The 71,156-nt window shown below is 45.9% G+C and overlaps 1 protein-coding gene across 1 annotated transcript; it reads left to right on the top strand.

Annotated features, from left to right (window-relative positions):
• The first annotated feature begins 3,664 nt into the window (after positions 1–3,664).
• Positions 3,665–49,285, top strand: RNASEH2B (ribonuclease H2 subunit B). Its single transcript, XM_054163129.1, has 11 exons — positions 3,665–3,825; positions 19,131–19,202; positions 22,933–23,040; positions 25,715–25,791; positions 27,534–27,654; positions 34,110–34,174; positions 35,717–35,822; positions 40,568–40,646; positions 41,540–41,582; positions 46,778–46,858; positions 48,811–49,285. The coding sequence occupies exons 1-11, from the start codon at positions 3,762–3,764 to the stop codon at positions 48,916–48,918; spliced, it is 924 nt and encodes a 307-aa protein (XP_054019104.1). The 5' UTR covers positions 3,665–3,761; the 3' UTR covers positions 48,919–49,285.
• The last annotated feature ends 21,871 nt before the right edge of the window (positions 49,286–71,156 follow it).

The raw sequence follows: 71,156 nt of genomic DNA on the forward strand, positions 1-71,156 counted from the left end.
CAGAGAGAGTGATTGCCCATTGGAATGTGCTGCCCAGGGAGGTGGTGGAGTCACCATCACTGGAGGTGTTTAGGAAGAGACTTGATAGGGTGCTTGGTTGCATGGTTAAGTTGATTAGGTGGTGTTGGATGATTGGTTGGACTCGATGATCTTGAAGGTCTCTTCCACCTTGGTTTATTCTATTCTATTCCAAATGAGAATACCCATGGGTGTAAAATAAAGGTTTGGGTATTTACAATGACATCACCACAGCAGTTCAGATCAGCCTAGTGTTTTAAATTTCAGCATTTTCTTTCTGGGTGATATCAGTGTGGTTTAAAAGTGTTGGCAAGCCTGAAGGGAAAGTACTTAATACTTAAGCAAATAAGACTTTAGTATCACCAGCTCCTGACAGAAACCCCTAATTAGTATATCTTCTGCTTATAATGATATAACATTCTCATCTGTTTAGAGAGACAGATAGTGTATCTCAAATGTGCATGACTAATACAGAGAAAGTTTTAAACACTGACTGTGTCTAAATTCCTGCAGCCCTTGGATTCCAAGCCTGATGTCATCCCAGAGCCTCACTCAGGTCCATTTCAGAATTTCCGTTTGGGGCATCTTGAAGTATCTGAGAAAAACATTTCTGTGTGAGGGTTCCTGGCAAAGGACACAGCAGCTCTCAGGGCCAACATGGATCTGGAGACCGTGGGAAGCGCTCATAAATCAAAAGAAACAAAGAGCTGGAACATCCATTCGGTTCACCTGATGTAAGCAGCACTCAGCACCACTGACAATCAGCTGGCTGACTAGGTGCCTAAATAGGGGTGGGTGGGTGCTTTGAGAAACAGCTTAGCAGATCTGGGTTTTGAATGTACAGCAATGCCTGCTACAACATTGCCATCACACACCACACTCAGGGAAGAAACAGAATGGCTGGAACAACCGCAGGTCATGCTGCTAGGCTTCACCCTGACACGCACTGCATCTGGAGGTTGGCAGGGTTGGATTCTCAGCTTTTGCAGAGCTTTGTTAAAGCCAGTGGTGTGCAACAGCCTGCAATTCATTGTCATTTTCAGGACTGAAGGCCAAACTGGTGTTATTTACAGAAAACCTTTTCTCCATATGGAAGGCTTCTAGGAAGGTTTCAAACACAGCAACCAGTTCTGTTCTGCTCTTCCAGTGCTCTTGTACAGATGAAGGTGGAACAGTTAGAATCATAGAATCAATAAGGTTGGAAAAGACCTCAGAGATCATCAAGTCCAACCTGTCACCCAAGACCTCAGGACTACTAGACCATGGCACCAAGTGCCACATCCAATCCCCTCTTGAACACCTCCAGGGACGGTGACTCCACCACCTCCCTGGGCAGCACATTCCAATGGCCAATTACTCTTTCTGGGAAGAACTTTCTCCTCACTCCAGACTAAACTTCCCCTGGTGCAGCTTGAGACTGTGTCCTCTTGTTCTGGTGCTGGTTGCCTGGGAGAAGAGACCAACCCCCACCTGGCTACAACCTCCCTTCAGGTAGTTGTAGAGAGCAATGAGGTCTCCCCTGAGCCTCCTCTTCTCCAGGCTAAGCAACCCCAGCTCCCTCAGCCTCAGTTGGGAGCCTCTTTCTCTCTTATGCTAACACAAGTACTGAAGAGGGTTTTACAAGATCCATTAGTGAATGTTGCAATCCAGACACATGCTACAGCAAATTGCAATTGCTTTGAATGCAAGTGATTTCAGTGGGGACTTCTTCAAAACATATGGTGTGGTCTTTGGCACTTAGATCTTGGTCTACTTTAAGCAGGGGGAAAATCAGGAAAATGAAAATAAGACAAAATTTAGATTAATGTAATCTTAAGAGTTATGAGCGTATAAGCTAAAACTATGGGTGGTTTTTTTTTTCCAGCCTTATATCAACTCAGCTGTTTTACATATGTCAGCATTGGTTAGTTCTTGTTTTGGGGCATAGTTTGTTCTTGGTTTAGGACTGAGATGTTACTGTGTTTTTAATATTTCATAGAATCAATAAGGTTGGAAAAGACCTCAGAGATCACTGGAGGTTTTCAGGAGAAGTCTTGATGGGGTGCTTGGTGCCGTGGGTTAGTTGTTTGGGTGGTGTTGGATTGGTTGATGGGTTGGACACGATGATCTTGAAGGTCTCTTCCAACCTGCTTTATTCCATGTATTCTATGTATCAAGTCCAATCTGTCACCCAAGACCTCACGACTACTAGATCATGGCACCAAGTGCCACGTCCAATCCCCTCTGAACACCTCCACGGATGGTGACTCCACCACCTCCCTGGGCAGCACATTCCAATGGCTAACAACTCTCTCTGTGAAAAATGTTCTCCTCACCTCCAGCCTAAACTTCCCCTGGCACAGCTTGAGACTGTGTCCTCTTGTTCTGGTGATGGGTGCCTGGGAGAAGAGACCAACCCCCTCCTGGCCACAACCTCCCTTCAGGTAGTTGTAGAGAGCAATAAGGTCTCCCCTGAACCTCCTCTTCTCCAGGCTAAATATTTGTTTCAGATCCCTGGGATTTACAATTGACATGCATATTTTAATACTTTTGGTCAGATTTTAGTCTCCTAAGTCACTGGGCTGAGGGCCACCAACTCACTCTTGTGCTGGTGAAAGCTAAGTTTAAGCACACATGTACAAGTGTGTGGGTCCTTATTTTGTGACCATGGCTGCTTGGTGCAATCTGTAGGTACAGCATCTACTTAACAGGATCGTGTATCACTGGGGAGCATCACTGTTATGAAAGGGCTCTCTCTGCTCATGTGCAGCCTTGGGGGAACCACGCTGGCAGGTGTCTCTGGAGATCCAGTCCAGCATCCCACCCAGGGCTGCGCAGGGTACTGCAGGCGTCCAGAGCGACGTCCCTCTGGGTCTTTAACACAGCCACGCATGGAAACGCCACATGCTTTCAGGATCATCTACTCCACCTCGCACTAAAGACATGGGAGTTTTCTTCTGTTTCAATAGAATTCCCTGCATTTCAGTCTGCACCCTTTGTCATTTGGCAACACTGAGAAGAGATTCGTCCCCGCGCCTGCCTCACATCAGGCTGCAGAGCCCCAGATTTTGGCCTTTCCCCACATCAGATGTCCACATCCACTCCATCACCGCCGTGGCCCCGCGTTTCTGCCGTTAGGTTCACACCCGTGGCACTTCACCGAAGCTGTGCCTCCCTCAAGACAAAGCTTTCAGCCCCCTGCCACAGGTTGGTGGCGACGGGGCAGTGGCAGTCATTGCTGCGCTATGGCCGCCCCAGAGACCGCCACAAACCCCTCAGAAACGATCACCCCCCGGCCACCACGATGAGGCAGGGTTAAAAGGAAGCCCTAGCCCGCCAGCCCTCGGGATGCTGGTGGGGGTGAAGATGTGTGTGGAAAAGCAGCCCGCTTATCCTTCTGCGGATGCCCCCGCAGCCCACTGGCGGAATGGCAGGGCGAGAAGCCAGGCTTTGCCGCGCTCTGTCGCGCCTGCAACGGCCCGTGCCATTCCCTGCAAGTAGAAGGGGGAAAGGAACGCAAGCGGCAGCGCAGCCCCAGCCATCTCGGTACCCTGCGACCACCCTCCCCCCCTTCTCCCACCCGCGGGGTGGCGCCGTCCTGCCGCCACGCGCGGGGCCCCGGGGCGCGGGAGCGCTGGGCGGGTAGCAGAGCGCGGCGCCCCTTCCCGCCTGCCCTTCCGCCCTGTGCGGCTCCGCCCCGGCCGCCATGTTGTGGCGGCGGAAGCGGCGGCGAGAGCGCGGGTAGCGGCCGCGGCGTACGGAGCATGCACGGCGCGAAGCAGCGGCCCGCGGGCGCGCACCCTGGCCAGTGGGTGCTCATTGCACCAGGTAACCCCGCGGGGCTTCGAGGCGGGACAGGCTCTGCCGCAGCGCCAATCTTTCGTTCTCCACCGCGCCCCGCCGGCTGGCTCTGGCGGTACCCGCCCGCATCGCGGCGAGGCCGGGCGTCGCTGGGGCAGGAGGCCAGTGCCTTCCGCCGAGGGCTGAGCGGATCTCTGGGCTGCTTTGTGCAGCCAGGCTCAGCCCTGGTGTACTAAGGACGTTTCGAGACACAGCCTTTACATAAGGCCCAACAGAGCACCACCCCTCCCCCCATCTCCTTTCCAGGACCCCTGGTTGGTTTCGTTCCCTAAGCCTCAGCTTTAAAACAGATTCTTTGGAAAGCTTAATTTCTAAGCCCGAGTGAGATCTCGGCTCTTCACCTCTGGAGGCTCAAGAAGCAAAGCTCCACATGGCAGCTGCTCAGATGCAATGTATGCAAGGCTTTAAAACACTGTAGGCTTAGTTCCTCACTGCAGGCTTAGTTTCTCAGCTCATTTAGCGCTGAACAAACGGGAAGATGCCTTTTCCTCTTCAGATCTATTTCTGCCTAGTACCAGGTCTTAAACTTTTACAGATCACAAAAGGGTTTCTTTGCTAAGGAGGGTATGTAAACCAGGCTGTGCTCAGACTGCAGGGCACTGAGAGGAAGGAGGCATTTTATAAGTGCTTTTTTTCCCCAGTTTGATTTCCTAAGGAAATGCAACTAAAGCAATTGCCTGTGAGGCAGCTTTGTACTGTATGACCTGTCCTGCCTGAGCCTGTTCTGGCAGGGGCTTGGACTGGATGATCTCTGGAAGTCCCTTCCAAGCCCTAGGGGCTTATTTCTTGCCCTACACAAAAGTTTTGGGTGTTAAATTTCAACCAAACCTGACAGTAAAGGAGGAGCTCTTTGGAGTCATTTTAGGAGCTTTGTGTCTGTGATGATGTAAGAAATGCTATAAATGCCACAGCAAGAACTTAGTTCAGCAAAGGCTGAGAAGAAAGCAGCAACTCATTCTTGAGGCATGCATCCCTAAGAATCCAGGATTCTCTGGTTACCTGAAAAACAGAACCAGTTGTTATGGGTTTGCTGATTCCTTGCTTCCTCTGGCTTTAACTTTTAAATTCCACCCTTTGGTACCTGACATGCTTGATGCCTAAGAAAGGAATTTATAAGTGAGGAATTCCTTTAATATTAACTCTGCAGACTAGGATTTAAAGCTGAAGCTTGTCTGAGATGTCTGGCTGTGCCAACAGATGTCCATACTGTGCAAATATTTACAAACATGCTTAACTTATGCATGAGGAGTTGGTTCTGTGCAGGGAGTTAAATTCTTCAGTAAGTGCTTGCAGGATTGGAGCCAGAGCTTGTAACTTCCATGAAGCCAGTTTGCATTACCAATTGTGCCAGCACGGCTCTGACAAAATTTATATAGTACTCCAGACCTGTAAGAAAGTTTATTAAAGTCTCAGCAGAATCTCAAAGCACGTAGTGGCTTGAAAAAAAACAATGTGGCTGATAATTTCAGAGCTCCACAGCTGGTGAGGCTTGCTAGTCATAGTTCAGAAATGATCCTTTAATGGTACATGTATATATATATGTTTAAAGTTTTCCATTTCTTAGCTGCTTTGCTGAATGGATCTCTGAAGTTCTTCAGCCATTTAGCAGAATTTGTGGTAGGCAGACCTGATTACTAGATCTGGCTCTGGATGTGAGTTTAATGCCATTTGTTAGCAAGTTCCAGGTGCAAACAGTCCGTATATCTTCATTTATCTGTGGCCATAATCCTGTGCACAAGTGGGTGGAAGGAGCAAGGTGTGTTTTGATGTTATGCACGAAGCTCCCAAACTTTTCTTGTAATAAAGGCACTTTCTAAGCTCCCAGTTTCAAGTGCTTTCTAGTTTGAACTACTCACCTGGGTAGTCTGCCTCCAGCTTGTTAATCATGTACACCATCATACACAACCTAATCCCCTTCTTCACTTGGATAAATGCCATTGATCCTGCTGTCATTGTGACATCCTGAAAGTGCTTGTGTGGATGGACTTGGTGACTAGTGCTGCAGAGAGGCTAGATATCTTAGTCTAAAAAAGAATGTGGTCTGTCAGAAGTATAGAAATAAAACAATGAGAACTGAACCTTGCTTTGAGTATCAGTATCTTTCACTCATTCAGACTGTTAGAGGTTCAACAGCAGCTTCATACAACAAGGGTTGGGAACCGGCTGGAGGGCCAAGCCCAGAGAGTGGTGGTGAATGGTGCCACAGCCAGCTGGCAGCCAGGCATTAGTGGTGTCCCCCAGGGATCAGAGCTGGGCCCCATCCTCTTCAATATCTTTATTGATGATCTGGACAAGGGGATTGAGTCCATCATCAGTAAATTTGCAGATGACACCAAGCTGGGGGCAGGAGTTGATCTGTTAGAGGGTAGGAGAGCTCTGCAGAGGTACCTTGACAGGCTGGACAGATGGGCAGAGTCCAAGGACAGGAGATTGAACACATCCAAGTGCCAGGTTCTACACATTAGCCACAACAACCCCATGCAGAGCTACAGGCTGGGGTCAGAGTGGCTGGAGAGCAGCCAGGCAGAAAGGGACCTGGGGGTGCTGGTTGAGTGTAGGCTCAACACGAGCTAGCAGTGTGCCCAGGTGGACAAGGAGGCCAATGGCATCCTGGCCTGCATCAGGAACAGTGTGGCCAGCAGGAGCAGGGAAGTCATTGTGCCCTGTGCTCAGCACTGGTTAGGCCACACCTTGAGTCCTGTGTCCAGTTCTGGGCCCCTCAGTTTAGGAAAGATGTTGAGATGCTGGAAGGTGTCCAGAGAAGGGCAACAAAGCTGGGGAGGGGTCTGGAGCACAGCCCTGTGAGGAGAGGCTGAGGGAGCTGGGGTTGCTTAGCCTGCAGAAGAGGAGGCTCAGGGGAGACCTTCTTGCTCTCTCCAACTCCCTGAAGGGAGGTTGTAGCCAGGTGGGGGTTGGTCTCTTCTCCCACGCAAGCAGCACCAGAAGAAGAGGACACAGTCTCAGGCTGTGCCAGAGGAGGTTTCGGCTGGATGTTAGGAAGAAATTCTTCCCAGCAAGAGAGATTGGCCATTGGAATGTGCTGCCCAGATAGGTGGTGGAGTCACCATCCCTGGAGGTGTTTAAGAAGAGACTGGATGAGGCATTTGGTGCCATGGTTTAGTTGATTAGATGGTTTGACTCTACGATCTTGAAGGTCTTTTCCAACATGGTCTGGTCTGTTCCATTCCATTCCATTTCATTCCATTCCATTCCATTCCAAGGCAAGGATATGACTGGAGTTCTGAACAATGATGCACATCTTACTCTGGTTCCTTAGTTCTGCCTTGGTTATGTCATTTCAGGGGTCTGTCTGATTTTGCACAGGTTTCTGACTATGGTTTTGTTGCTTATGTGACATGTGGAATCAACTAAGAGAACCATAAGAAAGAGCCTCACTTCTGACTTCAGCAACTTAGAACACCAGGTTGATGTCTGCAACACTGTCTCTAACAGAGTACACTTGACAGCTTTACTGTTGAAGGCTGTAAAATTATTACTAATTTCCCCATTTCAGTACACATTTATATAGTACACATTGCTGTTCTGCTGTCCAAAGCATGTTTGATGACTGAGGAGAGAAATTTCAATGTTGTTTCTGGTTTCTTAATTTTTATATTGATTTCAGTGTTCTGGAAACAGCTCAGAAACAAGGAGTTTGTCAGCTAGACCTGCCCGTGTTTGTTCTTGAAGCCACAACTATGGCTCAGAAGTAGAGTAGAGTAGAGTAGAGTAGAGTAGAATAGAATAGAATAGAATAGAATAGAATAGAATAGAATAGAATAGAATAGAATAGAATAAACCAGGTTGGAAGAGACCTTCAAGATCATCGTGTCCAACCTATCATCCAACACCACCTAATCAACTAAACCATGCAACCAAGCACCCCATCAAGTCTCCTCCTGAACACCTCCAGGGATGGTGACTCCACCACCTCCTCAGGCAGCCCATTCCAATGGGCAATCACTCTCTCTGTGTAAAACTTCCTCCTAACCTCCAGCCTAAACCTCCCCTGGTGCAGCCTGAGACTGTGTCCTCTTGTTCTGGTGCTGGTTGCCTGGGTGAAGAGACCAACCTCTGCCTGTCTACAACCTCCCTTGAGGTAGTTGTAGAGAGTGATACGGTCACCCTTGAGTCTCCTCTTCTCCAGGCTAAGCAACCCCAGCTCCCTTAGTCTCTCCTCATAGGGCCTGTGTTCCAAGCCCCTCTCCAGCTTTGTAATGCAGTTGGAGGGGTTGGGTTTTTGGTGCCCTGTGTTACCCCAGCACTCTGGGAACTGTTCTACAGAGGGCCAGACTCCCTCACTTGCTGTTGCAGGCGGTTAACTGTCGCTGTATTTCATACTGTAACACTTGGATTCTTAGTGACCATCTCATGCCTACACATCATAGGACAGAGATACAAACCACACAGCCCAGCAGGTATTTTACATGGACTATAGAGGTTTGTGAAAGTGGGAAGGGGGAGCAGAATCCTCTGAGCTGAGAGGCAGAGTAGGTGTTCAATCAGGCAGCCAGTCACCCTGTGCTTCATTGCAGTGGGGCCTCGCATACCCTCATTCTTTTCTATGGCATTCTTTCCTGTGACCTTCTTTCCTCATTGTTAGCAGCTGCCTAATGACAGCCTTTTCTCTCACCAGGCCTTTGCCACACCAAGGCACTCAGGCTGTTTGGCATGGAGAGTTACACAAGGGAAGTCTGAGTAGGAGGGGGAAAGGAGAACCTCAGACAGTGATACCTGGGCTGTCTGGTGAGCAGCTTCTAGATCAGATGACACATTTTCTCTTTAGTAATAATAACCTACCCCTGTCCTGGTGAGAGCTCTTGTGATAGTGTTTCTCCTGTTTCTTTTTGTTTTTCCCAAGGATGTGAGATGCTTTTATATGGCAGTACAATCGCCTTTTTGTTTTGGTTTTACAAGCATAATTGTTCCTGCATTAGGGATTGAGACACCAGAGACATGACAAAGGGTAACGCCAGAAATCAGGAGGAATAGAAAAGTTAGGAAGTGCTGACCTGCTAGAGAAGGTAGGATGAGGATGAGTAATAACCATGTCAGTCACTCCTCAAAGGCTATATTGTGCAGCATTATCATGGGTGTTCAGAAGAAGGTTGAGAAATGGATGTAAACAGTCAAGAGAGAAAATGATGAACAAAGAGGGAGAGGGTAGATGGAGGATTTGATCGTGTGGAAGGAGGTCACGAGGGCAGAACTCTGGATCGTGTGGGCAGAAGTGGAGCTGTGCATGCTGGACTCGAAATAGAGTCAGTTCTTTGGGTAGTTTCTTCAGTTGCAGATATCCAGTGCTGTGGATATACAGGCACCAGATTTGGCCTAGAGCAGACTCAGCTCTGCACTAACAGTTTATTAGTTCAAGTGCTGTGCCATGTTAACATCTCTCTGCTGTTTCCAGGACTAGCTTTGCAGTGCAGCTGCTTTCAGATAGCGTCTGAGCTAATAAGTCCTGATGGACCCAATCTGGCTCTGTGCAGATCCACTTGGGTGTTTCTGTGCTGTGCTCCATGTTCCAGGGGTTTTATTAGCTTGGCTGAAAATCTGAATCTGAACTGACTTTGTGCCGGGTGGTTGATGCTGATCGTTAAGAAGGCCTCTCAGAACTGGAGTTCTGGAGGAATCTTGGTACAGAGACACCAAAGTGCTAATAAGTCCTGAAGGACCCACGTGAGCCTCGTCGGTGGGTGGCCGGCTTTCCAGGTTGTGCTTTTCTGCAGTTCTTAGAGTAGATGGATCATTGGGAATGCAGTTGGATCCCAGGGATGTTATGTTCCCTGCGTATCTGAGCCCCTCTTTACCCTTGAGAATGTAGAGTATCCTATACTCTGGAGCCCCTATTACGAGAGGGATCTGGAGGTGCTGGAGGGTGTCCAGAGAAGGGCCATGAGGATGAGCAGAGGGCTGGAGCACCTCTCCTGTGAGGACAGACTGAAGGAGTTGGGGCTGTTCAGTCTGGAGAAGAGAAGGCTCCAAGGTGACCTCATTGTGGCCTTCCAGTATCTGAAGGGGGCCTACAAGAAGGCTGGGGAGGGACTGCTCAGGATCTCAGGGAGTGATAGGACTAGGGGGAATGGAATGAAGCTGGAGGTGGGGAGATTGAGGCTGGAGGTGAGGAGGAAGTTCTTCCCCATGAGAGTGGTGAAGCCCTGGCATGGGTTGTCCAGGGAGGTGGTTGGGGCCCTGTCCTTGGAGGTGTTTAAGCCCAGGCTGGATGAGGCTCTGGCCAGCCTGATCTAGTGTGGGGTGTCCCTGCCCATGGCAGGGGGCTTGGAACTAGCTGATCCTTGTGGTCCCTTCCAGCCCTGACTGATACTATGATACTATAATACAGGCTTCCTGTGTTATTGATCTGGCTACTGAACAGGTACAAGGGAAGAGAAGTAGCTCCTGGGGATTAGAACATGCCCATCTCACAGCTAGAAAGTTGCTGATTCTGTACTTTAGTAGAGGACATTCTGTCTCTGTTTCTGGGTGTTCATGTGGACTTTTTTAAATCTTACCACCTGAACCAATGAGACTTTTTTGTTCTTTTTGCATGCCTAGAGCACATTTCTTCTTGCTTTGTGAATTGGGCCCATGAGACTACCTTCTTCAGTGTTTTCTCTGAAAATCACAAGAGCTAGAAATTATCTTAGAGACACAAAAATACTGAGACCCCCATCTGATTGTAAGATGCTCAGGGCAGGGCTCTGGAAATACTCAGATACTCAAATACTGCAGCAAAGTCACACTGTGTGTGATACAGATCTGAGCTGGGCTCTGTGTACCAAACAAACATTCTTATGTAATGGCTTCAAACTGCTCTTACCAGTAGCAACCGACATCCCGCTAGCTGCTTAGCAGGATGGGTGTGAAGGGCAGTCTCTTTTCAGTGCACTTCTTCAGGAATAGGTGTTATGTCAGAGCTGTAGCTATTTATGTCCTTCACAGGTTTTAGCAAAGAGGTCAGGAATGGGAGGCAGTTTTCTGTGTCTAGCGTTCAACTCTACGCCTAAAGTTAAGACTGCTGTGTTTAGTTTGTGCTGCGTTTGTGTGAGGAAAAGAAGTCAGAGGGTAGCTGCAGCCTGAAAATTATTTTCAACCTTTATTTTTCTCAGCTAGACAAGTTTGGTTGACTGCTTCCCCCCCCCCCCGCCCCAGTCTTCTGTTAAAACAGTAAATAGATGAGCTTTTGATTGTTTTTTGTAAGAACTGCCATGTGAGTAGCACTGGGAGGATTGCAGAGGGGGAGGAAAATTTAACAATCTTATTTTTAGGTATTGCTGATTTAAAAATAAAAGGAGCAGTTTCACAGTAGACTTGGCAGGGTGGTTGAGCAAATCTCATATATGCCAGAAGTCAGATGGAGGCAGGAATAAATGGACTGTGATGCCAAACCATAGGGCATCAGCACACAGTAAATTAATCCTGCCTTCTTTCAGATGAGAATAAGGAACTTTTTGGCTCCATGCAACAAAAGAGGAAGCATTTGACTCAAAAGATTTTGGGTCATATTGAGAGAAGATGCCATAGCAAAAGAAGCTGTGGGGTACTTGGTGCACAAAATAAAATCTTTAAAAAGTAAAATGCTTTAAAATATGGAATGGGCAGGGTGAGTTGGTTGGTTGGTTGGTTGTTTTCTACTCTCATGCCTTGCACTGAACACTTCCATACATCATTCTACTCAGTGTTTTAAAAAACCAGTTCAATTTATCTGCTATAAAATAGACCACATTGCTGGGCTGTTAAGGAGCTTGATTCAGAAGCTGTAATGAATGTGAAAATTGAGTAGGATACTTGAACATTAATATTTCCACACAGCTTAGATAAAGACCTTGGAAATAATGTGTACAATAAGCAGATATGAATGTTTTCTAACATCTGACCTAAAGCATTAGGAGGGTTACATAAAATATGTGCACATATTTATATACCTTTTTAATAAGGTGAATGAGAATAGCCTTATTTTAGAAGTATGCACTCCCTGGCCATATTTTACTTAACTTCCCCCTAAATTGGCATTTCCATCTCCTGAACAAAGCCTTTTGCCTGCAGGTAATTTGCACCGTTTCTTATATGTCGCCTCTTAAAAGGCATACTGAGCTCAACTGTGTATAAAGCAGATAGAACTGGCAAGCTAAGGAGCCAGAAGGAAGCATAGCACATAAAATAACTAAAAAGTGATGTTTTAATGTGTAACACCATCTCCTACTTCTGCTTTCTGCCATCTGGCTTGGAAGAGACCAACTTATGCCAACTTAGGCCTCTCTGCACGTTGGAATAGGGCTGATTCAGCCAGTAATACAGCTGCACCAGTGTTGACCCTATAAATATTGAGAAGTCTGAAGTTTTTATCCTTTCCAGTGATAACCTGTTCCTGAACTTTCCAAGAGTGGCCTCTTCTTCATTTGGCTAAAACCTCTACAAGGTCTGTCTAGTGTCTAGAGTTGAGTAACAGATGAATTAGTACTGTCCACCTCTGCCAGTGAGTCCATGAACATGTTTTTTGGCCCAAGAAGTTAGCTGTGCCAACATAAGGGGAAGCCAAAAGATGCTCTCAGGCACAAATCTTAATGTTGAGCTGTATTGCATCAGAGTATGAAGAAGCAAAAGACCACTCAAACCACCTTAGTATTTCCATGTAACTTTTTGCTCAAGATAGAAAACAGTACCATTTTTAGATACTGTTTTTTATTACAGGGTTGTTCAGGTGGAGTGGGAGCCAGAAAAACTTTAAGGGGTGTAAATTATGTCACATTAAATGTGATTTCCTTGGGGCACCAAATAATAAGTGCTCTGATTACCAAACTGATAGCTGTTACATCTTTTACAACAGGCACAGCAAAAGTCGCCTCTCTCATGCTAGTACTAGGTACAATAAAGAAGAGGGTAAGGTGGTGAGATAACTTTGGATTAAGATAACTGAGTAACAACTAAGAAGAAATTTCCCCAAATCAAGTGCCTTCCAGTGCAAAGCCATATTTTATGTGTAAGCACCTGCAAAAAAAGCTGTTTGCAGAGGTAAATCGAGCCCTGTTCCATTTAGTACTCCCCTGAGGGTATCATGAGCCAAAGAAGTAATAATGTAGTCCTGTGGCTCATCCCTTGCTTTCTCACCTCTATAAAGTCACATACAATCTAGTTTTCTGCTAAGTTTACACTAGTCAAATACCCCAGTGTCATATATAGAGTAGGCTGTATTCTGTGCCATCTGCTCCTGCCATGGATTCTGTCCCTGAGCTCCAGTGATCATGTAACCATATGGTGACTACAGCTTTCTCATCCAGGTGAAAATCAGTGCTGCTTTTTTCTGTGCCTGGTTATTTCTGGGCTGGAGCAGTGAGCTGAGCTAATGCGCTGCGTGGCCACACAATTGCCAGTTTTGATGGAAAGAAAGTAGCAGAGATCTGCAACAAGTAGGGGATCAGAGTTGGGGGACCTCAGAACTGCACATTTCAATGGCTTTGGTCATTTGAAACTGTTTGTGAAGCCATCTTCAGTCTGTGCATACCAGGATGTATCCATTATGGTAACAGTGGATTACCTTGTAGCTTGAAAGTGGTCAGGAGTTTGGGAGGTATGAAGTACTGGACTGATTCATTTTCACTGGGTGCTTTTTTTCCAGGAGAGAGGAGGCAGGCAGTGAATTCAACCCCATTTACTTCAGGGTTGACAGCTTCTAAAAATAACATAAATAAAACAGTTATTAAAATCTGACATATCTGCACCCTTTGGTTACGTAGTTTAAAGCCTTCCATAAAATGCCCCTTTAATGGGCTTCCTCATAATGTCTCCATCCGACACACCTTTCATGCATGGTTAGAAGTCAAGGAGGGAATGGAAAAGACTTGTGTAGCTGACTCAGAGTTTAATATCTGTTTTTAAATGAAATCTTTATATTTCCAGACTTTCAAATAATCCTGGGGCTCGCGGGGCGGTGGCGGGAGGGAAATTGGGGCTCTCGGAGGGCTTTTTCCCCTTACGCAATTGACAGATATTTACAGCTTTTTTGCCTGCTTGGCTGACAGCTTTTTGCATGGGAATTCCATATAACTTGATATTAGTCTGTGAAATATAGTGCTCTGTAAGGGTTTGGGGTTTTCTTTTTTAGAGCTGAATAGACCTTGCATCATCCATAACAATTTCATAGATCTTGGTGGGAGTTTTATGTTCTTTTTCCAATTTATTCATGTTACTGTGCAAGCTGGCACAGTTTTTGTAATAGCCAAATTCATTAGTGCCTCATATCTGTGTGTTGTGGAAGACATTTTGGTTGCTTAGCCTGGAGAAGGGGAGATTCAGGGGTGACCTTACCGCTCTCTACAACTACCTGAAAGGAGGTTGTAGACAGGCAAAGGTTGGTCTCTTCTACCAGGCAACCAGCAGCAGAACAAGAGGACACAGTCTCAAGCTGCACCAGGGGAGGTTTAAGCTGGATGTTAGGAAGAAGTTCTACACAGAGAGAGTGATTGCCCATTGGAATGTGCTGCCCAGGGAGGTGGTGGAGTCACCATCACTGGAGGTGTTCAGGAGGAGACTGGATGAGGTACTTGGTTGCATGGTTTAGTTGATTAGGTAGTGCTGGATGATAGGTTGGACACAATGATCTTGAAGGTCTCTTCCAATCTGGTTTATTCTATTCTACTCTATTCTATTCTATATCTGTGTGTTGTAGAAGAAATAATTGTCAGAAATCCTCTGATAGCTAGTTCATTTTCACTTAGTTTTGTTTATGTGTTTTATAGAATTTGCCTGGCCATATGTCTGAACCTACACAGAATCTGACAGGCTTTTTTCCTTTGCTGTAATGGAAAGCTTTGTTTAAGCTTTGATAGTTTCTTTAACTCAGCTTCAGGATTCTGAGGTTCCATGTAGACTTCAGTGCAACTGATGTATATATCACTCACATTTTCAGATGGATTTTGTGTGATTTGGTTAGTAGTGAATGAAGAGTAGACTGTAACTTAAGCAAAGTAGGCATACTTACCAGCCCAGTATTGGCATTTAATTGTCCTGCACTGTGCTCACCTCAGAACTTCCTCCTCTGCTATAGCTGTAGCAGTACTGCATCTGGATTCGTTATGCATTGCTGGAGACATCTGTAAATGCAATGGACATAAAGACATATAGAATAGAGTAGAAAGAGAATAGAAAGAGAATAGAAATTAGAATAGAATAGAATTAGAAATAGACTAGGGATAGGATAGGATAGGATAGGATAGGATAGGATAGGATAGGATAGGATAGGATAGGATAGGATAGAAAGGATAGAATGGAATAGAATTAACGAGGTTGGAAAAGACCTTAGAGATCATCAAGTCCAACCTATCACCCAACACCATCTAATCAACTCAACCATGGCAGCAAGTGCCTCATCCAGGCTCTTCTTAAACACCTCCAGGGATGGTGACTCCACCACCTCCCTGGGCAGCACATTCCAATGGCCAATCTCTCTTGCTGGGAAGAATTTCTTCCTAACATCCAGCCTAAACCTCCCCTGGCACAGCTTGAGACTGTGTCCTCTGTTCTGGTGCTGGTTACCTGGGAGAAGAGACCAACCCCCACCTGGCTACAACCTCCCTTCAGGGAGTACTTGCAGGGAATGATAAAGGTGGTTTTAGGCTTTAGGTGGATTCAACTGCCTCCTGCAAGTGCCAGTCATCTGTCTTCCTGGCAGTTTAGAGAGTGGCTTGCTTCTTGAGATGCCTCTTTGGGATTAATCAAGCCCTTCTGTGGCCAGTTTTTTTGTATCCTTGGAGTGAATGTTGTGCTATGAGCATAGCATGCTGTACTGGCACATCTGTTAGGAAGCTGAACTGTGCTAATTGTGTGTAACTTGCAGCTTAACAGCTGCAAGACAGTTGATTAAAAAGTACAATATTTAGTCAGAAAGGTCTTCCCTCCTCAGTTGTTTTTCTTGTAGATGAACAAGCTCAGGGCTGAGCTGTGGAAACTGTTGTAGTAAGCATAGTGGCAATCCCCTGATGTTTTGCTTTAGAATTTAAGAAAAAAACCCCTCTTCCTATAATGTCTATTTTGTCTGCTTGTTTTCTTTAAGATTATTTCTTATCTGGATGTGAATCTTTAAAAAACAAGTTTAAAAAAACTGAAAGGGCTTAGTTTAACTCAGATTTGCAAGAAAAATTGCTACAGTCCTGCTCTTTAAAAAGCCTTTATTTATTTTGCTGTAAGAGATCCTTGCCCAAATACAGGGACTGATAAATGTAATGACATTAAAGAAATCCAATTACCTTTCCTGGCTAAAGGCCAGAACACACACTAGTTAGATTTGGACATCTAACTTCAAAAATCCCTTGCTCAGCATTTTCCTAGGCATGAAGTGTTTAAATTCCGATAAATAGAGCCTTCTTCACCTCTAAACCAACATCAGTACTGCACTCAGTTTTCCAAGCAGGCATTCTCCTGGTTGCCTCTCTGTCTGCCAACTTGACATCTAGTAGAGCACATCTGCAACAGAAATGTGTTTCAGATACCCCTGGAAATGGAGAGATGTTGCCTGTATTTTGAGGAAACTGAAGGTCAAAGGTCTATTCTATTCTATTCTATTCTATTCTATTCTATTCTATTCTATTCTATGAAACAACAACTTCCTTTGCCCACTCTTTCTTTTCTTGTGTCTTTGTGCATGTGTGCTCCCCTTCTGGTAAACCATCTTCTGTGGCAGCTGTGTGGAGAATGTGATTTATAGTCAGATCCCATCATAGAATGGTTTGGGTTAGAAGGGACCTCCAAAGGTCATCTAGTCCAACCCCACTAGAGTGAGCAGGGACATTCTCCACTAGATCGAGTTGCTCATAGCCTTGTCGAGCCTGACCTTGTGTATCTCCAGGGATAGGGCCTTGACCACCTCTCTGGGCATGAGATACTGGGACTGAAGGCTGCAACTCAGACTGTTCATTAGGATGAGTTTGTTACTGTCCTGGGATGAACCTCACAGAGCCTGGGGAGGATCAAAGAACTAAATGGACAGAGCTGTGCTTCTTTTAACACAGGAGAGAGCCAAGGCAGCTGCACAGCCAGGCTATGTATACGGAGGGGCAGAGCAGTGGGTGCTGAGCCTAGGATAGCGTAGGGAGAGCAGTTATCTGAGTCAGAAAGGCAGAGGATGAGGAGGGGATGGCACACTGCATCCCTTGGGTTTATTACACCTACATGGAGGTGTAAGTGTGTTACTAGAAGGTTAGGAAAATAACATGCCAACTGATTGAAGGTGTGAACTTCCTTTAAAAACAACTGCATTAGGAAGGACTATCCACCTAATTGTTCATGTTGCACAAGATGCAGTGCAAGGCTCAGCTGGACTTATTCCCAGTGTTCATAAATCTGTGCATGAAAAAAGCAGAGCAACTGAGAGCTAAAAAGTTCCTTTGTTTTTTTTGTTTAATTTTGTTTAGTGTTTTGTTTTGCTTTTTGTTTCAGATTGTGAAGCTCCCCTTTAGTGTGTATCTTTAAACATGTTCGTGTGAAGCACGTCAAAGTAAACACATGCAGTGTGTTGCTTTCACTGTCATTAATCACTGTAGTGTTGTAAAAAGTGAAAAGTAACAGAAAATACACTCCTGTTAAACCCTGCTCAAGAGCTGAAATATGCACAGCTCTAGAGATGTGAAGTTTGCCTTTGCCAGGGCAAATGTAGCTTCCCAGCCGTGTGTGTTCATGTAGCAGCACGTGAAGCAAGTCTGGCTAGCGAGTGTGGAGCTCTTCCATTAAAACCCTTCAACTTAGATTGAAACATTCTAAAGCACTTTTTCAAGCCACCTGAAGACTCAGCTAAAAATTCAGGGTAAGAAAATTACTCTAAATTCTCTGACCCACTCTAAGAACCATCCTCCAGCACCTTCTCACGAAACACACTTGCTTAAAACAGCCCAGTTTAGATCTTTCTCTGGGGAGTTTGTGTTTGTGACACAAGTGAATAACCATGAGTGAATGTGAAAGATGAGGATTACTTGGGGCTATTGGTTTTTTTGCCACTGAGGTTCCAGTAAACAGCCTGTGAGAAGTCCACCTGTTCTTTCCAGATGTGTTGGGGGCAGGCTGTCAGCCAGAGTCAAGAGCAGCTATTTTGGTCAGTTCCTACTTCCCTGTTTTCCATAGAAAAGAGCTGTGCTATGTTCTTCTCTGCAAACCTGCTGGATGCTACTGAAAGAGGAAGGACAATGTGGCACTTCTGTTTCTTCCAACAGAAGAATAGCTCTGCAAGCTGCTGCTGCTGCTCTTCTCTGCTTTCCTCAGCAGCACCATAATGCAAAAGTCAGCCTGATCCCTGTCAGTCCATTCTCTGAGGTCTGGATACTGCTTATGTATGTGAAGTGCTTTAGTAATTATCCTTGCTCTGATGAATGCCTATGTGAAAGGAATTGGGACAGAACTGGCAGTGTGCAAGCTAAGAAAGATGATGCTGTCATGTTGCTCTTCACTCAGATGTGGGAAGTTGTTTTCATAAATAAAAGTTAGACTTTCCCTACAAAGAGAACTTGCATAGAGCATAATTAACTGAGGATCCTTATAGATGGGGCTTTTTCAGACTTGAATCAGCACCCTTGTGGGAACTGTTGCCTTTCTGGTTTGTTTTGTTGTGTTTAAAAAGCAAATCACAGAAATCATCATGCTCTTGTGTAAGCCTTCTTGTCTTCTTTGCATAAAGGCAGGGAAAAGAGAAACAACTGTCAGAGGCTTAAGCCAGAGGTGCTGTATTCTTTCAGCCTCTTTTTCCTGTGGGAAGCATTGAGTGCACTCTTTATTTTTCAAGAGTATAAATAACAGATAAACAAGTGTGCATGTTTTTCATGGAAGTAACACCCACTCAGAAAACAACTGCCCCCTATTCCTGCACATGAGGACCACTGTTTCACAAATACTTCACACTTGCAGCTTTTTAATGTCCACATGATACCTTTCCCAACTTAGCAAAGCCTTCTCATTGCCTTTATGACTAATCAGGGCAACAGTTCATCTTGCTTAACTGAGATGTCAAACTTGCCTGAGGCTTTCTAGAGGGAAGTGGTTTTCAGAATGTAAATCATCCCAACCATATCTTTTCTGTGGCAGAGAGGGAGTGCCAGGCAGTCTGAAATCGTCCTTTAGGTTCCTTGGTCAAATTGGATGAATTTGGGCTGAGACATAAATTTTAGGTAGAAGATACTTGAGTTTTCAGCTACTGTCAGTCCTGTTGATTCTAGGTGTCCTGAAGAAGCATTGCAGAGCATGAATTGCTTCTCAGTTTACAAGTTCATAACTTTTTTCCTCTCCCCCTACAGAGGCTGCTACCGACCTGCCTAAAACACCTGAGAGCGAACCTTTGTTTACCAAACTGCGCAACCCAAGCACAGGCAAGTTGTGGGGCTGTGACCTGCCCCTGTCAGTGTTCTGCTTCATTCCCTCCACCTCCAAAATAGTCATATTTTTCAAGCTGAAATAACGATGATAGTGTAAGTCTTAATGTGCCAGAGATCCTGCTGCTGGTGCCAGGTAGTTAGTGCTGTGCATTTAGGGTTTGTTGTATGATTTTAATTGGTCAAAGTGTTTATTGGACAGGAATATTGGCAGCACAAGAAAGGAGTGGCATTTAAGTGCTGGTTTTAAGTGCATTAGTGTTGGGTGTTGAGCCTGGGCTTTTTTCTAATTCACATCCAGGCTTCATGGCATTCATGTTATGCTATAAAATCAACAGCAGTGGTTCAGTTATACTCACCAAGCTTTTTGAGTCTCTTCTCATTTTTAAATCTGATTTTCTTCCTTCCCTGGTCCAAGTAGTGGTGTCTCTTTTCTTGTTAATATGTGAATTCAAAATGCATTGGGCAGGCCAGCAAGCACAGGCAATACAATGACACCACCATCCTACAGTTACTTTCCTCTGGTTAGATTGTTCCTTTTGACAAGGACATGTTGTTATTACGTGAGTGATGTGAAAACTGGAGTATGAGATACTGCAACAGAAAAGTGCAGTAAGCCAAGAGAAGAAAAGCAAAGAAAAGAGAAGAGAAGAGAAGACAAGAGAAGAGAAGAGAAGAGAAGAGAAGAGAAGAGAAGAGAAGAGAAGAGAAGAGAAGAGAAGAGAAGAGAAGAGAAGAGAGAAGAGACGAGAAGAGAAGAGAAGAGAAGAGAAGAGAAGAGAAGAGAAGAGAAGAGAAGAGAAGAGAAGAGAAGAGAAGAGAAGAGAAGAGAAGAGAAGAGAAGAGAAGAGAAGAGAAGAGAAGAGAAGAGAAGAGAACAAGATGAGACCAGGTTGGAAGAGACTTTCAAGATCATTGTGTCCAACCTATCATCCAACACCACCTAATCAACTAAACCATGCAACCAAACACCCTGTCAAGTCTCCTCCTGAACACCTCCAGTGATGGTGACTCCACCACCTCCCTGAGCAGCCCATTCTAATGGGCAATCACTCTCTCTGTGTAAAACTTCCTCCTAACCTCCAGCCTAAACCTCCCCTGGTGCAGCCTGAGACTGTGTCCTCTTGTTCTGGTGCTGATTGCCTGGGAGATGAGACCAACCCCCTCCTGTCTGCAACCTCCCTTAAGGTAGTTGTAGAGAGCAATGAGGTCTCCTCTGAGTCTCCTCCTCTCCAGGCTAAGCAACCCCAGCTCCCTCAGCCTCTCCTCACAGGGCTGTGTTCCAAGCCCCTCACCAACTTTGTTGCCCTTCTCTGGACACGCTCCAGCAAGTCAACATCCTTCCTAAACTGAGGAGCCCAGAACTGGACACAGGACTCAAGGCGTGCCCTAACCAGTGCAGTGTACAGGGGCAGAATGACCTCCCTGCTCCTGCTGGCCACACTGTTCTGATGCAGGCCAGGATGCCATTGGCCCTCCTGGCTGCCTGGGCACACTGCAGGCTCATGTTCAGCCTACTATCAGCCATCACCCCCAGGTCCCTCTCTGCCTGGCTGCTCTCCAGCCACTCTGACCCCAGCACTGCATGGAGTTGCTGTGGCCAATGTGCAGAACCCGGCACTTGGATGTGTTCAATCTCCTGCCCTTGGCTTCTGCCCTTTGTTAGGGTTAAGATGTTTTGTTTGAAAAATGTTGTTCATGCTGTGGGTTTTTTTTCTTTTTCTTAGTCAATTTGTTTTCTGTAGATTTGTTTTCTACAGATTTGATTTCCATAGATAGGTTTTGTTTGGAAATTCATCCCTCATGCTTCTATATGTTTGTAACCCAACTCTTCAGGTATCTTTTCATGTCACAACACAGCAAAGCTTTCTAATCTGTTATGTTTTTAAAAGTGCAGCTGGTGCTTGCCTTTTTCTGTGACAGAAGAGATCTGTTTACCTCGTAGAATCTGAAGCCTGGGGAGAGGTTTCTGGGGAAAACCAAAAGTACAATGATTGCTTGGGTGTGTTCCCTAAGAATTTACAGGAGCTTATTTATAGAGCTGCATAAACTTTCAGTTATGTAGCCTATTATAAGGTCTGAAAATGGAAGAACTGAGAACACCCTATTAATGTATTTTCCTTACTTTTGAGTCTAACAGATGAATTGTTGATGCCAGATACCATATAAATATGCACTGAAGGACTCAGCACATTATAGAATTCACACTAACCACTTTATTAAATAAAAGCATGCATGGTCCTTTTTATAGACAGGTAAAAAGGACAGAATTTCTATCCCTTACAAAGGCTATAAACTGGAGTTCAGCTGGCAGTTTGTAAGTACCACAAGAAGCATTTTCCAAAGTGCTGAGCTGAAAGAAGGGGAATAACCATACCATAACACTTGAGCAACTAATTGAAGTGGTAAAGTTGTGAGCAGATCTGCCTAGGTTCTTTGTCCATCCCCCAAGACGTTCTGTCTAAGGTCACTGTTGGGACCCTGTGGTGACTATCCTTTAAACATAAGCAAATACATTAAGGAGCTGGAGTTTGACAATAGGAACAGTCCCTTTCCCAAGATTCTGTGGCTCAACACCACATTTGTCCAATGTGCTCACTGGTAGGAGTTTTATGTTGTTGAGTGAGCACTTCTGTGAGTAGTTTGACATCTGGTGCTTACCAAAATAGGGTGCAGACCCTTGCTGAGTAGCACACAGTAATGATTGAGACCTCTGCTCCCCCTCTACATCTACTCACTCCTCCCTTTCCCAAAAGAAAAATAATCAGAGAACTGAAGTTACATCCTTAGGCGAGGTTAAAAATCTGCTCAACCATTTGGATAAAGGGGAAGAAAATGCATTATCAGTGACCTTAGGGAAGAGATGGGTCTGCCCATTTTATCTGCCCTGCCTCTGCTCCTAGGGACCTCTGCAGACTGAGAACCTGGTTATGCAGGACTGCCATCTTGTAGTTGCTCTTGTCTCTTGAAGATGGATCCATAACCAAGACAGGCACAGCCCTGCCCAGACTCAGCTGACCAAATTTTAGTGGCCCCTCTTTGAGTTCTGGCAGCTTCCCAGTTTAGGTGTGGAAAGTGGCAATCCTGTTTACAGCATAGTCATCACCCTTTCGTTGTAGCCCAGAAACACTAATGGGACATGGCAGAACTGTGCTACAGGGTGGCCTGAAACAAAGCTTCCCTTTCCAAATGGACAAGATTCTGATGGGCACTTCAAAGCAGATCCTCTAGCTTCCTTCTTCATCTTATTTGTCTACCCATACTGAATCATTTGCAATCCATTTTGATGTGCCAAAGAACATTGTTTTACATTAGCACTTGAAGGTTTGAAAAGGTTGTTCCCCTAAGCCAGAGTCTTGTATCTTGGAGACAAACAGGACAGAAAGAGAAGGATTCTTCTTGTTTTCCACCTTCCCCCTTCAGTGCATACAAAAGCTGATTTCTTTAGTGATTTTGATTTGGGTTTTGATCAAAGGCTTTGTGTTGTAAGATGAGCTATTCACACATCTTATTTATTGGTTCAAATTCAGTTTGGTTTATGGAGCTGGTGAATGAACATCTGCATACAATAGTTTTCTGTGTCTGAGCTTTCTTTGTAGTGAGTTTATGTAGAATGTGTGTATGTTTGTGTGTCTGTATGTATATAAGGCACATTCTTCAGATGTATTGGATATTCTTTTGATTTTTGTGAAAGCTTACAAACACAAACCAGATTTCTTTTCAACAGGGGAAGCAACCCTTTACTTATTCAACAGTGGTGCACAGCAGCTGTTTGAAGTAAAAGCTTTTCATGAGGAATATCATTCCTGGTTTATAGGTCAGACTGTTCAACAAGGTGAGTAATATAATGTATCCTTCCCCCAGCTGTAAATAACATTCATACTCAGGCCTTCCCTCTCTATTCTAGTAAACTTACAGGTGTTTTTCCTAGTTGTTTGAGGCATGCTTCATCACATCCCCACCTTCTGACACACTCATTTGCCATCTGGATTTAACCAGGGCTGGGGGCTTTGTGGTCTCTCTTTAAAAGGCTGCCTTTGGCAGTCTCAATTAGACAGATGTTCATTTGTCTTTGAGGGACAGGGAGGGGAGTAATTCAATTGTATTTAAACTGAAACTTAGCTTGCCTTGTCAATCAGACCAGCAAGTCCTCAGTGTGAGTAAAGTATATGTTAACCTGTCAGAGGGAAAAAAGGGCTAGAAGGCCGTAACTAGCTAAGCAGAGTGATGTGTTGGCACTCTAAGCACTGGAATGCTTGCTTTTAGTTACTTCTGTAGTCACAGAATCACAGTCAAGGGCTTGAAAGATCATCCAGTCCAACCCCCCTGCTAGAGCAGGATCACCAATACCAGATCACATGGGAATGCATTCAGGTGGGCTTTGAATATCTCCAGAGAGAGAGACTCCACAACCCTCCTGGGCAGCCTGTGCCAGTGTTCTGCCACCCTCACAGGGAAAACATGTTTCCTCATCTTTCCATGGAACTTCCTACGCCTCAGCTTCCACCCCTTGCCCCTTGTCCTGTCCCTGGGCATCGCTGAGCAGAGCCTGGCTCCAGCCTCTCAGCACTCACCCTGCACATATCTATAAACATTAATGAGGTCACCTCTCAGTCTCCTCCTCTCCAAGCTGATGAACCCCAGCTCCCTCAGTCTCTCCTCGTAAGGAAGATGTTCCACTCCCTTAATCATTTTTGTGGCTCTTGTGCTGGACTCTTCCAAGCAGTTCCCTGAGGTCCTTCTTGAAGTGAGGGGCCCAGAACTGGACACAGTATTCCAATGCACCAGGGCAGAGGGGGAGGAGAACCTCTTTTGACCTACTAACCTACTAACTAGTCCCCTGTGTGAGTGCTGGGGCATCAGGATGGGCCTGCTCTCTGAGTATTTCAGTGTTTGCCTGAAGTGAGCTCATCTGTACCTTCCCACTCATTCTCTGAGCCAAGCTCACTTTTCTGAAAATGAGGAGAAAACTTAACCTAACTGCTTGTGACAGCTTTAAATGAGGATGTCATTGGGGTAGTGTTTCTCTCCTGGCATATCTATAGACCAGACAATAAGTATTGATTCAGAATGTGGAGATACACTTCTTTTGTGTCTTTTAACTGGAAAAAAAGACCCATTTATTGTCATAAATAAGAGCAACTCCACCAGATATATGCATTCTTAAACAGTAATATCCCAAAGTGTGTGTTAACTTTTAAACATCCTCTGCAGGTGCAACAGCAATGCAAGCAGTATGTCTGTGAACTTGTCCTTGCTCCATCTGGGGGTGAGCCAGAACACCAGGTCTGCTCACAATAATGTCGGCATTGTATTCTCCCATTCCATTCTAACCTGTATTTTGCCTTAAGGAATCATCACCTCAGTTTCCTTTAAAAGGTAGGGGTGGTGGTGGAAAGGTGTTCCTGAATATTAGGGCTGCTGCATCTGTGAAGTGGTCAGGGGAAGAACACCACAGAAAAACCGTGCTTGCAGTTAAAGCAAATTCCTTGGTTATCTGCAGGGGAGGGCAGAGGTCTTTATGCACTGACAGTGAGTCTGAACTCTTGAAAACAAACAGAAGTGTCTCCTCCTGGAGGTACACTGAGAAGCGTTTAAACAGAAGCTTTGAGAAGTGGCTAGTGGGTTGTTTTCCTGTCCAGTTTTATTATCAAAGCTTTCTTGTTTGTAAGTAATCCTGGTGCTTGCTTTGCCTCACACAGTGCATCACGTTTGTAACACTGATGTTAGACTGGGCATCAGCTTTGTCCAAACCACGGCCTTCCCACCCCATCTTTTGTTAGTCTTAGGGCCGTCTTTTGTTACCTTAATCCTGTGATTTAAAACAAGCACACCCATTATTTGCTTTTGGTTTGCTAATGAATGTTAAATTGTCGTCAATTATTTGTTCTCATTAGTGAATGTCCTTGATGTTAACATCGTTTCCAATCATCGACAATTATGCGAAAGCCTGGCTAAACCATTGTCCTGCAAGGAGCTCCAGATGGGCAGAGGTGTCTGTTTCAATGGGAGACCAAGTTCTTCCTTTCAATACAACACACATATTTTTTGAGGTGGGGGTCTAAATTAGCTGCCTCTTGAAATTGTTTCCTTGCATTGCCTACCTCTTCTGCCAGGAGAGTGTTGCCTTGTCCAGTGTATGAGATGAAGTATGCTGGATTGATCTGGTAGCCTGAAACAAGTTTCTGTTAGACCCAAATCTGCCAATAGAGGGCAGCTTCCATTTTCCTGCTCTTAGTGCAGTCCAGGAAAAGGCTAAACTAAGAGTGCTTGAAGCCAGCAGGCCTGCAGTGAAGCTTGCACTTCGGATTGAGAGTGGAGTTCTCTTGATAGGTTTAAAATAAACCCACAAATACTATTTTCCTGCTCCTCTTCTTAAAATATTGCTATACATACTGGGGAAAAAATATCTTTTCTTGCCCATCCTGCTGAAAAACATACTGGGGAAAAAAAAGCCAATGTGTTGCACCTCTTGGTAGTAAGTTTGCTCTTACCTCTGTGTCACTTAGATGGGCGCCTGCTGTTTGTTACACCGATGGATCCCTTATTCCTGATACTTTACTACCTCATCGAGGCAGACAAGGAGGTAAGCCTGCTTTGTTTTTCCGCTGGACATCTCAGAAGACAGCTTTATTCCTGCCTCATTTTCTGCACATGTCCATTTTAGAAAGAGGAGCTTTCAGAATAATGGAAAGTCAATTTGCATTCACACCCTGGATAGATTCTCCCTAGAAGCATTCTCGTTGCACAGTGTTTTTGGTCAGTACTGTCTATTGCAGAAGTCAGCCTGCAGTCCCAGCAAACCCTTAATCACCTCCTTTTTTAAGAGAAGCAGGGAGTTTCTTTTGTCCTTTTGTGAGAGCCTATCCCAGAGCTATTGAATTTCAAATGATGAGATGTCATCAGAGTAGAAGGGACTGGTGCCTTTCCTGAGACATCAGGGCATCAGTCATTTTGGGAAATAAAAACAAAGAGAAAAGAATTTGGATGCTATGGGGAAGGAAGAAGAAACATTCCCCTTGCTGTTTGAACTTGAAGGAATAGAATAGAATAGAGTAGATCAGGTTGGAAAAGACCTTTAAGATCATCAAGCCCAACCTATCACCCAGCACCATCTGATCAACTAAACCATGGCACCAAGTGCCTCATCCAGGCTCTTCCTAAGCACCTCCAGGGATGGTGACTCCACCACCTCCCTGGGCAGCACATTCCAATGGCCAATCTCTCTTCCTCTGAATATGTGGCTCTTGCTTGGAGATGTAAGCAGATTTGTGCAGGTAAGTTATCTGTAGGACCCAGTTTGTTGCAGCTTTATTTCTGCATCCTACAACCTTTTTGCAACTGCTACTGGGCCTTTTCTTTTTGGGGAGAAAAAAGGTTTCACTGTGTTTTAGCAATGGACAGTTAATTCTATTAAGTGTCTGACTCTCTAGAGAATGGATTAATTAATAATGAAAGCTGTATACTCAAGTGGAGTTTTGCCATGCTGAGCAGTATAATAACTGCAGCTTCAGCTCTTGAGATCGTGCACTCTGAGGACGGAGAGCTCCCTGTTTCTTTGTATGGATGAGTGAGAAGATCTTTCCAAAGGGGAAGACTGCCAGCTGTGCCAGACTGGGCTGAGCAATTGCATTGTTTGGCAACAGCAACGTTTGTTTGATGGTTTGTCATGTGTGGGACTGTTTTAAGTTGGGCCAAAATCACTTTCTATACATCCCCTGGCCAAACTGGAATGACTTTGCAGAGGTGAAAGGTTAATATTCTGTTCCAGAGGCTTGCCCTCCTCCTTGGAGATTTATTTTATGAAAGGAAAAGCAAAATTTGAATGGAAGGTATGACACTGGGTCTAACCCAACAAGTTTTGGTCTAAAACACTGTTGGCACACATGGACTACTGTGTCTTATGTCATCTTAGTATCATTGTGTATCAGTTAGGGTTGGAAAGGACCACAAGGATCATCTAGTTCCAACCTCCCTGCCCTGGGCAGGGACACCCCACACTAGATCAGGCTGCCCAGAGCTTTTTTCCCAAAAGCCCCACTGTACTTCACATTATTTTCTGCTCTTGTTTTCTGTTTGTACTTTTAAGTGCAGGATTTGAGGAGTTCAGCATTTTGCAGGTGTTTACTGGTTTGAAATAAACATTCACAGCTTGCTTTGTAATCAGTTTCTGAGTGTATTAGGTGTTGCCATTCAAAGTACAATCTTGAAGTCCTAATTTTACAGTTTTAAACCATTGCATGCATGTATATTTCTCTGTGTGTGTGGTGTGTATGTATCTTTTACCATTCTAATAATGCTTTTGTAATCCCTTGTATGTATTTTCAGCAGCAAGGAAAGTTCCAGCCACTCGATCAAGTTGTGCTAGACTCTGAATACCCTAACTGCCTCTTGCTGCTGAAGTGTGCAGATGTTCAGCAGCACATACATCATGTAACAGAAGAAAAAGGTGAAAAAAAATGGGCTGAGGGGGAATAAAAAGACTGCATTTGTCAGTCTCAGTTGATTGAAAGGCAGATCTAAATATCAGGTTTTTACTTAACCAACACCCAAGGTACTGCTTTAGAAACAGAAGCTTAGGTGTAGAAGTTGTCAATGTGGTGTGGTGAATAGCAGTGTGTGGATCTCAGATTACCTGCTGTAACTCTGCACTAACACTTGTGCAGTCTTGTTGCTAGGTGCCATACAAGTGATAAACTGATCAGAGCTGGATTACTGACTTAAGTTCCAGTGTAAACTCCTACTAAGTTTTCAGGCAGTTGCTGTGCCTTGCAACTTGTCTAACACTGGCTAAGGAGCTGGGGTGTGAGGGGGTGCCAAACTTCTGTGCACCTATCTCAGAAGTTGAGTCTCAAACTGAGAATGTAGAAATGTAGGACACAGTCTAGATTATTTTTCTGAAGGCTTGCTCTTGGTCAGTATTTGGTCACCTTTGGCCAGTATTCATGTCCCCTTCTTAACAGCAAAAGAAGGATTTATAAACTTGCTATAAACAGGGTCTTAAATCTTGGTCTAACCTCTGCATCCATTCTGAAGTTTTGTTTGCAGTTGTCATCCATCAGCATCCTCTGATAAAGTGCAGTCTGTGAAACAGCAGTGAAGTTGCATGGGTGTTTTTAATAATCATAGAATGGTAGGGTTGGAAATGACCTCTAGAGATCATCTTGTCCAACACTGCTAATGCAGGTAGGCTTAGATCAGCTTGCCCAGGAGCTTGTCCAGGCAGGTTTTGAAAGTCTCCAGAGAAGGAGCCTCCATAACATCTCAGGGCATCCTGTTCCAGTGTTCCATCACCCTCAAAGTAAAGAAATTTCTCCCTAAATGAAGTCTCCTGTGTTCTAGTTTGTACTTGTTGCCCCCTGACCTATCACTGGCCACTACTGAAAAGAACCCAGTCCCACCCTCGTGACCTCCATCCTTTAGATACTTAAAGCATTGATACAATCCCCTCTTAGTCTTCTCGTTTCCAGCCTAAACAGCCCCAGGTCTCTCAACTTCTCCTTGTAAGAGAGGTGCTCCAGTCCCCCTTCATGGCCCTCTGTTGTACTCTCTGTGGTTCTTCCTTGTGCCTCTGGAGCTGGGGAGCCCAGAACTGGACACAGTACTCAATGTCTTATGTATACCTCTCGGTTTGTGTCATGCTGCCAGCAAATGGTATTAGCTGCTAAAGCTAGCTTCACTTCCTGGCTTTGTTTTGAAATGTGAGATAAAAGTTACTTTTGTAATGTAAAGCTTTACACATGTGCACAGCTGTATGTGCTGTTCTTGGGAGTCCCTAGGCATGGAGGTGTTCAAAAGGGGATTGGACGTGGCACTTGGTGCCATGGTCTAGTAGGCAGGAGGTCTTGGGTGACAGGTTGGAATGATGATTTCTGAGGTCTTTTCCAACCTTGTTGGTTCTATGATTCTATGTACCTGCTGCTTCTAGTTGAGATTTGGGTTGGGTTGCAAGTAACAGTGGGTCTTCTGCTTAGGCTTTCTTGTTTTTCTTTTCAGAATACCAAGCATACTGTTGTGCAGCAAGCACATTGGTGCTTGCTTGCCTGTCATGCACAGACCACCCTTCTGTTCAATGCACTTCTGTGTGTTTCATATGCTCATGTCTTTGATCACTTATAAAAATACCAGTGTTACAGCTAGGTTACTGTTTTCTAGCTCTGAGGCCTGGTGTCCACTTTGTAGCCTTTCTCATTTAATGAGCAGAGCTTTAAGACAAGAAATACCTGTTGTGTTGTCTTCTGCAGCTCTGATCTGTTTGACAGACCTTAACAACATAATTATTTCACTCTTGATTTAGTCTTAAGGCATTTAACATCTGTCTAACAAATTCTTACCCTAGGGTGCTCACAGTTACACTTAATGAATTAGCATAAAGTCCACTTTCCCTGGCCTCAGTGTTGAAGGGCACTGAAAATTCATTTAGCTGGATTCAATTCCCAGTTACCTGTTTTAGTAGTTGGGGAAAAGCTGTGTTACAGCTCACTAAATCTGGGTGAGGCAGGTTGTTTGCTAATCACAGTATCACCAAGGTTGGAAGAGACCTCAAAGATCATCGAGTCCAACCTGTCACCACAGACCTCATGACTAGACCACGGCACCAAGTGCCACATCCAATCCCCTCTTGAACACCTCCAGGGATGGTGACTCCACCACCTCCCTGGGCAGCACATCCCAATGACAAATGACTCTCTCCATTAAGAACTTTCTCCTCACCTCCAGCCTAAACTTCCCCTGGCACAGCTTGAGACTGTGTCCCCTTGTTCTGGTGCTGGTTGCCTGGGAGAAGAGACCAACCCCCACCTGGCTACAACCTCCCTTCAGGGAGTTGGAGAGAGCAAGAAGGTCTTCCCTGAGCCTCCTCTTCTCCAGGCTAAGCAACCCCAGCTCCCTCAGCCTCTCCTCACAGGGCTGTGCTCAAGGCCTCTCCCCAGCCTTGTTGCCCTTCGCTGGACACATTCAAGTGTCTTGATGTCCTTCCTAAACTGAGTGGCCCAGAACTGGACACAGGACTCAAGGTGTGGCCTAACCAATGCAGAGTCCAGGGGCAGAATGACCTCCCTGCTCCTGCTGGCCACACTGTTCCTAATGCAGGCCAGGATGCCCTTGGCCTTCTTGGCCACCTGGGCACACTACTGGCTCATGGCTGTCAATCAGCACCCCCAGGTCCCTCTCTGTTTGGGAGCTCTCCAGCCACTCTGACCCCAGCCTGTAGCTCTGCATGGGGTTGTTGTGGCCAAAGTGCAGCACCTGGCACTTGGACTTGTTGAATGCCATCCTGTTGGACTCTGCCCATCTGTCCAGTCAGTCAAGGTCCCTCTGCAGAGCTCTTCTACCCTCTAACTGACCAACATCTGCTTCTAAATAACTCCAATAATAAACTCCAATAATGAACTCCAAGATCAGATAGAAGGCACATTAGAGAAGGTTTAAGAAAGGGTTATGAATTCCAGTTCTAGAGCGTTACTCTCTGCTTCATTTTGCGAGGCAAAAGCTGCGCGGTGATCTTGTCTGATGTGATTAACATGAAGAGCCAAGAAAACTTACCTGATTAGAATGACTGAGTGATATTGCCAAGCTTGTATTCCCAGAAGGTAGGAAAGAGGGGGCCATAGGGTTTCAGAGTCATGGAAAACACTGAGAAAATGGATGTTAAAATGTGCTTTAGGCAGTTTGCTCAACAATACATCAGGGAAACTTCCAAGTCTGCACAGCGATTACCCCAGCGCTGAGCATATTATTCAATTGTAGAACCACTTCTATTCCATCTGTATTTTTCAAGCCCAGCCTTTCCAGATGTCTCAGGCCGGTTTTATAGGCACCAGACACATTAGGGAACAAAAGGCTTTCCAATGTATACTCAAATTATCAAACACAGTCGCTAACTCTCACCGATATCAAATGTGCAGCACGTGGTGCATCCCCCTTCCAGTACTGAATCCTTTTGTCAGCAGTTTGTGACTTTCATAACTCACTCTAATTCTGCAGAGGTCCCAAGTACTGTCAGTTTCTGGAGCTTAGCAGTCAAAGCTGTCAAGCACACAAAATATTTTCAAACAAAGTGATCTCTGAAGGCTTTGGTGTAATTATTTTTCACATGTTTTAATGAGAATGGCTTCACAGCTCTGTGTTTCCTTTCCTGAACTGAGTCACTCTGAATCGTGCTGGTGTGGGGGAGCCTGCCTGGGAATCCAGGCTACGATTGCTTTTCAGCATGGCTTGGGGAATGGTGGCCAAAGGATGTCCCTTCCTTGAACTTTCTTAGATAAGAGAGGCATCCATGAATTGTACTTACTGTACTTGCACCCAAACCGTGTTAGCTTTTGGAGAAGCCTGCAGAAGAGGAGACTCAGGGGAGACCTTCTTGCTCTCTACAACTGCCTGAAGGGAGGTTGTAGACAAGCAGAGGTTGGTCTCTTCTCCCAGGCAGTCAGCACCAGAACAAGAGGACACAGTCTCAGGCTGTGCCAGGGGAGGTTTAGGATGGAGGTTAGGAGGAAGTTCTACACAGAGAGAGTGATTGCCCATTGGAATGTGCTGCCCAGGGAGGTGGTGGAGTCACCATCACTGGAGGTGTTCAGGAGGAGACTTGATGGGGTGCTTGGTGCCATGGGTTAGTTGATTAGGTGGTGTTGGGCGATAGGTTGGAATCTATGATCTTGAAGTTCTCTTCCAACCTGGTCTATTCTATTCTATTCTATTCTATTCTATTCTATTCTATTCTATTCTATTCTATTCCATTCCATTCCATTCCATTCCATTCCATTCTATTCTATTCCATTCCATTCTATTCCATTCTATTCTATATCCAGAGCATCTCTGCCATCTTCTGCTTCTGCCACTTACAAGCTTCTAAGTCCTACAAGCTGCTGCCAGTAATGTCACAGCTAATTATTTACCTGCAGCTCATCAACTTCATGAAGCAAAGTGAAAATAAGTGGACTTTTTTCCTTTCTTTCTTTCTCTGAAGAATTTTACAGTTTAGGCCTCTACAACTGCTGAGATAGAGGTGATCCTGTATACAACTTTGCTTGACCTCTGCATCCCCCCTACCGTGCACAGGCAAAGAGCACATAATGGTTAGCTATTTGTATGCAAGTCAAAAGAGCCAAGATAAACCCCCAAGAAGGAAATGCTGAAGGAATCATAAATAATATATTGTTGTTTGCAAGAGGAGAAGGAAACTCTGTGAACTGAGTGTTGGAATATGACACTGGATCAGAAAATGACATGAAACAGATGTAGGTATTTAGAGGAATGGTATACAAGAGATTAAAACCAACTGAAATACCTGTCAGGAAAAGAACCTGAAACACAGTGAGCTTTAAAATCTGCTGTGAAATCTTACTAGGCATTTCATTCCAGTTTGAAAATGTAGCCTTTTGTGAGTGAACACTGCATTTTTATACTGACATTTCCATAGGCTTTGTCATTCTTTCTCTCCTTTGCCTCAGCATTGTAAACTTGCATATCTCCACCTGGCTGATCACATGTGAAGAGCAAGTTTTTGTGATAGCCAGGTTATCACAGGGGATACACTTTCTGAGATTCTTACAGCATTGACTTTGTTGCTCAGTAAATCATAAATCAATTAGGAACTTCCTCCCACAAGGGGGATTCTGTATTTTCTTTTGACACCATCTTAAACTCAGTCAAAAGGGAAATAGAAGTAAAAATTTGCTTTAGGATAGGATAGGACAGGATAGGAGAATGGAATGGAATGGAATGGAATGGAATGGAATGGAATGGAATGAAATAGAAATAGAAATAGAAATAGAAATAGAAATAGAAATAGAAATAGAAATAGAAATAGAAATAGAAATAGAAATAGAAATAGAAATAGAAATAGAAATAGAAATAGAAAAGAATAGAATTAACCAGGTTGGAAGTGACCTTTGAGATCATCAAGTCCAACTTATCACCCAACACCATCTAATCAACTAAACCATGGCACCAAGTGCCTCATCCAGGCTCTTCCTAAACACCTCCAGGGATGGTGACTCCACCACCTCCCTGGGCAGCACATCCCAATGGCCAATCTCTCTTGCTGTGAAGAATTTCTTCCTAACCTCCAGCCTAAACCTCCTCTGGCACAGCTTGAGACTGTGCCCTCTTGTTCTGGTCCTCATTGCCTGGGAGAAGAGACCAACCCCCACCTGGCTACAACCTCCCTTCAGGGAGTTGGAGAGAGCAAGAAGGTCTCCCCTGAGCCTCCTCTTCTCCAGGCTAAGCAGCCCCAGCTCCCTCAGCCTCTCCTCACAGGGCTGTGCTCCAATCCCCTCCCCAGCTTTGTTGCCCTTCTCCAGACACCCTCCAGCAACTCAACATCTTTCTTAGACTAGTCATGCTATGAAGTGAGAGGGGAGAACTCATAGGAAGAGGGGTTGTTTGAAAGTGGTGGATGATTTGTCTTCACTAACCATCTCTCCTGGCCCCTCACTAGGTTCTGGAATTCAATAAGTAAAGATTTCAGAAACCATGTTTCCAAAACTTGAGTGCTTAGCATGCAAGCATGGAACCATCATTCTCTTTTGCAAACTATGTAGTTCCAATGGCCAGCCTACTGACAGCAGGGCAGGCAGCTTTTGGCAAACTACATGGACTTTGAGAAGGGTCTCAGTGAATTTAGGCAGCCTGAGATTAGACATAAATAAATCAAATCTGTGCTGTGCTGGATTACAGCCTAATTAAAATGCTGTCAAGTTCCTCAGAATGGGACCTGCCAGCTCAGTCTGTTTATTTTTCCACGTTTCCAATATTTTTGAAGCTTACTGCCTGATACCAAACATGTGCAGGCCACAAATTAACTTTCATGCTCTATCTACAACTTCAAAGGTTTTTAAATGTATTGAAAATGCACTCCAAGCCAGTCATGACTTTCTTCCTCTTAATTTGTTTTTTTCTCAGAGATTGGCAGTCAGAAGTTCCACAAATACAGCCAAGAGAAGACACTGAAGTGGTTAAAGAAAAAGGTATCACCTTTCCCTTTTGCTTCCAAACCTGCTTTATGTTTAAGGTGCAAGTCCTTACTAGCTTGTCCATATCTACTTTTGAACCATGTGGGGTGCCACAACTGAAAGTATGTGTCCTCCCAGGAAGGACAGATGTCACAGTGCAGTTGCCTTTGGGAAGATGATGAGGCATTAGAGAAATGACAAGTTTGTCACATTTCTCTTTGCGATGAGGCTGGCATGAAAGGAGTTCATGGAGCATGTGGAAGCAGCAGAAGATAAAGTTCAGCTTTAACACCATGGTTGGTAGGATTTGTTTAAGGCAAGGGGCTTGTCTTTTGCTTCATCCACTTCACAGGTGGCCTAGAGGAGAGCTTTGACTGTTGCAACTCTTTTATTGGACTAGAGTAGAATAGAATTAACCAGGTTGGAAGTGACCTTTGAGATCATCAAGTCCAACCTATCACCCAGCACCATCTAATCAACTGAACCATGGCACCAAGTGCCTCATCCAGTCTCTCCCTAAACACCCCCAGTGATGGTGACTCCACCACCTCCCTGGGCAGCACATTCCAATGGCCAATCTCTCTTGCTGGGAAGAACTTCTTCCTAACATCCAACCTAAACCTCCCCTGGCACAGCTTGAGACTGTGTCCTCTTGTTCTGGAGGTTTAGGCTGGAGGTTAGGAGGAAGTTCTACACAGAGAGAGTGATTCCCCATTGGAATGTGCTGCCCAGGGAGGTGGTGGAGTCACCATCACTGGAGGTGTTCAGGAGGAGGCTTGATGGGGTGCTTGGTGCCGTGGTTTAGTTGATTAGGTGGTGCTGGATGATAGGTTGGACACAATGATCTTGAAGGTCTCTTCCAACCTGGTCTGGTCTATTCTATTCTATTCTATTCTGTTCTATTCTGTTCTGTTCTGTTCTGTTCTATTCTATGATTCTATGTGCCCCTGCCATAGTGCCCCTTTGTAGAGAAAGGTTGTGTGCTCCACATGATAAAAGAAACCCTTGTCATTAAGTTGGTCAGCAGAAGCACAGACTCTGGTCTGCTTTGTGCAGGGCTGGAGCATGGGGCTAGCTGTTCTGCAATGAACTCCTGAATGGGTATATTTGAACAGATACCTCTTTGCCTCGCTGGAAACATCTTCTGCCAGTTACTCTCTCTGTCAGATCCAGTGTAGCAGTGCCCTGTCAAATCCTCAATGCCTGATTCCCATCAGGACTCCCTTTGCAGCCCAGCTGAGCTCTGGTGCCTCTGTCACCCAAGCAGGTGCCTTTCTCACCTGTCCACCCGCGGCGCTTGCGTCCCAGCAGCTCAGCCCATCGTAGGGTGCCGCCAAACTGGTGCTGTGTTGCCAGGGCAACCTGTTCAAAGACATGCTAGTTTCCCTGGGTCTTTTGAGCTCATATGCTAGTCATTACAAATGTGTATTAAATTTCACCACAGTCCATAACTTGAGTGTTTTATATGCTTGAAACAAAATTACAAGAGCTTTGTCAGTGCATTAACATGTGCATAACAACACTGATACAGACATCTCGTTCTGTGCTTTCCTCCAGGTCAGTCAAACAGTGAAAGCTCTTAAATCCAACAATATCATTGTGGGTGAAAGGGTGTATGCAGCTGCATATGTCAGTGACAAACAGATCACAGACACTGAAGAAGGTAAGAGAACTGAATGTTGTAACAGATTCCCTTTTGTGACACCTGGCAGGTGAAGGTAAAGCACATGCTTAGACTCTACAGTGTTTTTCAGTTGGTCTTTGCAGTAAACTTATTCCTTGTACAGAACATTCTGTGTATGTTGTGACCATGTGCCTTGACTTTTGGTGTCTTCATCAGACCACATAGTAAGTAGCAGTAGGTCTCAGGTGGGGTTCTTTTAGCTTCTCTTTAGTTCATGGAGAAGGTGTTTTTCTCAGTGAAATATATGCTGAAGTGCCTTGCTGAACTGTGTGGAACAGTAGGGCACATGCTTATCAGAAGTGTCTCTGTGTCAGAAGAGACTTCCTTTTGATTATTTTGTCCTGGTTTGAGGCCAGGCAGATCCTCTCTTGCCTCCCACCAGGGCAAGAAAAATGAGACTCACTCACATGGATTGCAGAAGTGATGGAAAATTTAAATGGAAAAGCAGTGAGTGTTTTGCAGAGAGCTACAAGCACAGTGACAAAGAGTCCCCTTAACAGCATAGCCAAAAGCCTCCCAAAGCATTTCCCTTCTCCCTGCCTGAGGGTACATCCAAATCCCCCAGGGCTCGCTCTTCCCCTTCCACTGCTAGGCTAGTCTCAGGCTGGCCAGCTCTGAGACTGCCCCCCCTTTCTCCTCCTGCCATTAGGCCTAGCCAGACCTCAGAGGCCTTGAGATACTGCCCCACCATTACCAGATAGGAAAGCAACTCTCCCAGGAGTAGGGAGAGAAGAAAGAGAAAGTGTGAGACCTTGCTGATAGATTTATAGGGAGCAAGCCCTCACGGGTATGAAATAGGCTCTTTCCTGTGTCCACCACTGGGCTGGACACTTGTGACACCAGAGGTGTAGCTTGTGTGGCAGCAGCAGGAGGCACTTAGCCTAAACTGCCACATACTTTTATTAGCATGCAATGCTTTTCATAGAGTTCTCCAGAAAGGGATTAGATCTTAGGAAGTCATAATCACAAGAGGAAAAGCTCCTAGGCTGAACATTATGTGACAAATGTATAGAGTACACAAAAGTGTGCTTACTGAGGGCAAAAACTTTCATGATGTGTGTATGACATTGCCCTAAGCCTGGCAAGCCTGGTACCAAAAAGTCTGGAGTGTTTCTAATTGCCTTTTCCCTGGAGAGAGCAGTCTCCAGAATGTTACTGGGATATGAAGCTCTGTAGAGAAACCTGAAAATGGGCACAGCATAAATTGTCTGAGTGTTGATGAAAATGAAGAAAAGTTTCTTAGGAAGGCAAACAAAAGCAAATTGTTTCTTCCTCCAAAGACATTCAGAGGCTTGCATGCTGTTGAAAAAAGAAATACATCAAGAGAAACAAAGCAATTTGCTGATGAGGTGGAAAATGAGTTACCAAGTAATGATTTCAGAGGAAATAACATAAATGAGATTTAAGAGGCAAGTGGACAGTTTTATAGAACAGAGATTGTAATATATATTGGTTTGTAAAAGGCAAAGCTACAAAACTTGTAAGTTACTTTAACTTCACAGTAGCTTGTCCCACCCTCATTTCTTTAAAGTAAGGGAAAATTATCCTGACAGCAACTATCATGGCTGAGCTTTAACTGCTTCATCTCTGAAATAGCTCATCTGCAGTTTCCTCCTTACTTCTGTTTGGAGCACAAGCCCTGTGAGGAGAGGCTGAGGGAGCTGGGGTTGCTTAGCCTGGAGAAGAGGAGGCTCAGGGGAGACCTTCTTGCTCTCTCCAACTCCCTGAAGGGAGGTTGTAGCCAGGTGGGGGTTGGTCTCTTCTCCCAGGCAACCAGCACCAGAACAAGAGGACACAGTCTCAAGCTGTGCCAGGGGAAGTTTAGGCTGGAGGTGAGGAGAAAGTTCTTCCCAGAAAGAGAGGTTGCCCATTGGAATGTGCTGCCCAGGGAGGTGATGGAGTCACCATCCCTGGAAGTGTTTAGAAAGAGACTGGATGGGGTGCTTGGTGCCGTGGCTTAGTTGATTAGATGGTGCTGGATGATAGGCTGGACTTGATGATCTCTAAGGTCTCTTCCAGCCTGGTCTATTCTATTCTATTCTATTCTATTCTATTCTATTCTATTCTATTCTATTCTATTCTATTCTATTCTATTCTATTCTGTTCTATCCTATCCTATCCTATCCTATCCTATCCTATCCTATCCTATCCTATCCTATCCTATCCTATCCTATCCTATCCTATCCTAGTCTAGTCTTCTATAACAGATATTATAGTCTTTTTTAAAGGCTCTTCAAGTTTAAAAAGAGCAGCACTGAAGCAGGGCATGCTAGGGGTTAAAAGTAGGTAAGTTTTTGAGGTAGTCCTGCTGTATGTAGCAAGGTGAATGACAGGAAGTCAAGTGGATCTTACTCAACACTTACTTTTAATGAGACTCATTTTCTTGTCTGATCCTTTCACAGCCATGACAGTGCAATTTATGGAGCTGCTTTCACAGGGATATTAAGAAGTTTCAGTAGCTTATAAATAGATGGGTATATGGAGTTAGCATTTACAGATGTTGTAGGGCAGAAATCAGGGAGGATATGATGACTGCAAATGGGGGAGGAGAGGAAGTTTAACATTTGAGACCTGAATGTTTCATTCATAAGACAATGAACAGAAGGGCACAAACATTCCTGATGTTTGACAGGAGGTTAATACCAAAGCAATGCTAGGGTGGGAACACAGACTCCCTAGAAGGCAAACAGTGGTATTTTAAAATGGGTAAAGGAAGTCAGTGAAAATTGCTTCAAGGCAGAAGTGCAAAGAGAATGGATTGTGTATGTAGTAGAAAATAATGGCAGGTGATTTGGACTCAGCATAACGCACTAAATTGGATGGTTTAAGTGATAAGATGAAATTGGCTTGGATTGGAATTATTTCTTTTCTCTCTTGACCCTAAAGTGGGGTTAGGGAGTGACAAGCCCTTAATGAATCTAGGCAGTGGAGGAAAGAGAAGTATAGATAGGAGATACTGTGACATCAGCATAGTTGAAATGCACATGCTGGTGTCAGTTTCTGAATGCTCTCTGCTTCAGTGCTCATTGGCATTAGGCTTTGGAATGAAAAATGAAACAAAAGAAGCTATCTGTGTCACAGGAGAAATCATTCTTTGACACCCTGAGGCTCTTTCACCATGTACCTCAGAACTGCCTAAGTGTGTAAGTGTAGGAACATCTAGAGCTGGCTTGTTGTGAATGGAATCCAGAGGTGAGATTTTAGCTTAATATCTGTCTGGCAAATACTTTCAGTGCAGGGGTGCACTGGCAGCCCCCACAACAGCATGGATAGAAGCCCCAGCCCGTGGTCAGGAGCTGCTTGTGTAGAATGTGAGAGGAAAAGATCTGCTGTAGGACTTGATGTTATAAAAAGGTCACTGCTTTTCTTCACAGCCTCTCAGAAACACATTTATAGCTGGAATGCTGTGCACTGAAAACAGCTTCTAGTAGTTCATATTTCCACAGATAATTATCTCATCTGGCCAGTGATGTTTAGATAGGCCTTGGCATTTTCTGTGAAGTACTGAAATTAAGTACAAGACTTTGAAATAGACTCATTGTCTCATCTAATTGTTTTCAGTTGAAGCCAGAAAATGTACTGTAGGACTGAAGCCCTTGCCAAATAATTGTAAGATCCAGATGCTTTAAAATTAATGATTGCATGTTCTGTTGAGTCAGCTTTTTACTTCTGCAGGTTTTGAAAACTCACTTTCTTCAGGAAAAAGACACAGTATCCAGCACTCTCAGGCAGGGCACAGCTTTTGTGAAGTACATTAGTAACATGTGCTGATAAAGTGAGTGTAGTAAGTCTCTGCTCTCTAAATAAACCTACCAGTGTCATATAACATAAACTGCTCAGCACAAAGAAACCATCACAGCCTATCCATTAGAAATCTCTTACTGTTAATTCCACCTTGTGAGTTATGGTAAGGCTAAGGTAACATGGCATGGTCACAACAGCCCCATGCAGTGCTACAGGCTGGGGTCAGAGTGGCTGGAGAGCAGCCAAGCAGAAAGGGACCTGAGGGTACTGGTTGATAGTAGGCTGAACATGAGCCAGCAGTGTGCCCAGGTGGCCAAGAAGGCCAATGGCATCCTGGCCTGCATCAGGAACAGTGTGGCCAGCAGGAGCAGGGAAGTTATTCTGCCCTGTGCTCAGCACTGGTTAGGCCACACCTTGAGTCCTGGGTCCAGTTCTGGACCCCTCAGTTTAGGAAGGAGGTTGACTTGCTGGAGTGTGTCCAGAGAAGGGCAACAAAGCTGGGGAGAGGTCTGGAGCACAGCCCTGTGAGGAGAGGCTGAGGGAGCTGGGGTTGCTTAGCCTGGAGAAGAGGAGGCTCAGGGGGAGACCTTCTTGCTCTCTACAACTCCCTGAAGGTAGGTTGTAGCCAGGTGGGGGTTGGTCTCTTCTCTCAGGCAACCAGCACCAGAACAAGAGGACACAGTCTGAAGCTGTGCCAGGGGAGGTTTAGGCTGGAGGTGAGGAAGAAGTTCTTCCCAGCAAGAGAGATTGGCCATTGGGATGTGCTGCCCAGGGAGGTGGCGGAGTCACCATCCCTGGAGGTGTTCAAGAGGGGACTGGATGTGGCACTTGGAGCCATGGTTTAGTTAGTCCTGAGGTGTTGGGTGACAGGTTGGACTTGATGATCTCTGAGGTCTTTTCCAACCTTGTTGATTCTGTGATTGTATGAGTATCTAACGTGACTGTTCTTTCTCCTTGCACTCCCTGCCCTGTTCCTGAAGACTATGTACGATATGCACATGGATTAGTGTCTGAATACATTCCTGAAGATCTCAGTAAGAAGTTGTTACAATACTTAGGGTAGGTATTGTTTCCAGGAGCTGCTGGTTTTATATGACATGCATTTAATGTTCCTTTGGTCAAATCTACTTGTTCATCAAGTTTGCAGTGAAGGACACAATTTAGATTATGCTTTCTGTTGTTCCTATGATGCTAAGGGCAATGGGCTGGAGGGGAGATGCTCTATGTAAGTCTGGTGTGGCTGTTATCACAGTGGCAGCATGAAACCCTGAGCAGTGTATCCCATCTCACAGCAAGGTGGCAAAGGCAATCCAAAGGGTTAAAGCAATTTGTCCAGAACTGTCAAGCACAGGCAGCAGAGCCAGGAGTAGAATCCTCATCCCCAGTTCTCTTTCCTTTTCCCTACTTACTCAGTGCAGATGAGGTTTGACTTCACATATCTAACCTGTGTTAGTTTATATTTACACCTGGAAGGTGAGCCAGCATTTTCATTGTGGTGTTCCCTGCCAGCAACAGACCTTGCTTGGAGCATCATGGAGCTCTGCACCTGCCTCTCAGTTCATTTCTGTTCAAAGGATTCTGTTATGGTGGCCTATGGAAAAAACAGGCAGTTTGTAGCTTGCAAGTCACATAGCTGACCAGTTCCATTGAAAAGAAGTTAAGTGCTTTATAACACCACCCTGCTGCTAGCCAAGGCTCTCAAAAGTAAGGTGGAGTTCTCCTTTTTGGGTTGCCAGAGCTCACAACTTCTAAAAGAGCCCATGGTTCTGTATGGTCCCTGGCTCTGGTTTAGTGATCTAAGGCAGAAATATGGAGTCCATGAGCTGCTTTCTCTGCAAGCACAGTGCCAGCTGTGAGCAGCTGATAACCAAAGCAGCCTTTGTTGGGAAGGAATTGGAACCTTTAGCAATCCAGCTGTCTTGATTTATAACTTACAATATTTTGTTCTGCAGGCTCCCAGAACATAAAAACCCAGTTCCTGAGCCACCACTGAAGGTAGGACCGTTAAGATACTCTCAGATTCATTATGTTGTAAGCTAAGTTCTCCCAGTTGTGATTAAAAGTAGACTAGGGCGAGCAGTGGGTGCATTACAGTATGCAAGCTGGTCTTGGGAGAAAGCCAGTCTGAAATTAAACATTTTAGTTCATATTTTCTTCATAAGGAATACTTTGGTTGGTCTTACTGTTTTCCAAGTGGGAGGGGCAGAGAGAGGCATGTCCTGGGGGCTTGGTCAGCAGCCTTCTCTTACGTGTTTTGCTTACTGAGTTGTTTTGAGGTTGATGGGACAATATCACCACGGGGGGTTTCTTTCATATGTCATTTATGGGGAGCCTGAAAGTGACCTTCTGGGTCATGGATGCCCAGACAACAGTGTTGGATAATCTCTCAAGCACTGACCATTCCTCCCTGGAAGTTTCATGAGGATCTTTTTGTTTCCATTACTTCTCTTGGAATGCTGTTCTTTAACCTCATTCCTCCGATGCTCAGAAGCCTTCCTGTAAATTCCACCCTGAATTTCCTCATGGCCAACTTACTCCCCTGTGCTTTTCTGCTAACATTATCATCATTTCTTTAATTGAAATGGCTCTTTTCCCTCCCTACCATTAATCCTCTCAATGTGTGAAGGGAAGACATCTATCCTTTGTGTTTCAGTTTGCCAAAGCCAGACTTGGTTGTTTCAGAGGCATTCCCCGTTCCCTCATCGTTGCAGGAACATTTCTTTACACCTGTGCCATCATTAATTCAGTTGTTTCAAAGCAGTTGACCAGAATCACAAATAATTATTCATGGTAAAGTCTTTACTGGTACATTATTATGACATTCTTCCCTTCTTGTCATAACTGAAAGTACTTCATCTCATTACGTCTTCAAATCCCATTTGCCTCTGTTACTCTGTAATGTCCCAGACCGCTCAGTCATGCTGTGAGCTGCTGAGACACAAGGTTGCTGGGTTGGTTTTTTTTCTCCACTGCCATTTTGAGATGATGGGAGAAGCTCATGCAGTTAACTGCTGTGTGCATGCCCTTGTATACACGTCTGTACAGACAGAGATGGTTTGAATGCTTCCAGTCTTGAAGGTTCTCTGGCTTTTCCTTCACAGTGCTAAGACCTCTGTAGGTGTTCATCATGCTCCTCAGTGGTGTACATTCAGCAAATGATAGCATGCTGTTATTTTTAATTAACAATGAATGAACATTTTGAACAGATACTGTTCATGGCACTCTGCTGGCACTCCCCATCCAATCCAGTGGCATCCCTTTCTGCGTTACTTGCCTTTGTTTCCCTTTTACTCGGTTTCTTACCTACCTTAAAATTCTTATACTACCTCTGTTTGCTCTAATTACAGTTTCTTAAGTGTCACCATGGCAAGTCCTCTGGCAATCATTCACATTTTCCATTACCAGAAAATGTGTTATCTTTGAGGGGAAAGGAAAAAAAGATGAGTTGGTCGGCATTACCTATGGTCAGTTTTCCTTTACTCTGCATCTTTAATGTACTCTCCTGCCTTTCACTTTTACACCCCACTCCATTCTACTGAGGCCTATTATCACTGTTTCCTCCTCCTCACATCCAGATGGGTGTTTGGCTGCAGTATAGTCCCCACCTGATGGAACAGTTGCCAGGTTTTGCCTCTGGACTTGTGATTTCTGAGGCAGACACCCAACAGTGTCAGCATACTGAGTTTTACTTCTCTCTTGAACAGAGTGATCTCAGTGTTCTCTTCTGCTGCTGTGTTTAACTTCTTCATCTATTTTTGAAAACTATTTATTGAGGCAAAGGTTTTGTTCCATTTTTGGGCTACACATAGATTAGCTTTAATCTGTGTTCAGTCTTTACTGTGTAGCAGCTTTACTTATTTCTTTTTTGATTCCCCTTGTTGCCTCTGTGGCTAAACAACCTCCTATTATTTGTTTTAATTTCCTTTCCAATGTCTAACTCAGCTTGACTTTCTGGCAGTTCTCATTTTATCCCAGCATTACCTGACCCCTGAAACAGCTTGGGGGTTTTTTTGGGGGGCAGTCTGTTTTTTCCCTCCCATTCATTGTAGAATTCTGCTTACTCCTAGTTTCTTTTTCAGAAGTGAGGGGGACTAATGTGTGTGCATCTGTGGGAACAAGGAGGAGCCTTCACATAGTTTGGTCTGGGAAACCCTTCAACTTTTTTAAACCTCTTTGAAGTGAAATATCCAAAGTCACTTCTTCCATCTTTCTTCTGCATTCCAAGTGTCCTCCTCACATCAGATTGCTTTGCTCTGGTTTAGAGAAGTAATGCATATGGTTTGCAAAGTTTGCCCCTCTAGAATTAAGAGCCCCACTTTTGGTTATCCTTTCTGTTACACTTTAAACCTTGAGGCACCTCAGGTCTGCTGAAGCTGGGTTGCACACTGCACCAACCTTTCCTTCAGCATCCCTGCTCCATAGTGAAACAAGTTTAAAATAACCTCATTCCTGGCTGGTTGTGTGACTGTTCTGTGAAGCAGTATGTCAGCTAGCACATGCAGGAATAATTGGGTCCTACTGTTATTAATAGCATTTGTTCTCCAATGTATATCCATGGATATAAGTTATTTCCATGTGGTTGGACAGTTGTTCTGGCTGCACAGTTAGTTGGCCCTTTGATTCAGTTAAGAATTATCTTTATGCATTGTAAGAAATATTAAACATCCATCAGGAGCCAACTGATATTCATTACCCATAGAAGCATGTTACAACAGCTGTATTAAGCTCCATGTGCTGTGCATGACACGTGAGGCCCAAATAGCTTTTATACCATCGGGATACTTCTGGGAATCTATTTTTTAACATAGTTTTGTTTCAGCAGTTTGGTTACAGAGGAAATGAGGCTTAGAACTGTTCAGTTCTTGGGCAGTGAAAGTCGTGCTGAGGGTCTGATTAATTTCCAGAGCACTGACTAGGGTGTGTAGGATGCTTCTGTGTTTATGTCTCTGTAACTTCAGAGATTAAAGCACTGCTTTATTTCACAATCTCAGAGGAGCAAGCCAGGCTTCTACACCGGAGCCCATAGTCTGCTTCAGCTTGTTTTTATTCACTTTCATTGACATTTTTCTTCATGAGGGCAAGGTGTATTGACAGTATACACACTATAGGATTGTTGCTCTAACATCTGTTTCCTACTGTTGTAAATGAATAGCCTGGTTAGAATGGATGTCAAAAATCCTGAAAGGAGGAGAGATTCAGAAACTTCAGTGGGTAACAGAAAGCTGCAACAGATTCTCTCTCTCTCTCTCTTCTAGTACAAAAGTAAAATGGGTACAGCCCAAACTTCATGATTTAATGCTCAACTCAAAATTGCTTGTTCTTCCTGTTGATTGTAGGCCCTTGATCTTGCGTTGTAATCGTCACACCTTCCAGTTTGTCAGCGTAGGGAACCCGTTCCTTGGCAGATGATGAGAGACTGCTACAAAGAATATCTATGTTCTGCTACAGCTAAACAGCAAATGTTTTGCTGGAAAGCAAACATTTTGTTGCAAGTTTTAAAAACTTGTTTATCAGATTCCAACAAAAGAGGAGAATAGCAATTATTCACCGGGGTCGGCGCTTGAAAATGTAATCACGGCGCAGTAAACAGCCTCCGCGAGAGGCCGATCCGGATCCCATCCAAATCAAAAGGAAAGGCTGCTGTTGGAGCGGGTTCTAACAGCTGAGAAATCTAAGCTGCAGACCTGGCTTCTGTGCCAAAGAGAGAGGAAGGGGAGGGGGGGCGGGGAGAGAGGGAGAGATCACAAGCACCATAAACAAAATGAATAAACCAGAGTCTTGAAATGCGTGGTACCATCCAAGCTGCTTGCAAATCACTCACTCTGGCACACAACCTGGGAAGGCCACAGTTTGGATTTCACAGGATATTAAGGACAGGGTAGTAATAGCACATCTATAATAATCATACCCAAAAATGCAGGGCTGTAAAGTTCTATATGCTTTTTTTTTTTTTTCCTCTTTTCCCCCTTTTGGAAGCATACCAGGAGGTTTTCACCTTTAAACTAAACACATGCTCATAGTTTATGGAAAGAAATATTCATTCCTACAGCCTGATCGTGTGAAGTGCGAGACCCGCTCGCTGCCGTTACTTCTGAAGCTACGAGGCACCCAGCACACGCAGAGTCAAGCTTCTTATTACACTCTTGGATTCAAGTGATGAGGCAGTCAGGGAAACTATGGCAGTGCTTCACTGTTGCCACACTGTAGGAACTAATTGCTGCTAAAGACTGTGTACAAACATAATAAACTAGGCAATGAGTTTGCAGATGAGTAGCAGTAACACTGGAGCTGCTGCACGGTTCCATGAGAGCATGGGGACCTGAGTCTGGTTCCCTGGCTGTTAGGTACTACCTTCAAACATCTGCTCCATAGAATGGAATGGAATGGAATGGAATGGAATGGAATGGAATGGAATGGAATGGAATGGAATGGAATGGAATGGAACAGAATAGAATAGGAATAGGAATAGGAATAGATTATGAATAGATTGGAAAAGGAATAGAATTAGAATAGAATAGAATAGAATAGAATAGAATAGAATAGAATAGAATAGAATAGAATAGAATAGAATAAACCAGGTTGGAAAATACCTCAGAGATCCTCAAGTCCAACCTATCACCCAACACCATCTAATCAACTAAACCATGGCACCAAGTGCCTCAGCCAGGCTCTTCTTAAACACCTCCAGGGATGGTGACTCCACCACCTCCCTGGGCAGCACATTCCAATGGCCAATCTCTCTTGCTGGGAAGAACTTCTTCCTAACATCCAGCCTAAACCTCCCCTGGCACAGCTTGAGACTGTGTCCTCTTGTTCTGGTGCTGCTTGCCTAGGAGAAGAGACCAATCCCCACCTGGCTACAACCTCCCTTCAGGTAGTTGTAGAGGCCCTCTGAACAGATTCTGACACCAAAGTTGCAGTCATGGAAGTTAAAAATGTTATTCAGTGATCTCTGGAAGTAGCCTAGGAGGAAGAAAATGCTTCCCATGACATTGAATGATCTTTCCTGAGCACTGTAGAAATGCTATATACTCATGTGTAAAGAAGAGAGAAATTTTCCACTGTTGCTGCAGATTCTTCAGTTGATTTGCAGTCCTATTTTGGTGCTATGGCTACATTATGAAGCTGAAGCTTTAAACTTCCATCATAAAAGTGGTTGACAGAGCAACTTCCTCACTCTAACATTTCAGAAAAGGAAATTATCAGACGTCCCTGTGGAAGCAGAACAAGATTATACTAAGTTTAACAGCACCAACCTGAAAGCCAAAAAGGTAAGCAAGCCTTGCATCTGTGCATGTTGTGCCAGAGCATAGGTTGGCATCAAACCCTAGCTCAGGAGTGCCTATTTTTCTCCTCCAAAATACATCAGCAAAACAACTACAAAAAGTCAAATGTCTGTCGTTGTATCTTCTTGAACTTTTCATCCAGGCTTAATTTAACTTTGGTAGTCTGAAAGTCATCTTCTGAACTCTTCTACAAAGTTGCTGTTGGGCTGTACTTTTTTACAGTGAACGTTCTGGTGACCCTCACAGACTTGGACACGTTCTAAAGTGCTCAGCTAATGTCTGCAAAGCTCTTTGGGGTCTTTACACGAGAAATCCTGTGGCTTAGTGATAGCAACTGTTAAATTTCAGTTAATTGAAAATGAAACAAAGCAAGCAGCATTCCCTCAAATTCTAAGGGATGCTAAGGCAGACTTTATTTTTACCCAGCAGTATTGCTTGTGCACTTACTTGTGTCAACTTAATGAAGTTAAATCAACACAGAGCTTGCCGATTGCCAGCTCCAGCACAAGTTTGGAGGCCGGTTCAAATCCAAGTCCCGTGGTGCCTGCCACTGTACTATTCCCAGGAGAGCAGCAGAGATGTGAAAAGAAATAGATTCTGTCTGTGTGTGCCAAGGTTGTGAGGCTTGCACTGGCTTATTTTGCTGAACATTGAAAGAAAATGAATCCTTCTCCAGTCCCCTGGGGAACAAAAAAGGCCCTGTGTGCTGGTCTTGTGACCTTCAGGCTGGTGCTAACTACTCTTTATCCCTTTGCAAAGAGCAGCAGCTGGTGACAAACGCATTCCTTCCTCCCTCAAAAACCCCTCGAATGTTTTTGTGCTGAGGGCACATGCTAGTTTTGAAGTGAGAGGAGGCTTGCCCCCTAAGTGATGGTGCTAAACAGTTTCAAATGTGCCTGTTTCCAGCCTTGCCCCACCGTGCACCTCTGACTCTTGAACTGCGCACCAAGACAGAAAGAAACCGAGCGGAGATAATTAATTGTAACGTTAACTGTGATTTACTTCTGAAATAATGAAGCACATTGATGAGAGAATCTGGGAAAGCAAAGATAGCTCTTGGACTCTGTACAGCACACTACTCTTTTTTAAACACTTTGGCAGTGTTTGTGTTTGTACAGTAACGCAGACAGTCATACTGCTGCTGCCTATCTCCGTCCCGGTCGTAACCTCCTAGCTGATCGCGTACGTCGGAGTGCTGAAGTCCTGCAGGCTGAGGAGTGGCATAAAGAAAGGTCACTGCAAAGTTTTCTTAATAGGGAAAACAGCTAGAGATTTGAAACATGACCTTTTAAAATGTAGGAAATAAACCAGGTCAGCTCTATAAAATGGGGTTCATAAAATGTGCTTTAGGTGTAAAAGTCTGGGAATTTGTCCCAGCGGCCTCCAAGTGCTTTGCAAATGTTCGTTACCTTCTTCATTAGTTCTTCCATCTCTTTTCCCTTTCTTTCGCTGTGCATGGAGTCCTTTATAATAAATCAGTGTGAATTATTCATCATCTGTAATGCAAGGCTGTAATTCAGCCTGCTGACAGCATAATCGAGAGATTGAGTCTGAGGGTACAGTATGCATCTGTTATATTGCAGGCATTATTCCTCTTAATGTACAGGCAGGGATTAGCCCAAAGTAAACGTTGGAGTTGGGATACTTCATGCTGCAGAAAGGAAAGATATTTCACCTCCTTGTCCTTGTAATTGATTCTGTCTTTGTCTGAGGTTAAATAATTCATGACAAGTGCTTTTCTGTTGGAATAATCTTCAATTTGTTTCGTAAAGTTTTTCTCCCCCGGTTTAAAGCCCTGCATAACATTAGCTTCACTGAGGCATGCTAAGAAACACATTCAGCTTCTTGCCTGACTTCTCTGTTTAGGAGTTTGTAGCTTATATTCCACCCCTATGGAGATGCTGCTTAACTTCTTCTGTTTATCATTTCACCCACAGGCAAACATCAAGATGACTGCGGCACAAAAGGCTCTGGCCAAGGTTGATAAGAGTGGAATGAAGTCCATTTCTTCCTTCTTTGGTTCCAAACCTAAAGCATCAAAATAAAGGCTTGTTCTTGAAAGAGGTTTTTATCCAGTGGTTATTTTTATGTTAAGCTTAAGATGTCTGCTGGGTTTTTTTGTTAGTGTGGTATATGCAGGGCATGGCTGTGTACGTGGTGGAGCGTGCTGAAGAGATCTGTGAGCTGGTGTGGGGCGCTGCTGTTACGCCTCAGCGAGGCAGGGCAGTACCATGCAGATATTCCAGCCTGTGTCAGGGATTAGCATGGTCCTGTGAGCTAAGAAAGCAAGGTTCAGCATGGTACAATCCTGTACTGTGGCTTCGCATAGAGCAAACTTAGTCAGGGCCACCACAGAGTCTTCTCCATCACACTCCATTGTGGGACAGAAACATGTCCTCCTCAGAGTTTTTAAGTTGGTTATTTTTGTTGTTCATAAGAAGCTTTGCTTTTTGAGACTTTCTGAAGCTTTTTAACTTCATATAACAGCAGAGCAGGACAGCATTGCTAGATTTTGATGTTAAACCAAACCTCAAGTGCTGATGTCAGCATTGCCATTGGAGGGAGTTCATCAAGGCAAAGACTGTGTCTGCATTGGGATTTGATTTGCTTTGAATAAGCCAGGAACAAGTTGCAACGAATGTCAATGCACATGCAATGCAATAAAGTGCTTTGTGAAACAAATGCCTGCTTGTTGTACTTGCTGTGTGTTTCAAGAGCTAGGTTAAGGTTGGGTATTTTCCTGTGTGTAACTTTTCATCCTTCCTGCATGGCTTTGGACTGACATGATGAATCTCTTGACACGTAGCAATACAAAGGCATTTTTATGTTCAGTTGCAAGCTCAACAGGTCCTTACAAAAATAATTAGGGGAAGATTTATTTAGAGGCAAATCTGGGGGGTTTAATGAAGTCTGTTTGGAGCTGGATTCAAAAGCTTGAGTGTCTTAGTGGCCTGTCTTTGGCTGGGAGTAGCTAGTAGCTGCTCCAGTGCTGCGTTTTGAACGTAGCATGTAGCCAGGTGGGGGTTGGTCTCTTCTCCCAGGCAACCAGCACCAGAACAAGAGGACACAGTCTCAAGCTGTGCCAGGGGAAGTTTAGGCTGGAGGTGAGGAGAAGGTTCTTCACAGAGGGAGCTGTTGGCCATTGGAATGTGCTGCCCAGGGAGGTGGTGGAGTCACCGTCCCTGGAGGTGTTCAGGAGGGGATTGGATGTGGCACTTGGTGCCATGGTCTAGTTAGTCATGAGGTGTTGGGTGACAGGTTGGACTTGGTGATCTTTGAGGTCTCTTCCAACCTTATTGATTCTCTGTTTCTATGAGGATAACATTGATAACACACTGACAGTGTAGTTGTTGCTGAGCAGTGGACTTCACAATTTCCCACCCTGCCCTGCCAGCAAGTAGACTGGGAGTGCACAAGAAGCTGGAGGGAGGGGACAGCCTGTACAACTGACCCAAATAACCCAAAGGGGTGTTCTGTAGGGTGTGATACCATGCTGAACAATAAACCTGGGAGGAGCTGACCAGGGGGTGACAGCCCAAGGCTCAGAGGCTGGCTGGGTATCAGTCAGCAAGAGGTGAGCAATCACGTTTTGCAACACTTGTTTTGTGTATTTTTCCATCATGATTTTCCCTTCCTTTTCTGTCCTACCTCAACCCACAAGTTTTACAGGGTTTTTCCAGTCCTCTCCCCCAGCCCTGCTGGGGGAAGTGAGCAGACAGCTTTGTGGTGCCTCACTGCCTGCTGAGTTAAACCACAACACTTAGAAAGGTTTCGTTTTGTTGTGGAGATTGGCAGGAGATGGGATGTTACTTACAGCACACTCCCCAGCCTTGGCTGTTGTCTTTGCTCTTTACAGAGAGCATTGTCAGAGGGATTGCTGTCTGCTGTGTTACAGATTCCCTGGTTCAAACAATTGAAATGCAATCAGCAGGATCATTTGTGTAGGCCTAGCCAGTTCTGTAGAGCACTCATTCTCATCCACCAGTTACTACACTTCTGTGGATGAGATGTGATGTATGTGTTAGAAAACCACTCTTAGCTTTCCATTCTTTGCTACATCTGCTCAGGAGAGAGTCTGCCTATCTCTTGATAATGCTGGGGAGGGGTCTGGAGCACAGCCCTGGGAGGAGAGGCTGAGGGAGCTGGGGTTGCTTAGCCTGCAGAAGAGGAGGCTCAGGGGAGACCTTCTTGCTCTCTACAACTCCCTGAAGGGAGATTGTAGCCAGGTGGGGGTTGGCCTCTTCTCCTAGGCAACCAGCACCAGAACAAGAAGACACAGTCTCAAGCTGTGCCAGGGGAAGTTTAGACTGGATGTTAGGAGAAAGTTCTTCATAGAAACAGACTGGCCATTGGAATGTGCTGCCCAGGGAGGTGGTGGAGTCACTATCCCTGGAGGTGTTGAAGAGGGGATTGGATGTGGCACTTGGTGCCATGGTTTAGTTAATCCTGAGGTGTTGGGTGATAGATTGAACTTGGTGATCTCTGAGGTCTCGTCCAACCTTATTGATTCTATGGTTCTATGATTCTATGATACGTGTTCCCGTCCCTGTCTGGTGAGCTGTGATTCTTTTACAGCTGTGGCTTTGGAATTAAGCAGCATTTACATTTCCACTTCTTTAGGCTTCTCATTGCAAACAGATTGATACCAGTGGGCATGGAAAACTTCATGTGGAAATCCCAGCACTGACTTGGGGATGTGCAGGGGTTAAACTTGCAGGTTATTTTCAATCTTAAGCAGTAGACTTAGCCCTACTGTTGTGTTTGTAGATGTGACAGTTGGTGGTTTGAACGTGTGGCAGTTGAGACTGGCTGCCTCCTGTTCCTGCCACATAAGCTATACCCCGAGTGTCCCCAGGGTCCAGCCCAGTAGGTGGACACAGGAAGCTGTGTATTTCATACCCATAATAATCTGCACCCTATAAATCCATCTACAAAGTCATTCACTTCCTGTTTCTTCCCTCTCTGCTCCTGTGGGAGATGCTCCCTATCAGGTAGTGGTGGGGGAGTTACATCGATGATCTCCAAAGGTCTTTTCCAACCTGGCCTATCCTATCCTATCCTATCCTATCCTATCCTATCCTATCCTATCCTATCCTATCCTATCCTATCCTATCCTATCCTATCCTATCCTATCCCATCCCATCCCATCCCATCCCATCCCATTCCATTCCTCTTAGGCCTGGCAAGGCCTAATGCCAGGAGGAGAAGAGGGAGAGGCAGTCTCAGACCTGGCCAGCTGAGACTAGCCTAGCAGTGGAGGGGGGAAGAAAGAGCCCTGGGGGTTTTGGGTGTACCCTCAAGTGGGGAGAAGAGAAGTGTTTGGGAGGCTTTTGGGTGTGCTGTAGGGGAGTCTATGCTCTGGGTTATTTTGTCCCTGTGCTTGTAATTTCTGTAAAACACTAATTGCTTTTCCATTTAAACTCTCCATCACTCCTGCAATCCATTTGTGTCGTGAGTGTCATTCTCTTGCCCATCTCAGGGGCAAGAGAGGATCTGCCTGGCCTCAAAGCAGGACAGCGTATATTTGGTGGAAAAGGTGACACAGCTGGCAGATTTTATCATAGTGTCAGCCAGGGTTGGAAGGGACCACAAGGATCATCTAGTTCCAGCCCCCCTGCCATGGGCAGGGACACCCCACACTAGATCAGGCTGGCCAGAGCCTCATCCAGCCTGGGCTTAACCACCTCCAGGGATGGGGCCCCAACCACCTCCCTGGACAACAAAGTTCTGCATTCAGTTTGGAAATCCAGAGGAGTGCAGTGGTGCTTGTTTTCATGTGCTCAGCTCCATCTGCCCAGGGAGGTGCTGGAGTCAACATCCCTGGAGGTGTTCAAGATTGGACGTGGCACTTGATGCCATGGTCTAGTCATGAGGTCTGGTGGTGACAGGTTGGACTTGATGATCTTTGAGGTCTCTTCCAACCTTGGTGATTCTGTGTGATTGTGATCTGATGATGTTTTCTAGAGGGGGAACTAAATGGAGGGGATGCTTACTTGAGCAGAGTAGAGTTTTTGACTAGGGTTTTCTCTTTTCAGATGCCTGCAGAGAGACACAGACAGAAGAACTGGAAGGAGCACAAGGAGACTCGCTGATATTATTTCAACTTGCCATAATCTCAAAGCAGCTTTTTAAAGGCTCTTTGTTGTGCACTCTCTGAAAAGAAATGCTTGAAGTTAGGCATGCCCTGTTCCCAGAAAAAGCAAGTCTCAGCAGATTAGCATTGTTAAAGCTGCGGTGTGTTAAACATGCCCTGCCTCAGATTTTATAGGTTACACAGGACTGGCCTATCAGCCCCTTCCAGAAAAGCACTTATGAGCATGCCTAATGGCAAGCACATGAGCACTGATCCGAAAGTCAGCACTCTTGTTCGTGTGGGTAAGTGCTTTGCTGGATCAGCGCCTGAAGTCCTGTTAGGTGCTGAGCATCCTGATCCATCTCCAGCAAAGCACTTAGGTCCAGGCTTATCTTGAAGTGGAAGAGCCAGCCTAGCTAATACGTGTGCATTAGTGTGCACCATAAAATCTCTCTTGGCACAGGGACTCACGTGCTTAAAATTAAGCACCTACCGAAGCATTTTGCAAGGTCAGACCAACAGCAAGTCTTGAACAAGTCTTGAGCAAGTCTTAAACAGTTAAACCAAAAGGCTCAAACAGAAAGACTTGGGCAAGTCTTAAACAATCACTTGATCTTGTATGAATTTTCCTGCTGGGTTTGGTTTGGGTTTGGGGTTGTAGTCATTCACAAGAGTGTGTTTGATTGTGCTGGGATTGTTTAGCCTGGAGAAGAGGAGGCTCAGGGGAGACCTTCTTGCTCTCTCCACCTCCCTGAAGGGAGGTTGTAGCCAGGTGGGGGTTGGTCTCTTCTCCCAGGCAACCAGCACCAGAACAAGAGGACACAGTCTCAAGCTGTGCCAGGGGAAGTTTAGGCTGGAGGTGAGGAGAAAGTTCTTCCCAGCAAGAGAGATTGGCCATTGGGATGTGCTGCCCAGGGAGGTGGTGGAGTCACTATCCCTGGAGGTGTTCAAGAAGCGATTGGATGTGGCACTTGGTGCCATGGTTTAGTTAGTCCTGAGGTGTTGGGTGACAGGTTGGACTTGATGATCTCTGAGGTCTTTTCCAACCTTACTGATTCTGTGATTCTATTATTCTGATCAACTGTTTCAGAATATCAAAAACTTGAACTATTAACCATTTAGAGTGGCTTAGGTCATAGAACCAGATAATGGCTTAGGTTGGAAGGGACCTTAGATATCACAGTATCACAGTGTCACCAAGGTTGGAAGAGACCTCAAAGATCATCGAGTCCAAGCTGTCACCACAGACCTCATGACTAGACCATGGCACCAAATGCCACATCCAATCCCCTCTTGACCACCTCCAGGGATGAAAGGGAACATAATCTGAGTGCTTCATTTAGAAATTTGCACTGGATTCTTTTTGCTGCTTTCATGCTTGTCTGGCTAAGCAATGTGCACTGTCCCTTTTCAAGGGGAAAAACAAGAAGTATGGATTTGAGGATAGCTTTCTAGGCAGGTCTGCAACAACACTGTAACGGTCCAAGATCAGATGCCTATTTTTCTAGTTGATATTTTTTACACTGATGGGTGGGTTTAATAAGAGCATATATTTCACTGCAATGTGCTTCCTTTTCTATTTTTTTTTTTTGTTTGGTAATGTCAGATTTTATTTTTAATTAATGTACAATCAATCAATCAATCAATCAATAAATGCCTTTGGAATCATTTGTTGGTTATTATTACTTTGTTAATTTCACAGGGAAACACAAAGAGAAATGCAGTGCAATCAGGCTGCTCATACTTGTTAGGAAGAAGTTCTTCCCAGCAAGAGAGATTGGCCATTGGGATGTGCTGCCCGGGGAGGAGGTGGAGTCACCATCCCTGGAGGTGTTTAGGAAGAGCCTGGATGAGGCACTTGGTGCCATGGTTGAGTTGCTTAGATGGTGTTGGACTTGATGGTCTTGAAGGTCTTTTCCAACCTGGTTAATTCTGTTCTGTTCTGTTCTGTTCTATTCTATTCTATTCTAATTCAGAAGTTCAGCAAGGGCAAGAGAAAGAACTAACCCCATGCATCAGTACAGGTTAGAGGTTGACTTGGTGGGAAGCAGCTCTGCAAGAAGGACCTGGGAGTGCTGGTAGACAAGTCTACCATGAGCCAGCAGGGTGGCCCTCTTGGCCAAGAAGGCCAACTGTATTCCAGGGTCCAGGCCAACAGGTCGAGGGAGGTTCTCCCCTTCTTCTCTGCCCTGGTGAGGCTGCACCCAGAGTACTGTTTCCAGTTCTGGGGTCCCCAGTTCAAGAGGAACAGGAAACTGCTGGAGGAAGTCCAATGGAGGGCGGTGAGAATGGTTAGGGGACTGGAGCATGTTTCTTACAAGGAGAGGCTGAGAGACCTGGGGCTCTTTTTTTTTCGCCTGGGAAAAAGACAGAGGAAGTCTTACAAATGCATACAAGTACCTGAAAGGGTGGAGGTCATGAGGGTGGGGCTGGGCTCCTTTCAGTGGTGGCCGGTGACAGAGCAAGGGGTGACAGGTATGAACCAGAACACAGGAGCTTTCTCTTGCGCTTAAAGAGAAGCTTCTTTGAGGGTGGTGGAGCACTGAAACAAGCTGCCCAGAGAAGCTGTGAAGCCTCCTTCTCTGGAGACTTTCAGAATCTGCCTGAGCGTGCTCCTGTGCAACCTGAGCTAGGCAGACCTGCATTAGCAGGGCAGTTGGACCAGATGATCTCCAGGGGTCTTTTCCCAACCCCTACCATTCTGTGATTCTGAGTCTGTGTATTGGAGGCATTGAATTTAGCCTCCAGGCTAAACAGAGCAGTTCAGGCTCTCAGGGGCTCTTTAGCTTTCCAGAAAGCATTGGTTTTTTCCTCTTCCTTCTGGTTCCTCATTTTATAAATACATAATAAACCTCATTTGTAACCAGTTCTGTGGGGAGGGTGAACCTCCCCTCTCCACCCTACAGGTTATGCTCTGCAGTGCTACCACATTGTTTTCACTAGGGCCACTAAAACAATAACTGACATTCTGCCCTGTTCCTTCCCCTCTCCCCCATCAAATTACTGCTCTGTGTTTGAGAGAGCAAAGGTTGCAATGCTTTTGCAATCCTCTCTCTGCTGCCCAAAACATTCCCACCAAGGAAGCACTGAGGAATTCTCTGCTTTATCTGCAAGCAGTGAGGACAGGTAAATTACTCTGGACCTCTCACCCCTTCCCCAGATGTATTCTTGTGACTGATTTTAAGGAGTTTCAGCCCCTTAACTTCCAGTTCTTGTATCTCAGCTGTTAGCTGGCCCTTGCCCCTTCGCCTGTGGTGTTGTGACTTACTGTGTGAGGCACATTCAGCCTTTCAGCATGAATTAAACCAGCAACCAGCAGCCAGAGGATCATACCTGTTTAAGCTGTTAAGGCTCAGCTGAAAGCCTGCACCCAAGTGCACTTCAGCTCTCTGTCCCTCAGCCTTCAAGCTATAAGATGTGAGCGATGTCTCCCTACCTCATCACACTAAGTTGTGACAGTTACTAGCTCAGAGGATTACAGTTTGAATTGAAATACATTTAAAACTGGATCCAGTGAAGTTGATGTGAACTTCTTTGAATTCCCACATGCTTACCACAGGAGGAATGCCTCTTTGGAGACCTGAGCTACACAGAGGCACCGATTTGCTCCTATCCCAGGAAAAGCCATCTGTGGTTACCACTTGGGTCATAACACTGTGTGAGGCAGACAGCCTGCTGCAGTGTAACTGAGCCCTTACCCAAATCATGATGGAAGGAAGTTTATCTCTAGACCCAGGCCATGAGTTGTTGGGTTAGACTGGGTTCTACCAAACAGAAGCTTTGGGGAGGATTTAATGCTACCATTTGTTCCTACAGACCAAAAAAACACTAGAGCTTTTGTGCTGCTTCAGTATGATTTTACCCTTAGTAAGCACAGACTACAACACCTTCCTTTCCTGGGGTCTAGTCATACCATGAGCCTAGCAAAAACTCATCTTAATGGGGCTTTAGCAGCATGGCTGCTGGAAGGTGTCCAGACACTGTGTCCTCTTGTTCTGGTGCTGGGTGCCTAGGAGAAGAGACCAACCCCCACCTGGCTACAACCTTGCTTCAGGGAGCTGGAGAGAGCAAGGTCTCCCCTGAGCCTCTTCTGCAGGCTAAGCAACCCCAGCTCCCTCAGCCTCTCCTCAAAGGGCTGTGCTCCAGACCCCTCCACAGCTTTGTTGCCCTTCTCTGGACACGTTCAAGTGTCTCAATGTCCTTCTTGAACTGAGGGGCCCAGAACTGGACACAGGACTCAAGGTGTGGCCTGAGCAGTGCTGAGTACAGGGGCAGAATGACCTCCCTGCTCCTGCTGCCCACGCTATATGGAATGGAATGGAATGGAATGGAATGGAATGGAATGGAATGGAATGGAATGGAATGGAATGGAATGGAATAGAATAGAATAGAATAGAATAGAATAGAATAGAATAGAATAGAATAGAATAGAATAGAATAGAGTAGAATAGAATAGAATAGAATAGAATAGAATAGAATAGACCAGGTTGGAAGAGACCTTCAAGATCAAGAGACCTTCAACTTCTGATGCAGGCCAGGATGCCATTGGCCTTCTTGGCCACCTGGGCACACTTCTGGCTCATGATGTCCTACAGGGACATTTTGTGCAGGAGGTTATGGAAGTGAAATGCATCATCATGGGCAATAAAGGAGCAGTGGGCGAAAGGTCAGAGAGGGGAGAGAGCTTGGACAGCACAGGGGAGCACAGAGGACCACTTTTCAGTTCAGCACTTTTCCATCCTCTCATTTTGCCTGGGAGTTGGGCTGTAAACGTTCCTCTTTACTTGTGCCAGTGGTATGTGAAAACCACTAGGTAGCAGGCACTGCTGAGCAGCAGTAACTCCGAATGGCCACAGCACTCCATGGCAAGAAGAAAACATTACTGGACCTTTTTAAAAGGAAACCACCACAGAAAGGAGTTTGCCAGTAGCACTTGCAAGGATCAGAGAGATTTTTGGGTCCAGAGTTTTCCAGGGCCTTTTTCAGCAGTTCTTTATAGAAGAGTGTTTATTTTTACAGTGTACAGAAAAGTTCTGCTTGGCTTTGAAGACCACAGAGAGATGAAGTATCTGTCCCAGAGGACTTGCAGAGTAACTACTAACAGGGACATGCTCAGATGTCCTCATATTTGTGCCCGTGTGTTCTGCTCTATGTATGTGTTACTATTTCCAGCTCTGCCAAAGTGTAACCACACAAATCCTACTGAGCAGAATGGGAGCTGTGTAGCTAGGTTCTGCCCTGGGATTTGGAAGGGCTGGGCTGAAATGAGCAGCGTGCATTAACCTACTGAGGCATATAGAGGTTGGCAGAGCTCAAGCCATTGTGCTCACCATACCTGGGCTTCATGAGTGAAGGGGAGGGCACGGGGAGGAAAGGGGAGCTCCAGTGAGTCAACAGCTGGTTGCACACCTGGTCTCAACAGGAATCTGGAATTTATGAGCTGGAGGCCTGCTAGGGGGAGGGAAGGTCCACCTGAGAAAGTGGAGGAAAAGCATTTTCGCCACTAAGCAATCTGACCACGTGAGGAGAGCTGAACGAGGAAGGACAAGGGAAGGAGGCAGTGACGATAACCCAGCTCGGTGAGGTAGCAGTGTACAAGCTCAAAGGCAGAGGCTGAAGCTGGATGAAAGAAATACACATTCTAAAGCAGGGCAGAGGGACACTTGCCTCAAGTATAATCACACAAGGACCACATTCTGCCTCTCGACCACAATGCTGCACACGTTAAGGGTGGTCCAGCAGGGGTACACTGGGCCCATGCCTTGTTCTCTTCTGAGGTTCCTTGCTTTCTGGGCTAGCCTATGCTCTTTGCCACTAGGCATGGAAGCACTGCCACACACATGGACTGCTTGGTGCCTACTGTCCTGAGAGCATCACTAACTTCTTTTTTCTCCTTTAGTATCTGGCCCCCTCAGTTTAGGAAGGATGTTGAGTTGCTGGAAGGTGTCCAGAGAAGGGCAACAAAGCTGGGGAGGGGTCTGGAGCACAGCCCTGGGAGGAGAGGCTGAGGGAGCTGGGGTTGCTTAGCCTGCAGAAGAGGAGGCTCAGGAGAGACCTTCTTGCTCTCTACAACTCCCTGAAGGGAAGTTGTAGCCAGGTGGGGGTTGGTCTCTTCTCCCAGGCAAGCAGCACCAGAACAAGAGGACACAGTCTCAAGCTGTGCCAGGGGAAGTTTAGGCTGGATGTTAGGAGGAAGTTCTTCCCAGAAAGAGAGATTGGCCATCCCTGGAGGTGTTTAAAAAGAGCCTGGCTGAGACCCTTGGTGCCATGGTTTAGTTGATTAGATGGTGTTGGGTAATAGGTTGGACTCAATGATCTCAAAGGTCTTTTCCAACCTGGTTAATTCTATTCTATTCTATTCTATTCTATTCTATTCTATTCTATTCTATTCTATTCTATTCTATTCTATTCTATTCTACTCTATTCCATTCCATTCCATTCCATTCCATTCCATCCTATCCTGTCCTATCCTATCTTCTCCTCTGCAAATACTCCTAGAAGAGAGTTAGTGCATGTGGCCAGTTTGTTGTAAAATGCCTATTTGCAGAGGACCAAAAAGACCTTTTTGCTTTCCTGCTCTGTGAGGCACTGAATTTTGCCTCTTCCTGAAGCTAATCTCCTGGCGTTAGAGCAGCGCTTGTTTGTCCAGTGATCTTTAACCTCCTCAAGGTGCACTTTCAGGTTTCATGTGGTTTATTTTCTGCAAGGGGATGAGAATTACAGAAATGAGAGAGGAGGGGGTGCTTTGATGAGCAAGTAGTGCCTTCTCTGGCAGACCATGAGAACACTTAAAATCAGAGCACAAGGCCAGGGTCAGTGAGTAGGGAGGAAAATTGAGCAGCAAGCTGCAGAAGTCAGGGGCAGAAGGGTCCATGTCCTGAAGCCAGTGACATCAACACTCATTCCCAGCCTAAGAGCTACGGGTGGCAGTAGGCAGAGTTTCCCAGTAAGGACCCTTGGGCTATGGGGAGGCTGCAGTGTCTCCTCATGTTCAGCAGATTGTGTCCTGGTGCTTCCACTCTGCACCTCTAAGAGCAGACGCCGGAGAGCTGCACTTAGTTGGAACCAAACCAACAGCTGTGGGGTTTATTTTCCTCTCACATCAGTCAATCTGACCTGACTGACCAAGGGAGTTTAAAAGCTGAGACTGGCACCTGAATGGTCTGGGTTCAGTTCTTTGCTCGCTCCAATAGCACACCAAGACCTGGGGCAAGATATAATTTATTCTTTTTCCCTCACAGAAGGTAGGAAAGGTAGAAGTCTCTGCTCTTCCCCCCATGCTTTGTGTTTCTCATCTGAGCTCCTTGAGCTGAGGGCTGTTTCCTCAGCCTTGTTCACGTAGCTCCTGGCTTACAGGAGTCCTGATTTTACAGTTGTCTCACTGCAATCACAGTTGCAAGGATTTTTCCTTCGTGAAGCCTGCAGGTTTTGCCCATTGGAAACATTCATGAAATAAATACTTTCTCCCTCACTGCTCCTGAGAGCTTTTTAGCCTTGTCTAGCATTCCATTTAGCTTTTCAGTGTGCACCACTGGACATCTTTACAGCCTTGCTTTAAAACATGTGTTTACTGGTGAATATGTGATTGAAACGTTTGAGGGAAAACTTCATTCTTGAAGACATTCTCTTCCTTGGGCCCCAGATTCCTGTTGATTTCAACTGGGCTTGAGTACAGCCCTTTGCCTACACTTACCGGCTGCCGGCTTTGGACTGCTGTTGGTCTGTTACACCCAGAGGAGTAGTATGAAGCTAATGACTAAGGGCAGAGGAGAGTTACACAAAAGGCTGCTGAATAAAGCCTGTAACAAACCAGAACTAACCGGGGGGGAGGTGAAGAGGAGGGAACGCGGGTTGCGCCGCACCGGGCTCTAGGCTGGTGCCATGTGCTGCATTACAACAAGACCCACGGGGCTGCGCGGAAGGCCCTGTGTCGTGTGTGCTACCAGCCTGTGACACATGGTCCTCACCGGGCAGAGGATCCCCCAGCTCCCGTCCCAAGGACACCACCCGGCCGGCCTGGCTGGGGTTCTGCCGCTCCATAAGCTGGGCAGCAGCGTGGCTCTTCCCTCCTTCAGCACCTGTCCCGGTGGCTGCCTAACCCAATTTCTGAACGAATGGTGCAGACGGCAAACAGGCAGTCTCGGCCCAGCTTAGCCAGGCTGGAGGTGAAGACGGAGCGGAGAGCATTTATTTGCCTTTTAAAAGACTACTGGAAACCTCCCTTTCAAGGATGAGTTAAGTAGCCTCATTGTCACGTCGTTGCCGCATTTTCGAGTTAAACAGCTCCGTGATCTATGAACTCGAATCACACAGTTAATTACCCCACGTTCCCCCTCCCCGCTCGCTTCCCCCCCTCCCCACTCTGCTCTTGAAATACATTTTATGTCTTTGACAGTCCGCTGAGAACAATGTCTGCTTTTGTGACAGCGACACTGCCAGTGGTGTAAAAATCTATGCGTCTGTCAGGTTTCCCCATGTGAAACATAATTGCTTAATTTCCATTTGAAAGTACATCCCTGACATTGGAACAACGTAGACACACCAAGGATAACAATGATTTCCTGACACCTACAATGGGGCATAATGCGGTAATAAATATGTGTGCAAAATGAATGCTCGGCACACAGAGGGAGCAGGTCTGAATTTACAGCTGCAGATGAAGTGTTCCTCAGGAAAGGGGGGAGGGAAAAAAAAATATAATAACAAAAAGAAAGAAACCAACAGATTAGCATCAGTGTGAGTCTATGTCAACCAGATGGCTTGCCATGGAAAAAGAGCTTCCCTGCTTTATTCCAGTAACCCTGGCTAACAGGCTGAATGTCTGAGATGAGAAAAGAAAAATGATCTCATTCAGTTGGGGTTTTTTTTTTTTGGTTGTTGTTGTTGTTGGGTTGGGGTTTTTTTTTTTCATCCTTGAATGCATACAGCTTGAGCTGGAGAGAGTAAAAGCCCTGAAAAGAACGCAGAGTTGTTGCCTAACGGTGGCGTGTGATGGACCAGGAGAGCTCACAACCCTGGGCTCAAGGATGCTGCGGAAGCATAGTGGAGAGCGCTGCCAGCTGGGAGGAGGGGAGCCCTCAGGAACTGTCCCTGGCTCTAGCCAGGCATCAACACTGCACCTTGAAGTGATAATGTGCTTTTTCTTTGGAGTTCAGACTTCCCTTCCACAGCCTCTAAAAGGTTTGGAGCAGAGGTCATCTACTCAGGACCCAGTTTCTAACATCCTTAGACTGCAGTGTGCCCAGGTGGCCAAGAAGGCCAATGGCATCCTGGCCTGTACCAGCAATAGTGTGGCCAGCAGGAGCAGGGAAGTCATTGTGCCCTGGACTCAGCACTGGTTAGGCCACACCTTGAGTCCTGTGTCCAGTTCTGGGCCCCTCAGTTTAGGAAAGATGTTGAGTTGCTGGAAGGTGTCCAGAGAAGGGCAACAAAGCTGGGGAGGGGTCTGGGGCACAGCCCTGTGAGGAGAGGCTGAGGGAGCTGGGGTTGCTTAGCCTGGAGAAGAGGAGGCTCAGGGGAGACCTTCTTGCTCTCTCCAACTCCCTGAAGGGAGGTTGTAGCCAGGTGGGGGTTGGTCTCTTCTCCCAGGCAACCAGCACCAGAACAAGAGGACACAGTCTCAAGCTGTGCCAGGGGAAGTTTAGGCTGGATGTGAGGAAGAAATTCTTCACTGAGAGAGTGATTGCTCATTGGAATGTGCTGCCCAGGGAGGTGGTGGAGTTGCCATCGCTGGAAGTGTTTAGGAGGAGACTTGATGGGGTGCTTGGTGCCATGGCTTAGTTGATTAGGTGGTGTTGGATGATGGGTTGGATGCGATGATCTTGAAGGTATCTTCCAACCTGGTCTATTCTATTCTATTCTATTCTATTCTATTCTATTCTATTCTATTCTATTCTATTCATTACAGAAAAGAGAGGTCAAATCACCCCCATTCCTTTTACAGCCTTTCTGCAGGATGGCTTTCATCACAATGCCACCAAAATGCATTTAATTCTCACTGGAAGCCAGGAACTCCAAGCCAAATTGCCTGCTCCGTGCAGCACATTGTCCAAAGAAGATGCCTGACCTAGGAACCATTGTGCAAGAAGTCTTCTTAAGGGATACTGTAGCAGCAAGCCGTTGCTATAAATCTACTGTTGGGTCTCACAAGTCTGTAAAGATAAGGACACTTGGCCTCCTTCAAACTGTCAGTTACAGGCCCCTTACTTACTTGTCAAACTGCAAGAGTCTCCAGGGAGAAGAGATACAGGATTCAGTCTTCTGGAGAGGACGTCCTGACCTGCTCTGGTAAAGGAGAGCAGGCATTGCCCCAAAGGTAGGCAGCTGAGCCTGGACTCATCCAATATAACCTCAAGCTGAGCTGAAAGTCTTAATACACCAAGATTTTCCCCTGCAATCTGTAGAGAGAGGCACCTTTGTCAGTACTCAGATAAAGACTTGTTTGTGTCTCCACTGACTCCAGAGGAAATTGCTCCTCAGAAAGTGTTCAGTTAAATGCTTAAAGTGAGGTGAGGAGACCTGGATCAGAGAGTAACCCAGTACAGCTGCCTCCAGAAGAACTGCCCAAGTGCTCCACTGCCAAACCCACCGGTAGGTTAGGACCAACGTGCCTGACCATGCATCACATTAGAATGGAATGGAATGGAATGGAATGGAATGGAATGGAATGGAATGGAATGGAATGGAATGGAATGGAATGGAATGGAATGGAATGGAATGGAGTGGAATGGAATGGAATGGAATGGAATGGAATGGAATGGAATGGAATGGAATAGAATAGAAAATAGAATTAACCAGATTGGAAAAGACCTCAAGATCATCAAGTCCAACCTATCACCCAACACCATCTAATCAACTCAACCATGGCACCAAGTGCCTCAGCCAGGCTCTTCCTAAACACCTCCAGGGATGGGGACTCCACCACCTCCCTGGGCAGCACATCCCAAGGGCCAATCTCTCTGTGAAGAATTTCTTTCTAACATCCAGCCTAAACTTCCCCTGGCACAGCTTGAGACTGTGTCCTCTTGTTCTGGTGCTGGGTGCCTGGGAGAAGAGACCAACCCCCACCTGGCTACAACCTCCCTTCAGGGAGTTGTGGAGGGCAAGGAGGTCTCCCCTGAGCCTCCTCTTCTCCAGGCTAAGCAACCCCAGCTCCCTCAGCCTCTCCTCACAGGGCTGTGCTCCAGACCCCTCCCCAGCTTTGTTGCCCTTCTCTGGACACCTTCCAGCACCTCAGCATCTTTCCTAAACCGAGGGGCCCAGAACTGGATGAGATGTGACCAAGGAACAGGAGAGGCGAGTCCTGCTCCTGGTAGGAGAAGGTGTGACGCTGCTTGCCAGGACCTGCTCCAAGGCCAGGCTATGAGTCACAGGGCAAGAGCTGAATAGTTATTTTTCCTTTTCCCCCCCCTCTGCTTAAATTCTGTGCCCAGTGGAAATTTCTCACAGTGAGCAGGGAGTAGGATGTTTGACTGTGATTGGGTCTGTGGTAGAATTGATGTGCGTGGAATATCCAGGCCTGGATTCTTTGCTTGCCTTTGACAGGGAGTGAATGTCTGTCATTGTGAGTGTCTACAAAATTACTGTTTTAATGGCCTGTTTGCTTCAATTAAGGCCTGGCCATTATCTCTCTTAGAGGCAGAGGGCTGGGGAGGGGGGGAGACCGAGCAGGAGGGGGTGGGGAAAGAAGCTGCTCACCAGGATGTGTGAGCTGAACACTGAAGGGGCCAGCTGAAACTGCGAGCGGCTTTGGAAGGGCTGTGTGATGAATCTGTGACATCGCAGTATTTCAATCAGCACGTCGCAGACTCTGCTTCATGCATCATTTGCTATGAAAGTTTTGAGATTTTAATCAGTGCTTCAAGAGTAAATTGATACAGCCTAATCATTCAGCATCTCTGGCACCAGCCCAAAGTGTGCTGTGTCAAGTGTATGTTACGGATTAGAAGAGCTGCTTGCTGAAAATTAATTGAGTATTCCCGTGCTAGATAATGTTTCCCCGCTCCCCAGAGCCCATCCCTTTGCGTGCGAGCCTGTTCCCAAGTGCGATGCGTGTGCCAGAGGAAAGGTGAATATGGAACACATGTAAGAGACTGGCTGGGTTAGACACAGCACAGTGTCGAGGCTGCTAACCTCCCTGGCTGGGTTGTGGGGCTGTTTATTTGTCTGCGTGATGTGTAGGAGGAAAACTGCTGGGCACGGGCTGAAAGGGAAGAAAGTATTTTCCATAGAGGCAAAAATATCAGGAGGGGCTTGTGCTGTGACCCTGGGCTGTGTGGAAGAACTGGAAACGTGTCTGCATTGCTCCTGATGACTTATGTGGACTTGGCAGAACAAGCAACCCCAGTAAACGACACGGTTAGCAGCCAGTGAGTCTAGGTAACAAATGTGCCATCAGGCTCAGCATCCAGAGGCTCAGCAAACTCCCATCTTCTGCTTCTCCTTCGTTTCCTCCCTTTGGCAGTTGCTGGTACAAAGAATGCCTTCAGAGAGGAGGAGCTGGGCACACCTTTCACTCGCCAAAAGCCAACAATGGGTGGCCAGGAGCATTATTTATGCTCCATGCCGACATTTTGTGATACAAACCATTTCCATCTGGAAAGGTTGGATTCTCAGGGGGCACTTGAGCCCCTTTTGCAAAGAGGGGTTGGTTTTGGAGCTTCCCCTCACTACCCAGCACACATGCAATAGGTCCAAATACTTTTGAAAAGAGTTCAAATCCCCCTGCTGCCTGATTCATGGCTGTGCACAGGGGCTCCCCACCGAGCCTCCCCGCCACCAGGCTGTTCTTCCCTGCATCTTGGTCAAAGCTGTCCTGACTCAGTCGTTCTCGATGTCATGCACAAGAGGATGGATGTTCACTGCCAGCAGCTGGATCTTGCTTCCTGCAGCTCAAGTCTCAAGTCCCTCTCCTCACACATTTGCTTCCTTTTGTGTGCACAGTCACCATTTCTAGAAAGAGGGCTAAAATCAACACCTATCCTCCTCTCACCCTCTCAGAAGATGCATGTCTGCTTCTCTGAGCTCAGCACACCGAAGCTCTGAAGCCCCTTTGTACACGTTCCAGGCACACCCCAGCACATCACTGTTCCTTAAAACCTCCAGCCACAAAGTGAGGAGAAAGGCAGCATTTCTTTCAGCAGCTTTGGCCAGGACACCTAGCCTCCCCCTCTGACAGTCTTGCTTTGCCTCTTCACCTTTTTTTTTTGAGAGCCCCAAGGCAATGGAAGGAAAGCATTTGTTTGGGGTCACTTCAAATGCTTCAGTCAGCCAGGATTAATTGTTTCATTCTGCTGAATATTGGGATTTTTTTCCCTTTCTGTTTCAGTTCAATGCATAGCCTCCTCCCCAAATGGAAAATCAATAATTCTCAGTGGTCTTAATCAAAGCACACTCATGACCAAGCCTTTTAAGATCAGATATGCTCCACAAGATGGAAGAGGGAGATAGGGGGAAGGAGGCTGTCCTGTTCTCCTCATGAGAGAACATCTCAACACATTCAAGTAACTCCTTTCTGCTCAGGAGCTTTGTAGTCCCTTGCCTCCACACAGGGCCTGTTTTGATTAAGACCATCACAGAAAGGTCATGAGTCCATTTGCTGGGTGCACTCATACCATATCTCCTTTATTGAGCAGGGAAATCCCACATCTGGCTTTCCCCTGGGGCCTTGTCATTCTGCAGTCATACTTCTGCCACTCCACTCTGCAGTACTCTCTGACCACTGTTTCAAAGCACAGTTAGCAGACCTCAGCTGTCAGCAGCTTACTCATTGCTCAGTGGCCACAAAAGAGCTGAGGGGTCCCCTCTTAGTTGGTCCCTTGCTCCCAGAGAAGTCCTCCTGAAGCCTAGTGTCCTGAAGTGAGGTGTCCCTGCTCATGGCAGGGGGGTTGGAACTGGATGATCCTTTGGTCCCTTCCAACCCTGACTGATTCTATGATTCCAAGGCTGTAGCCTTTGCTCTATTACTTGACCATTTGACATACAGTCTTCTATCACTAAAGAAGGTACTTGGGTGTCCCGTGGGAAAGGTTTCACACAACCAGCCAAACCCAAAAAGTAGCATTTCAAGGCAATGAAGTTTAGTTCCCACTCTTAGATTTGCAGAAATAACAGAATCATAGAATCAACAAGGTTGGAAAAGACCTCAGAGATCATCAAGTCCAACCTAGCACCCAACACCTCATGATGACTAGACCATGGCACCAAGTGCCATGTCCAATGCCCTCTTGAACATTTCCAGTGATGGTGACTCCACCACCTCCCTGGGCAGCACATCCCAGTGGCCAATCTCTCTTTCTGGGAAGAACTTTCTCCTCACCTCCAGCCTAAGCTTCCCCTGGCACAGCTTGAGACTGTGTCCTCTTGTTCTGGTGCTGGGTGCCTGAGAGAAGAGACCAACCCCCACCCAGCTACAACCTCCCTTCAGGGAGTTGTAGACAGCAAGAAGGTCTCCCCTGAGCCTCCTCCTCTCCAGGCTAAGCAACCCCAGCTCCCGCAGCCTCTCCTCACGGGGCTTGTGCTTGTCACGACATTACTGTCATGACATTGCTGGTTGTAGCCAGGTGGGGTTTGGTCTCTACTCCCAGTGAACCTGTGACAGAACAAGAGGACACAGGCTCAAGCTGTGCCAGGGGAGGTTTAGGCTGGTTGTGAGGAAAAAGTTCTTCCCAGCAAGAGAGATTGGCCATTGGGATGTGCTGCCCAGGGAGGTGGTGGAGTCACCATCCCTGGAGGTGTTTAGGAAGAGCCTGGATGAGGCACTTAGTGCCATGGTTTAGTTGATCAGATGGTGCTGGGTGATAGGTTGGACTTGATGATCTAAAAGGTCTTTTCCAGCCTGGTTAATTCTATTCTATTCTGTTCTATTCTATTCCATTCCATTCCATTCCATTCCATTCCATTCCATTCCATTCCATTCCATTCCATTCCATTCCATCTTATCCCATCCTATCCTATCCTATCCTATCCTATCCTATCCTATCCTATCCTATCCTATCCTATCCTATCCTATCCTATCCTATCCTACCCTACCCTATCCTACCCTACCCTACCCTATCCCATCCTATCTCACCATCATCATCTTTCTATTAGCAGAAGCAGAGAAAGGCTCCAGATTGCATTTGATTGTTTGGAAAACATGTGATAAGACTTCAGGTCCTTCCATGTGGGACTCAGCAGCAAAAGTGCTGAGCACTTCTGTTTACCTTTTTTCTTTTCCCACAGTATTGGCATCCTTAAAGTCCTTAATGAAAACTCATCATCCTTTTTCATTGCAGTGCTCAACATCAGGCTTTCTGCAGTGGGTTGCTCTTTATTTTTCATGCATTATGACAAAGCACTGAGCCTAGAATGCTCATTGCTGCTGCTAAAGCTCTGTGTCCTTGTCTGATTGGAAATCCACTCTTGATTGTTCTCTTTTGCACACTCTTCACTAAGCCAACTGGCTCCAGCTGCTGGCAGATCGCAAGGGAGAACAAAACAGAGTGTTGGGAAAAAAAGTGCCAGGGAAAATCTCCAAGCAGTGCTCAGTGTGAACAGAGCTGAGCTTGCTAGCCAGGGCAGCAGAAAAATCTGGTGAAGTTCACAAGCCCCTTTCTCAGATGCTGGTGCTGCCCTGTGAGACTTGCTTGTTCCCCTGAGCAGGGTTAGTGCTTTGCATCCATCCTGGGCTGACTCAGCTGCTACTTCCCTTCTGCTTTCCTTTGTCATCTGCCCGGTCACAGGTTCTGTAGGTCGTGCAGTAATAGCAGTGAGCTCTAACAACCTCAGACCAAATTGTGCTGGGAACTTGCTTATGGGAGACAGAGGAGGGCAGGTGGGGTGGGGCATAAGCAGGGAGGGCATTCTGCCCCTGGACACTGCACTGGTTAGGCCACACCTCCAGTCCTGTGTCCAGTTCTGGGCTCCTCAGTTTAGGAAGGAGGTTGACTTGCTGGAACGAGTCCAGAGAAGGGCAACAAAGTTGGTGAGGGGTTTGGAGCACAGCCCTACGAGGAGAGGCTGAGGGAGCTGGGGTTGCTTAGCCTGCAGAAGAGGAGGAGACTCAGGGGTGACCTTATTGCTGTCTACAACTTCCTGAAGGGAGGTTGTAGACAGGCAGAGGTTGGTCTCTTCTCCCAGGCAACCAGCACCAGAACAAGAGGACACAGTCTCAGGCTGCACCAGGGGAGGTTTAGGTTGGATGTTAGGAAGAAGTTCTATACAGAGAGAGTGATTGCCCATTGGAATGGGCTGCCTGGGGAGGTGGTGGAGTCACCATCATTGGAGGTGTTCAGGAGGAGACTTGATGGGGTGCTTGGTGCCGTGGGTTAGCTGTTTAGGTGGGTTGGACACGATGATCTTGAAGGTCTCTTGCAACCTGGTCTATTCTATTCTATTCTATTCTATTCTAATAACTAGGCATAGCAAATGCAGGTAAGATGGCTTGAAGGGACATAACAGACTCAAGAATTAAATCACAAAGTCCTGGGCAGGATCCCTTTCTGCTCTGTACCTTTGGTGTTACCTTTGGTGTTTGGTGTTTGGTGTTACACCATCTGATCAACTAAACCATGGCACCAAGTGCCTCATCCAGGCTCTTCCTGAACACCTCCAGGTGGCTCCACCACCTCCCTGGGCAGCACATCCCATGTTCCCCTATTCCTGCCTCTGGGTCCTTGTTGGTTCAAAGATGAACTGCTTTACCCAGATTTGGCTGCCAGCACCAGAACAAGAGGACACGGTCTCAAGCTGTGCCAGGGGAGGTTTAGGCTGGAGGTTAGGAAGAAGTTCTTCCCAGCAAGAGAGATTGGCCATTGGGATGTGCTGCCCAGGGAGGTGGTGGAGTCACCATCCCTGGAGGTGTTGAGGAAGAGCCTGGATGAGGCACTTGGTGCCATGGTTTAGTTGATCAGATGGTGTTGGGTGATAGGTTGGTCTGGATGATCTCAAAGGTCTTTTCCAACCTGGTTACTTCTATTCTATCCTATCCTATTCAATTCTGATTTCTTGAAGGATTTTCTTTGGGCTTCAAATGAAGACTAGCTGAATCTCCTGACACTTCAAAATAAATCAAGCTTGCCTCCTTTTCCTAGAATTCAGAGCAATATTGTTTTGTCTGCTTTATCCCAGGCCAGCAGGCTCCCTGTACATGCCTTTCTGCTCAGCCTGCCTACAGTGAGGCTTTGATTTCATCCTCAGCTGCAGGCAGATTCTTCCTCAAAAAGCATGTGGCCCTTTTCGCTTTCACTTCCTCTGCAGTTTCTCTTCTTTCATCTCTTTTGAAGTTTTGATTTGGCAGAGGTCTGCATGAGAGAAAATGTGAAAGGAAAGGCAAGGAAGCCTGGGGCAACATGGTGACCAGGAGTTACCAAAAGGAAATTAAGACCTGCTAGAAAGTGAAATGAGAGTGCAGCAGCCTTAGCACTGTGTACATTTTGATGGGCAGATCAATGGTACACAAGGCAGTGGCTTGCTTTGTGCTGGGTGAGTCTGTGCTGCAATTGGTTCTCAGTGTAAACAGCTCCCTGTGTACTACAGCCTGTTACACAGCACGGCAGAAAAACCCCTAACAGTACCACAGAATCACAGAGTTGTTTCAGTTGGAAAAGGTCTCTAAGGTCATCAAGTCCAACCATCACCCTAACACCACCATGGCCATTAAACCACATCCCAAAGTGCCATGTCCACATGTTTCACAGAGTCACAGAATCACCAAGGTTGGAAGAGACCTCAAAGATCATCGAGTCCAACCTGTCGCCACAGACCTCATGACCAGACCAGCACCTCTCTGGGTGTCCTATTCCAATGTCTGCCCACTCATTCCATACAGAAATGTTCCCTAATAGCCAATCTAAACCTCCCCTGGCACATTTCAGGCCATTTCTTCTCAGAAGAGGAGGCTCAGAGGAGACCTCATTGCTGTCTGCAGCTACCTGAAAGGGGGTTGTAGCCAGGAGGGAGCTGGTCTCTTCTCTCAGGCAACCAGCACCAGAACGAGAGGACACAGTCTCAAGCTGCACCAGGGGAAGTTTAGGCTGGAGGTGAGAAAGTTCTTCACTGAGAGAGTCATTTGCCATTGGAATGTGCTGCCCAGGGAGGTGGTGGAGTCACCGTCCCTGGAGGTGTTCAAGAGGGGATTGGATGTGGCACTTGGAGCCATGGTTTAGTCATGAGGTCTGTGGTGACAGGTTGGGCTCGATGATCTTTGAGGTCTCTTCCAGCCTTGGTGAT

This window comes from Dryobates pubescens, chromosome 7, assembly GCF_014839835.1.
Source record: "Dryobates pubescens isolate bDryPub1 chromosome 7, bDryPub1.pri, whole genome shotgun sequence".
In the NCBI taxonomy this organism is placed as follows: Eukaryota; Metazoa; Chordata; class Aves; order Piciformes; family Picidae; genus Dryobates; species Dryobates pubescens.

What these genes read in the sequence shown, in the direction of transcription:
- RNASEH2B (XM_054163129.1), top strand. Translation starts at nt 3,762, where the DNA reads ATGCACGGCGCGAAGCAGCGGCCCGCGGGCGCGCACCCTGGCCAGTGG. An exon ending in TCATCGAGGCAGACAAGGAG is followed by an intron (nt 25,792 to 27,533) that starts GTAAGCCTGCTT and finishes ATGTATTTTCAG; the next exon opens with CAGCAAGGAAAGTTCCAGCC. An exon ending in CCAACCTGAAAGCCAAAAAG is followed by an intron (nt 46,859 to 48,810) that starts GTAAGCAAGCCT and finishes TTTCACCCACAG; the next exon opens with GCAAACATCAAGATGACTGC.